The sequence below is a fragment of the Lissotriton vulgaris genome, chromosome 12 (genome assembly GCF_964263255.1).
Source record: "Lissotriton vulgaris chromosome 12, aLisVul1.2, whole genome shotgun sequence".
In the NCBI taxonomy this organism is placed as follows: domain Eukaryota; kingdom Metazoa; phylum Chordata; class Amphibia; order Caudata; family Salamandridae; genus Lissotriton; species Lissotriton vulgaris.
Genome location: NC_141700.1, coordinates 545,489,585 through 545,561,673, shown reverse-complemented (window position 1 = coordinate 545,561,673; position 72,089 = coordinate 545,489,585). Strand labels below are relative to the sequence as shown.

Sequence of the window (72,089 nt, the reverse complement as noted above, 5' to 3'; positions counted from 1 at the left end):
GTTGTTAATTAACTTACGGTATATGAGTGACGTCGCTCGCTCAGTCATGTAGTCCGTAAGGAGGCGATCTTCAAGTGGGGAGGCCTCTGGTACTTCCATCTCAGGGGAGATGGTAGTAAGCAGTGCGTGACGAATCTGAACATAGCGGAACGACTCCTGTGTCCCCAGGTCGTACTGTGCCCTCAGTCGGTCAAATGGAATTACCGCTCCTTTTTCCCATAAGTCTCCCACCGTAGATATCCCTATAGTATCCCAGTGAGAGAAGCCCTTGCTGTGCCTCAGGTTTCCCAGGGCCCGAGAGTCCCACAGTGATGTGAGTTTGGTTATTCTCCCTTTCCAACCTAGCGCCGCCAGCGCTGCGTGCCATAGCTCTGTGGTAAGTCCCGTGGGTCCACCAATTTGCGCACCATCCGCTGGTCATATAGCGGGCCAGCAGACTATTTGTTCCGAGCTGCGCCCTGTCTGACTGGAATGCTGGGTCATGCTGTGGAGCGTGAATCCATTGGTTTATGGGTTTCAGTTGCGCTGCCCAATAATACAGTTTTAGATTCGGCAGTGCGATCCCCCGTCAAACCATCCCCTGTGCATTTTAGCCTGTGCAATGCGTGCCGGGCGATTACTCCATAGAAGACCAGACATCAATGCCGATACTTTCCTGAAGTATCCTGGCACCATCTGGTACAGCGTATTTTCTAGAACGTATAAAAAATGGGGGAATGACATCATTTTATAAAGTGCTGCTGTTTTCCCCAGCATCGTTAGGGGCAGCCCCGCCCAAAATTTAACGTCTTGCTTAAGCCGTTCCATGGGTGGCGGCAAATTTTTCTTCATAAATTCCGTTGGGTCCATGGTAACATGGATGCCCAAATACTTAAAGGAAGAGCCAGCTGCCCTTAAGGGGCAGTCTGCGCTCAACGCCGGGCCCGGGCCTCTCAGAACATACATCTCCGATTTAGTCCAGTTCAGCGTGTATCCCGAGACTTTACCATGCTCATCACAAAGTATCAGGAGCGCTGGAACACCACGTTCTGGTTCGGTTAGGTACACCAGCATGTCGTCCGCATAAAGTGAGAGGCGGTCTTCCCACCCCTCCTCCCAGGGTATCCCTTTCAGTAGTGGTGTCGACCGTATCAAGTTTGCCAAGGGTTCCAAAGCGATTGCGAAGAGTAATGGTGACAAGGGGCATCCTTGACGGGTGCCCCTCCCCAAAGGGAATGTTCGCGAACATTTGCTACCACATGTGCTACCGGTTTAGTGTACAGCAGCCTGACCCATGCTATGAACTTTGAACCGAAACCCAGATATGTCAGGACTGTTAGACTCGTTTTTTGTGCCTTTCTGCCCTCTGCACCACCACAGCACCACTCTGCACCACCACAGCACCACTCTGCACCACTCAGCACCACCACACCACTCCGCACCACCACAACACCACTCAGCACCACCACATTATCACTCAGCACCACCACATTATCCCTCAGCACCACCACAGCACCACTCAGCAACACCACAGCACCACCACAGCACCATTCAGCACCACCACATCATCACTCAGCACCACCACAGCATCACTCAGCGCAACCACAGCATCACTCAGCGCAACCACAGCATCACTCAGCGCAACCACAGCATCACTCAGCGCAACCACAGCATCACTCAGCGCAAATCACAGCATCACTCAGCTCAACCACAGCATCACTCAGCGCAACCACAGCATCACTCTGCATCACCACAGCATCACTGGTTCAAATATGTTCTCTCAATGTTTCAAGCTTTATTACAAATGTCAAAAAAGATGTTAATATTTCACTTCTGTTCTTGGATTTTCGTCACAATAAAATACACTGAACATAATCTTCACTAAAGTTATTTACAAAAGTTTAAGCTATCGCCATTATAAATTACAATCATTTTTATTTAAGTATTAATTATTTTAAAAAGTTAAAAGCCATTGTTATTTGTAATATCAATACATCTAAGTCACGTAAATACAAAACATGTTGCATTACAATGCTATAGGTGTCACATTTGCGAAAGTTATAACTATTGGCATTGTAAATGACAAAGCTATTACTTTAGCTATTTTAAAAAACAACACATAAATTAAAAAAAATTATTTCCAATGCTTGTTTTTAGATCTTGTGCCCTTGGTATGTTAACATTAGCTGTCAACTCGCCCCGTGTCCTGAAAGGACCTATAGACAGACGGCCCTGGCTGTTCAGCCTAGTCCTAAGAATTCTGAGACTTGTAGGTTCAGACCTTATAGTGGGAACAGTGATGCTATCCCAGCACGTTCGATGCTGCCAGCTGACCACTCAAGCCTTAGATGTCACTGTTAAGAACTGAAGCAAGATGACAACAAAGTCTGTAGCGAACCTGAGGGGAACAGGATAAAAAGTCCAGGCAGCCTAGATGTCTAATATGGAGGCCTGGGAGGAATTTGCATAATTTTCTTTGCAGAAGTTAGGAGACATGCCCACAAATGCACCCGAAATTACGCGTTATTAAGCGAAATCCAATCTGCAATGTAGCCCTATTTTTTTGATCGGAACAACTCCATGCATCCGTTTCAAAGGCAAGGACACATTTCCAGAAAAAAAAGCAAAAAACGGCACATGCAGAGAACAACTGTTCGCCTCCTGTTCATTCGCAGTGCTCGCATGTTCCCGCAATAGGATTTTTACTCGAACGAAATACCAGTTGCGCGATGTGGTATAAAATCTCGGGTATTTCGTGTACAGGCGTAACTTGACATACTGAAAATTACTCACATTTACGCCGGCATAAACCAAATTTCGCCGGGGATTATTTCTAAATCATAGCATCGGTGGATTGAGGGCCCTCGTTTCATGCAGTTGAGAAAGATGCCATGGAGAGCATCAGACAGTTTAAAGCACGTCCACGATATGCTGCTGTCGAGAAATGACAACAGGATTATTATTGTTTAGTTCATTATTTTTCTAACCAATGAGTTCAGAATCATTCAGTCATATGTTGTCGCATTTGGAAAAGAAAAAAAAGTAGGCGTTGATCAATGTAATGTAAAACAGACTGACATTGCATCAGAGATGTTCTTTTACTGCGAATAATTGGCCTTGATGCAGAAATCTTTTTTTTTTGGTTCCGTTTCAGCGCTGACATTGTATTTTTCAAAGCTGTTTTCTTTTAGAGTGGTTGGCTTAACCTCTGGCCAGGGTGTCGTGTTACAATGTTGAAATATGACAAAGAGTGGAACGAGGTCGCCACCGCGTGGAAGACTAGTGTAACAGCCACAGATCGAAATCCGAATCATGCCATAGCATTGACCAGCACTTGGATTTCAAACAGACTCAAAATGTATGAATTGAAATACACTATACCTATAAACTCCAAACAAGGTAAAGCATGCAGGTGGTTGTCTAACTTATTTTAAAAATGTAATCTTTCGTTAACAAATTGATGGTGCTTTTAAATGTTGGCAATGTTCTGAACTTGTCATCGAAGTAATTGGATCTATAGAAGGGGCTGTCCCTGTTGGAATGTGATAATGCACAGCTCTTGCATGTGCGTTAATTCTTTTTCTTAGCAGTGGGGTGGGTGATTACGTGCTGCATATAGAGGTACAGGGTGTTGGTAAACCTACGGAATTCGTCTTTATTCTACTGCATGCTCGATTGAATAGCTTTTCCTCAACTGTTTTCCTTGCAAAATCACTGAAGTACATCAGAGTTCTGAAGTTTTCCTAGTCTAAGCGAGAGCAGCGCACCCGGGCTAGTTAGGTCTCGCCTGTTGTCGATGCGCATGCGCATCGAGCAAAGCGAGACTATTGCGAGTTATCCACACTTTATCTGCACTGCAAGGAATCGTGGCGATTCCTTGCAGTGCCCGTGAGTTTTAAGGTCAATGCGCATGCGCATTAAGCTTATGCGCATGCGCATTGACCTTAAAAGTCACGGGCGCGTGCACGTCCGTCTTTGTTTACCCCTCCGCCCCCTCCCGCCGTGTCGCATTTCTCCTCCCCCTCCCCTCTCTTCCTTCCGTCGTGTCGCACCTCTCCCCTCTCCGCCCCCTCCCCTGCCCGCCCCCTCCCGCCGTGTCGCATTTCTCCTCCCCCTCCCCTCTCTTCCTTCCGTCCTGCCGTGTCGCACCTCGCCTGCACGTTTTCGGCAAGGAACTTTGCCAGCGCTTGTTTCTCCGTGCAATTAATTAATGTTCTTACTTATAACTGCTGAGTTTTTCCTCTTTCACAAGAAGGCATGGCGAGCATTGTACCGAATCCCGCCCTTGGGTGAATTTAAACCCACTGTGCCAGGAATTGTCTCATAACTAAATCAACGCCCTTATTGAGATAATTAACACGGTGTGCTTGAATTTCCTTTTCAGTTTAAGCATTTGGAGCCGCTCCGTAAACACACCAGAATATTTTTTCCCATTTTATTCCTATTTACGCTACCACAGTTACCGCATTTTGCCTGTTAATGCCCTTAACAACGAGGATGTAAGAAGTAACTTGTGCAACACACAAGAATAACACAGAGGTGCCTTAGTACACTGCTCCTGCACGTTTTCGGCAAGGAACTTTGCCAGCGCTTGTTTCTCCGTGCAATTAGTTAATGTTCTTACTTATAACTGCTGAGTTTTTCCTCTTTCACAAGAAGGCATGGCGAGCATTGTACCGAATCCCGCCCTTGGGTGAATTTAAACCCACTGTGCCAGGAATTGTCTCATAACTAAATCAACGCCCTTATTGAGATAATTAACACGGTGTGCTTGAATTTCCTTTTCAGTTTAAGCATTTGGAGCCGCTCCGTAAACACACCAGAATATTTTTTCCCATTTTATTCCTATTTACGCTACCACAGTTACCGCATTTTGCCTGTTAATGCCCTTAACAACGAGGATGTAAGAAGTAACTTGTGCAACACACAAGAATAACACAGAGGTGCCTTAGTACACTGCTGAGAGAAAAAGGTGTGTGTGGCTTTTTTGTTTCCATTCAAATCATCTGTGTTGGAACTGCTTTTGCAATACAAATGAACTCCGTTTCCTGTACGGTGCCAAAACCCATAAATTTGCTGGATCATTTAGCGCTCAAGTGGGTGACAAATTATACAGATGCGCATTATATTTGCGCTGTGTGCTCAAAGTGTTATTTCACCTAAATTTAACAATCGAGGAAAAAGCAATGTTTTTACACCTTTTATTCCCTCATTACAAGGTTTGGGTCACTGTTCTCACCAGAGAGTAACCGTGGTAACAGGAGTGCCAAACACAGGTCAGCTTAATGTGCTTCCAGTCCCAAATGCACGCTGATGTAAGATAGACTGTAGAACCATTTCCACCATTTTTTTTCTACTAACGCTTATATTCAAATGCACCATTGGCTGATGTTCTCCAGGAGTTGCCACATAAGAATTATAAGAATCAGTGACCAATGAAACGTAATTTTACCCTCAACCCCTCACCCACCCTCAACCCCTCACCCACCCTCAACCCCTCACCCTCACTCACCCTCAACCCCTCACTCACCCTCACTCACCCTCAACCCCTCACTCACCCTCACTCACCCTCACTCACCCTCACTCACCCTCACTCACCCTCACTCACCCTCACCCTCAACCCCTCACTCACCCTCACTCACCCTCACCCTCACTCACCCTCAACCCCTCACCCTCACCCACCCTCAACCCCTCACCCACCCTCAACCTCACTCACCCTCAACCCCTCACTCACCCTCACTCACCCTCAACCCCTCACTCACCCTCAACCCCTCACTCACCCTCACCCTCAACCCCTCACCCTCACCCACCCTCAACCCCTCACCCACCCTCAACCCCTCACTCACCCTCAACCCCTCACTCACCCTCAACCCCTCACTCACCCTCAACTCCTCACCCACCCTCAACCCCTCACCCACCCTCAACCCCTCACCCTCACTCACCCTCAACCCCTCACTCACCCTCACTCACCCTCAACCCCTCACTCACCCTCACTCACCCTCAACCCCTCACTCACCCTCACCCTCACTCACCCTCACCCTCAACCCCTCACTCCCCCTCACTCACCCTCACCCTCACTCACCCTCAACCCCTCACCCACCCTCAACCCCTCACCCACCCTCAACCCCTCACCCTCACTCACCCTCAACCCCTCACCCTCACTCACCCTCAACCCCTCACTCACCCTCACTCACCCTCAACCCCTCACTCACCCTCAACCCCTCACTCACCCTCACCCTCAACCCCTCACTCACCCTCAACCCCTCACACTCACCCACCCTCACTCACCCTCACTCACCCTCACTCACCCTCACCCTCACTCACCCTCACTCACCCTCACTCACCCTCACTCACCCTCAACCCCTCACCCTCACTCACCCTCAACCCCTCACCCACCCTCAACCCCTCACCCTCAACCCCTCACTCACCCTCACTCACCCTCACCCTCAACACCTCGGCCTCACCCTCACTCACCCTCAACCACTCACCCTCACTCACCCTCAACCTCACTCACCCTCACCCTCACTCACCCTCACTCTCACTCATCCTCACTCACCCTCACCCACCCTCAACCCCTCACCCTCACTCACCCTCACTCACCCTCAACCCCTCACCTCACTCACCCTCAACCCCTCACCCACCCTCAACCCCTCACCCTCACTCACCCTCAACCTCATGCTAAAGATTTACAAAAAAACCCATAAACAATTCTAAAAGCACTAACTCTAATGCTGCGAGACCTATTGCATTTCTAATGCTTGTTTTCTTTGCATTCTGGAATTTGAAGCCCTGCCTTTAAAATGCCATAAGCAGGAGCACAAATCGCAGAATGCAGAGAAAAAAGACTGGGCTGACTGAGCCATCACGTATGACATGGGAAACTTGAAAACTCAGTGATAAAAGACTTGCCAGATTTAAAGGACAAACGCTCCGAAGCGTATGTTTTCCGATTGAAAACTTGTAGTGATGTGCAGGGTCGGACTGGCCTATAGGGCAATCAGTCAGTGCCAGAGCAGCTGGTCTGATAGGTCAGTGTGTGGGCCGTTTTTAGTTCGAGCCTATCGGCAGCCCGCTCAGTGTCATGCCGTATTAGCGTATGCACTGGAAGCCCCGCCCACTCTCCTTCCATATTTGTCATTATCTTGTGCCACTGTCCTTCAGAAATGCAGGGTTCGGATTCGTAAATAGGCTTGTTAGTCCCTCCTTGGTACCGCCTTGTCTGCATTTGTTGCCTCCCATAACGACTGGACATTTTACTTGTGGCATTACACTGTCTCCTTCATAAGTGGGTGAGCACTATTTTCTTTAATGATCTTCCCTATTCCACCCACGACATCTCAGCAGGCCCTCTGGTTTTACGAATGTATTCATTTAAATTATAGCTCGACCGCTTGAACTAAAGCAGCCGCACTTATTTATTTAATACTGCAGGCCGCTTTCGTTAGGCCCGAGCAGGTGAGCATTCGGCCGCTAAGGATCTAATTGGGAGGTAATTGGCCTTTCTGCTGAACTTTTTCAGCTGGTATACAGTTTTTGTGCATTTATGCCTGGGTGATCTTTACCCAATCAGTAACAATAATCACTCGGGGGGGGGGCACAATGTCATAGCTATGTCAGCAGACTGAGTTACCCCATCTTGGTGTTCAAACTGAGATGGGATGTTATGAGCAATCAGCACGTTCACTGGTGAGATCGAGTTTCCGGGGCGCCTCTTCCCTTAATGAGCTTGGTTACAAATTTTAATACATTTAGCCTATTCGAGTGGGAAGGATGGATGTACAGAAAGATACTTCTTTCTGCAGGGCAATTGGTTTATGCAGGTGTGGGGCACGCTTACGGTAAGGTAAGGCAGCCGCCTTACAGTGCTATCAGAAGGGTCCAGCGATGAGCAGCCGCGGCCTCTGCAGGAAAGAGAGGTGGGGCCGGCTGTGGGGGATTTCGAGAGATGACACGAGGGAAAATTATTTATTTATTTAATTTTCCCTTGTGGTCGTCTCTCGAAATGCCCCCCTCCAGCCGGCCCCACCACTTTACCTGCAGCGGCTACAGCTGGCGAGAAGTGCAAACCTTTCCTGGAGGTTTTTATAATTAAGCCGTAAACTCACAGCACCATTCCTCCTTCTGTTTTGCAATCTACTGGAATAACATGGTGTAGCGAGAGAGCAGGCAATAGACAATGATCCTTGGCTGCACAAGACTGGCTCTCTACCCCCCTCCATGGCTTGGCAGCAGCCGAGCGGGTGATTAATCTCTGGGGGCATGCCAAACATGCAGCACTGCTATTTCCACTCCTCTACTGAAGGAAAAAAAAGCATTTGCAATGCAATAGGTCTCGCATTTCCGCAAGTTTAAGCTATTGGCATTGTAAATGACAATGCCTTTTTTATTGTTGTAAAAACCAAAACATAAATAAAAGGCATAGTCATTTACAATGCCAATAGCTCAAACTCGTGTTAATGTGAGACCTATTGCATTGCAAATGCTTGTTTGGGGAGGTTTGTGTGCCTGTTTTATGGTCCGGTGGGCCGGTTTCACTGTAGATTGTCCTGATATTTCCACAAACATTGCTTGTAGCAAGCAAATTGCATGCAGTTTCCCATGCTTTGCAGAACACCTACACCACGTGTCTTTACAAGCTCAAAACTGTCCTATTTGCAAACATGAGGCCCTTTTGGGGCCACTTTTATTTTGGTGCCTGGGACTATTTTCTGTCCCAGTTTGACACTGGTATTGTTTATCCCATTATAAAAGCAGGACTACATTTCACAGAAAGCCAAGAGAAAAAAGCCTGGACTGGATGAACCAGTCACACACGGAGCTGGGAAACGTGAGCGCTCTGCATGCCACCAGACCAAAGAAAGCATTCGCATCATTTGGAAAAATTCATACTACTCCCTTAGACGAATTGAGTCAGAGTTTGGCAATTAAGCTGTATCAACTGCTTACTGGGGTGGAGCGGTCTACACATGAAAAATTTCAAAAAGGAGATTTTAAATCCTTTTTCTAAAAGTATGGTGATTGATCCCAGTACAGAGACTGGAGGAGAGAGTATGTATATGTATGTATGGCGGAGCTCTCAAGTTTCACCAGTAAATTCTAAAATAGCTAATCCAGTCCATTTGTTTTCGTTTGAACTCTGGAATTTGTAGTCCTTGTTTTATACTGTGAAAAAAAAGCATTTACAATGCAATAGGTCTCGCAGCATTAAAGTTTGAGTTATTGGCATTGTGTATGACAATGCGTTGCATACATTTTTTAGCAAACTTTGAATTGGTGAGCAGTGAGAGTGTGTGCAAGAGTATGCTGTTCTTGAAAGCAGTGTGGTAGAGTGCAGGAATTTGGGTGACCTGAGCAATGTGGATGATGCACCTCATGCACGGGGCTGACGCAGTTATTATTCACACAGCTCTGATGATGCACCTTAGGCACAGGCTCACAGCTGTTATTATTCATACAGCTCTGATGATGCACCTCACGCACGGGGCTGACGCAGTTATTATTCACACAGCTCTGATGATGCACCTTAGGCACGGGCTCACAGCCGTTATTATTCACACAGCTCTGATGATGCACCTCAGGCACGGGGCTGACAGTTATTATTCACACAGCTCTGATGATGTACCTCACGCACGGGCTCACAGCTGTTATTATTCACACAGCTCTGATGATGCACCTCACGCACGGGCTCACAGCTGTTATTATTCACACAGCTCTGATGATGCACCTCACGCACGGGGCTGACGCAGTTATTATTCACACAGCTCGGATGATGCACCTCAGGCACAGGCTTAGAGCTGTTATTATTCAAACAGCTCTGATGATGCACCTCAGGCACGGGGCTGACAGTTATTATTCACACAGCTCTGATGCACCTCACGCACGGGCTCACAGCTACTATTATTATTATTCACACAGCTCTGATGATGCACCTCACGCACTGGCTCACAGCTGTTATTATTCACACAGCTCTGATGATGCACCTCACGGACGGGGCTGACGCCTCCTGAAAGTGCCTGTATTTCTGAGCCTCCCTTGAAATTCGAAAGAGAGGCAAATAAGTGATGCACCTCACGCACAGGCTCACAGCTGTTATTATTCACACAGCTCTGATGATGCACCTCAGGCACGGGGCTGACACAATTATTATTCACACAGCTCTGATGATGCACCTCACGCACGGGCTCACAGCTGTTATTATTCACACAGCTTTGATGATGCAACTCACGCACGGGGCTGACGCAGTTATTATTCACACAGCTCTGATGATGCACCTCACTGACGGGGCTGACGCCTCCTGAAAGTGCCTGTATTTCTGAGCCTCCCTTGAAATTCGAAAGAGGCAAATAAGTGATGCACCTCACGCACAGGCTCACAGCTGTTATTATTCACACAGCTCTGATGATGCACCTCAGGCACGGGGCTGACACAATTATTATTCACACAGCTCTGATGATGCACCTCACACACGGGCTCACAGCTGTTATTATTCACACAGCTCTGATGATGCACCTCACGCACGGGCTCTACCACAGTCATATCAAGAAATCACCTTGTGACTTTTATACTAACAAAATTCAGTCTACCCACAATCCTCTCGTGAAAGGCTCACCATTGTTAAGTCAGTCTCTTTGCTACCTCTAGTCCCAGCCTCTATATTCACAGATCTTTAAAAGATGGAGTAAAAATAGTTCTCTAAGTGCAGTCGTTTTCACAGTGTGACTGATGCACTAGTCATAGCAGCTTTGTATTCCAAATCGCATGAAAACTGCCTTTTTTTGCACCTGGAGGACACAGACCCTTTAAATAGTTTACTGCATGTCATCACTACGGAGGTCAGGTTTACCAGGAGAGGCTTGCTTTTCCAGAGAGCAGTAATCCTCCATACCTAATTATCGGAAGGTAAACACAGCTACGTACCGTGTCCACGACTGTTGGCTATGAACATGTATGCGCTGCGCAAGAGAGACATTATCCTAAAGCAATTAAAGAAGGTCCCACGAACGTGCTTGTTCCACACGCAGTAGAGCTTACAGATTAAACTCCAGTTGTAGTTAATCATGCAGACCATGATCCTGAGCTGGGCCATGCCTGCCTATAGCGCAGTGAGCTTCCCTGTGACTCAGCTCCCCTGTACCAGCACGCAGCCCAGGAGCCTTGGAACATCTACGCAGTGACAAGCGCGAGAACAGGAGACAGGAGATGCCCACAGCAAGCACGCGGCCAAACAAAAACTATCATGGGGCAGACTTCAGTCTTCTGAAGCCCGTGCCCACGGAGTGCTTGGCCAGAGGAGCAGTGGTGACGCAGGGCTCCCATGCCCGAGGGAGAGCCCCGCGGAGGCTGCAAAAGTCCGGAATAGCGGTAAGTGGGCCTTAGTTGTAAGGGGGTGGTGGGGGGTGGGGGGATGATAGGGGGGTGGCGGGGTGGAGGGGGTGGTGGGGCGGCAGGGTGGAGGCAGGGGGGTCTCGGTGCGCTCGTGCGAGCAGAACATTTAAAATGTGTTTACTTCGGGCATCACTCTTTCCACCTCGCCCAGAGCCACTCCTTTAGCCATGCACTTATGCCAGCAGACACTTTCTGAAATGCCCTTGTGCTAGGGAGGATACCCTGCCTTTCCTTAAAACTATTCCCAAAGATGGCAATTCAAGCTATTTTAAACATGTTCTTCCTCAGCACTAAAATGCAAATAAAAGACGATATTCACAGAGCTTTAAAAGATGGAGTAAAAATAGCTCTCCAAGTGCAGTCGTTTTCACAGTGTGACTGATGCATTAGTTATGGCAGCTTTGTATTACAAATCGCATGAAAACTGCCTTTTTTTGCTCCTGGAGGACACAGACCCTTTAAATAGTATACTGCATGCCATCACTACGGAGGTCGGGTTTACCACAAGAGGCTTGCTTTTCCAGAGAGCCGTTATCATCCACACCTAATTATAGGAAGGTAAACACAGCTACGTACAGTGTCCACGACTGCTGCCTATGAACATGTATGCGCTGCGCAGGAGAGACATTATTCTAAAGCAATTAAAGAAGGTCCCACGAACCGGCTTGTTCCACGCGCAGTAGAAGTTACAGATTAAACTCCAGTTCTAGTTAATCATGCAGTCCAGGATCCTGAGCTGGGCCATGCCTGCCTATAGCGCAGTGAGCTTCCCTGTGACTCAGCTACCCTGTACCCGCGCACAGCCCAGGAAGCCTTGGAACATCTACGCAGTAACGAGCGCGAGAACAGGACAGGAGATGGCCACAGCGAGCGCGTGGCCCTATCCGGTTTTTGGAGATGCGCGCGGCCAGGTCTGGTCTCCTAGAAAGCTGAGTCGCTCACAATAGGTCTCTCGCGAGACAGCGCTTTCGCGCGGTTAACGCCACGAGACCTAAAAAGGACTGTAAATCCTAGCATGCAACCATATCAACATTGACAGAGAGCTACTCCCACAAGGAAACTGGAAACTTGAGAGCTCTGGTATGGGTACCTATGAACATGGCCAGGATCACTGGACAGACGCAATTCTGTGGTTGCAGGGTTTTCTGCAAAATTAAGGATTAGCTGCATTTGTCATAATTTATCTGCCGCATAATCTGCCAACTGTAACAATTTTTTTTTGTTTCTACCAAGTACAGATCAAAAGTTACTTAGAACGGACCAACACATGTCACGTAGTGCAAGCTGTTTCACAAACGTTGACCAGAAACCTTTTTGTTGCTTATTGCTGTATGTGGACATTAAACTGGTACCCAGTGTTAATACGTGTAAAAGGGCCAAAATAATAAAGTAACACTATCACCAAATGCACTGAATTGTGATGCATAATTAGCCTTTTGCTACTGTGTAGTTTTGTCAACCCTGTCACATAATTTGATCCTCCACTGCTGCATAATTCCTGTAACTCTGAACATAGCGATAGAGCAACAGCGGGCTGAACACTCGCAGAAGCCTTGAAGTACGATTCAGGATAGTTAGCAAGGATACTCTGTAGACTTTGAAACATTCCCAAGTGTAAAAAAAAAAAGCTTTGTCTAAAGTAAACATTTCCTATATTTTCCTTAAAAAACACCTTCTCCCACTCTCTTACCCATTTCGATATCCAGTGTTTCTACTTATTTCCCCTCAGTGCGTAACCCGTTCTGTGCTCGCGTCGGCCGTTACCTGCCCTGTGCTGCGTTACCTGACCATTGGCCGACGCAGCCCTGCCCACTCTTTAGAACTCCTGCACCGCAGCAAAATTCACGTCGCGGTTAAGGAGTTAATTAGAAAACAAAAAAAGTCAAGAAACAAATAAATTAATAGATAACAATAAGTGCTGGGGCCCAAAGTGTTATTGAGAAGCTTGCGGCAGGCACGGTCAAAGGCCGGGGTGCTGAATACAAGGCTGCATAGTCTTAATTCCACCTCATGCCCCTTTAATCCATTGATCCATCACAAGATAATCTTGGTCTCTTTTTCTCACTCCTACAGATTCTTTCTCATCCTTGCGTTCTCCCTTTGCCATAGTTCTTTCTCCTTCTTCCCCCATTTTGTGTTCTTCTTGCTCTTGCTTCGGATCAAAGTTGCTTGAGGAAAAATAAGTGCTGGTTCCAAAAAATGAGTGCCAGTCTGCCCCACCTGCTCTCACCGACGTAAATTGAGCTTCTTCGCTCCCTTTTCCCTCTACCAGTCCCAAATTTCCAGTAAGAACAAAACATAGCAGATGTTCTCACAGCCTGCTAAAGCTGCTGTAATGCACGCAGTCTAGAAGGATGAGCTACCTTGGTATCAGTGCAACAAAAAGGACACTACATTGATGGCAAACAAACATTTGGTTTGTTCGGAAGGGAATGTCCACTACAAGGTACAGAAGTCTGTTCTCCTGCCCAATTGCAAGTATATCTGGTACCCTGATTTCTATTGTGGCCCTGGCCTCACACTAATCTAGTATATGCACAGAGGCCGGTTTCTATGGGAGGTACTATACCTGTCCTGTAACCTAGAGGCACACACCAAACGTGCCCTCATTGTGGGCAGTTAACAGCTGCCCCTTCTCCTGGTTATAGCGCATAAAGCAGTGCGGGCTGCATGCCATGTTTTCAGACAATATCAATAGTGTGACCAGAATGTTTATCTGAGTCACTGGGAGTGAGGCTTACTAGCCTACTTGCATAAACTTCCACTATTATGTGTGTGCCCCGACCCTGCGGTGGCATCCTATGTCTATATACAACGTGCGCGCACATGTGGTGCATGTAACACGTGTCGCCATTAACTGTGTGCGTCCTCTGCTCTCGGGTCTGCCGCCTCTAACCAGTGAGCCACACTACTTCACACGAGCAGTCCTGCTCGTGTGCAGGTCATTCTGCACTGACTATTAGGCCACAGTGGGCAGATTACGCTATTTGGCAGAAGCGCACATAGGTCCCGCCTGGGCTGACCGACTCCACAGGAGTTGCGGTTCCAAAAGCTGCAGATGCAACTACGTGTGAGTTTAAAGACTACACTGTTAATCAAAAGACCAATCAACACGAAAAAGATCAGAAATTCTTCAACTTAGAAAAGGTCTACCCCTACCTCCAACCTGACTTTTACACTCGTCCGGAATCCCGGAAATACTTACAGGAGTACCTAGGACGATCAGCGAACAAATGTATTACATTCTGACACCTCCTCATCTGGAAGTAATAGCGAGGGTGACAACACAGACCCTCAAGGCAGCAATAGCCGCAGGGGCTCATTACGACAGAACCAACAAGGGTCTAACAATAATTTTTTAGGGAGAGGACAGTCGAAACCAAGGGGCAAAGTAAGATTCAATCAACCTTGGGAGATGTCAACTCGACGTCAAAATTACAAGAACTGACACCATCCTTGATATTTAACCTTTCAAATAAAATCCTCACTAAAGAAGAAGAAAGTGTCCTCCAAAAAGGACTTTCATTCGTCCCCACAAAACTTAAAACCGAAACAATCGAGTTCTTCCGGAAAATCAGGTTAAAGACTTTCTTCTCTGAAAATCCTATAGTTCAAGGGATGGAAACAACTGGATTAAGAAATAAATCCACATTTTGCCCGCCCAATCACAAAACACCGAAAGAAGTTATAACCTTTGAGAGAACGATCTTATCCACAATCACGGAAATGGAAAAAAAGAAACAATGGATTAAATACAACATCACTAAACCTGAATCTAATGCTCTAGCCACTTTGAAGAATGATACATCTGTAATTATCAAGCAGGCTGATAAGGGGGGGGATCTATTGTGGTTTGGGACCGCCAGCTATACACTCAGGAAGTAAAAAAACAACTAAGCGATACCAACTGCTATCGGAAGATTAATAAAGACCCAACATCGGATTTGAAAAATGAACTACACTCAATTATTGATGAAGCATCCCAACTAGGCTTCCTGGGCAAAAAGGAGATTGAATATCTAAAAATTAAATACCCAAGAATCCCTTTATTTTACATCTTGCCAAAAGTGCATACAAATGAAAAAACACCACCTGGACGCCCAATCGTCTCAGGTTGCGAGTCACTTATGGAGCCAATATCCAAGTTTGTGGATTTCTTTTTAAAACCGTTCCTACCGGATGTCAAATCATACATCAGGGACACCACGGACTTTATCAATAAATTGAGTGAGATAGAATTCGATAAGAACAACCATTGGATGGTAACAATGGACATAACATCTTTATACACTCAAATACCGCAAGATGAGGGCCTGGAAATCCTGATACAAATACTTGATAGAGACAAACCACAGAAGATTCCAACGGAATTCATAATTCAACTGGCAGAGTTTGCATTGAAACGAAATTATTTCAACTTCGAAGGAGACTTCTATTTCCAAATAGGAGGTGTAGCCATGGGCTGTCCCTTCGCTCCGGAACTAGCTATTTTATATATGTCTGCCTACGAAGAAAAATTCATCTACAACCATAACCCCTTTGTCCAATGGATAGAAAATTGGAATCGTTTCATAGACAATGTCTTTTTTGTATGGACGGGCCCAGAAGGAGAACTAACCAATTTCCACAATTGGCTGAATAATAAAACACAAGAAATCAAATTCACCCTCAATTATTCCAAAAGTAAAGTGCCATTTCTGGATGTGGAAATATATCCATCAGAAGAGGGAGGCCTAATTACGACCTTATACAAGAAAGACACCGATCGTAATAGATCTTTACATTTTTCCAGCAACCATCCGCGCAGCCTAAAAGAAAACCTTCCATATGGAAATTCTTACGGATTCGCAGAAATTGCCAACATAAAGAGGAGTTCACGAAACATGCCATGAAATTAACATCGAACTTAATGGAACGTGGATACCCTAAAGAACTACTTAAAAGATGCATGAACAGAGCGTGGTGGACACCACGGGAATGACTCCTAGAGAAAAAGACCAAACAAGAAATGGACCGAATGGTACTAGTCAGCACATACTGCCCCAACTCTAATATGCTAAAAAAAGCAATTAAAAGCAATTGGCATTTGATAGAAAACTTGAATGAGGAATTCTCTAAAGTTCCCTTATTTGCATTTCGCAAAGAAGCAAGCATCGCGAACAAATTAATAAGAGCATCCATGCCTGCGAAAGAACAAGTCACCTTGAGAACCATGATTGGCCTACCACCAATCCAAGGCCACCATAAATGTGGCAATTGTAACTGTTGTGCGACTACAGAAGAAGGTACTACCTTCAAACATAAGACGATCCTCATGGAGACACGAAACATTCACCAATTGCAAGTCACGTTACGTCATATATGGGATAATATGTCCATGTGACTTATTGTATGTGGGCAAAACCAATCAGGAGATCAAAACCAGAATCCAACAACATAGATCGCGTATAAAACGGAAGGTACCTAATGCACCATTGGTGCAACATTGGCAAGCAAAAAACCATCTGGAAACTGATCTCCATTGGACCGTGATAACAAAGGTCGAACAAGACAAGAGAGGAGGGGACCTAGAAGCAAAGTTATCACGTTATGAGGCAATGATGATTGTCAAATTTAACTCAGCAATGGAAGGGTTAAATGAAATTTCTGAAATATACAAACTCTCGTAGATATGATACTTCATAATGGCTAGACAATGGGACAACAGGATAATAGTGAATACAGTATTGATTAACACACGATGACTAGCTCACCAAAATATTCCAATAGATATGGTGATTTGGTTCAAGATGGGAACATTATCGTATAAATTGCACTATTCAAATTGGACTAACTAGTTATTTGATCTACGAACCTGTTCTAAGATGGCGGCACCATCAGAAAGATTGCAACATTTAATTGGGACTAAATAAATAATCTCCTTTACATTTGAAGGACTCCGCAATTCTATTTGTTAAAATAGAATGCACTTCGAAGTTCGTTTTTTGCTTATAAGAAGGAAAGGGATGTGAACCCACTTTAAGATGGCGCTACCCGGAAGTGGGATATATACGATCGGCCAACCCAGATTCAGTCATAGGAAGTACCCGCGAGTAAACAGACTCCCAGGGACCGGAACGCATACGAGTCAAGTCCAGGAATGACAGTAAAGATATTGACTTTGACTTCTACTTTACGAGTACGACGAGAATCCTCTAACGCTACTGTGAAGGGAAACGAAATGACATTGACACCTCGTTCTGCTATTTCAGGGCATTTTGAAGAAATAAAATTCCGGCCCCATCCAGGACTCCTCATCTTAAAGGTATGAGACAACGAATACACGGAGTTCTTTACATTATTAATTTTACGGAGCAGTTAGTGACCATACTGTTTACCATTTTAGGAGAACAATCTAAAATAATCATCGCAATCCCCCGACAACTAAAAGAATAATTTAGGTAAGAGTGACTCTACGCACAAAAACGTTCTTTTGAGTCTACCAAACCAGACTACACTTTTGCCTAATACAATATCATATTGTCCATTTTCAGAAAGGTGGTGCAAAAAACATACTGGTGAGTAAGAGACTGTGTCTGAATCCTTACATTAAGATATAGAGTACTCATAAACAGCTCGGCTGAGCGTTATGTGTTACTCTTGTTTTAGGTTGTCCTACGCCGTGTGCTAAGATGACTCCGACTAATTGGTTTGGTTGAATTGACACAGAGGTAAGAGGTAGAGAGGCGGACGTTGAGCCACTTAGTGACTTTGACATTTGGTCCAGAACTATAATCTAATCAAGGTTCCCCTCCTTCTTGTTTTTACAGTGTGAGGTCCTGATGAGAACTCATAACATATGAAGAGTTCGAAACGCGTAGACCCTGTATTGTATCATGCCATAAGAATGTCAAAGAAATTATAAATCTTTTGTGAAAATTTACAAATAGGTTCTAAGAAATATCTATGGCATCACTGATATAGGATTTAAATTGAATTCTGAATAACTGTTAATTTGTACCCTGTTTTGTAGAGTATGCTTGAGAGTGTCTGATTGTGATTCACAACTGAGTATGTCTGAATGTTAGTAGGGGAGTGTTTTAAGTGTATATAATGGGTTTCATATTTTGTATGGCATATGTCTTTTCAAACTGAAAAATGATCTAGAGAAAATAAAAAAAATAAAAAGTTTAATGAAGTAATAAATCAATAAAATAACAGATTGATTCTAGAGACATAGATCCCCTCACTTTTTGTTCAAATCGATGGTGAGTTGTTGATATTGTGTGAAATAATCAATGGCAGCATTGGCGCTTTTTTTGTTAATACATTAGGCTGTGGCTTGGCCTTGCTGCTTGGGAGCCCATACCCAGTAGTGTTTATTTGCAGATGCAACTACGGCTGAGCCAATGCAAGCAGTTGCAGCTCCAATCGGACTTACATATTCACCATGGCAAATGCAGCCCCAGTGGGACGAGGCAGACAGTTGCAGCCCAGATTAGGGTGATTTAGTAATCATGACAGATGCAGCACCTACTGGGCAGATGCAAGCAGTTGTAGTCAAGTCTAGTCAACGAATGCTTGAAGCCGCTCATGCCAGGAACTTTTTCTGAAAGGATAGGGGGCCCCTCTGCAACTCGGATCACTCCTGGAAGTTCTCTTGTCCGGTTGGGTCAGCCATACTTATACCCATGATTAGCAGGCAAGCAGGCTTCAAGGCACTAGGCAAGGATTCCTCTCCTTCTGCAGGCAAGGCCACTCCCCTCCTGCAGGCTGGCTTTTAGACAGATATCAACCCTGTACATACAGCCGTCCTTCAAACACTGCTTGGAGCACTCCCTTCCTTGGTCATAAAGATCGTGAAACTGGAATAAAGTGGGGTTATTTGGTCCCAATTTTTAAACACATTTCCTAGACCGGTCATGTGGATAGAGCTATTTAAATTTTAAAAAAAACATCAGTTTGGGGGGTTTTAGATTTCTTTTCAAATGCACTCTGCAGCCTGCTCCCCAGACACAGTGTCTGTGAATTGGCATGTTGTTTCACAGAAGGTAACGTGGTGGTTTCAAGACTGGGACACACAAAACACAAGCAGAATGAGGTTTGTGCACCTTGCTGCCATCAGCCTCTCTGATACCTTAAAAGGGGTGACAAAAGAGCAAGCCTGACCTAGAAACTGCCTCTCCCTGTACAAGAGAAACTGTAGCCCCACTCCTCACCTCCACCATCAATCAAATGGCAATGCTCAGAAGAATTAACCAGCAGGCCCTTGCCAACAAAAGACCTCGGAATTTCTAAAGATAGCCTTGTCTCCATCTTCCTCACTTCAAGGTCAAGATCTTCATCCTGCAACCATAGCAAGAGAGGCAATGCATTTCCACATTCTATGGGCAACTGCCACCATCCTCCAGCCTTTTATATGTATTTTTGTAGTTGGAACTGCATTTACATAGCGCTTAGTACCCCTGACCAGGCATTGAAAGCGCTTTCATCCAAGCAACACAATGCTCCTGCACCCCAGGTTAATGGTTAATTCAGTGGGTTTAGGGATTAGTCTAGTGTTTAAGGCAGGCATTTACCCCAGTGTCTGTGTGGTGGAATAAATTGAGAGGGAAGAATTGATCAAAAGTAGGGGGCTGGGGTATGTGATTTCATTAGGATGGAAGGGGAGATTAGTAGATGAGCTTGCGGATATAAGGTACTGCTAGATTGAAGGGTATGACTTTCGAAGAACGACAGACTGATCTTTGAGGGAAGGTGTGGGCAATTTGCAGAAAGACAAAACAATACAGATTAAGACCTAGAATAAGCTGTACTCGGGGAAAGAAGGCAAGTTGTGCTACTCCTATCCAGATATCCAATATGGATCCCACAGGCTCCAATACTCAGACTCACTCCGAGTCCTACTACTGCATTCTTTCAACTCAAGAATAAAATGGGTCTAATTTACTATGTGTTTTACATTTATTAAATTCTCTTTTTGGAATGAGTGATTGCCAACTTTTCCTGGACAAGCAGTTTTCCTTGGTAGTAGAGACGTCCTCCTATGAGAAACTGGGAATACCCATAAGGATCCCTTATTATCTACCTACTTAGTCAAAATAATTTTTTTACTTCTTCTCTTTAAAAAGAGATCTGAATCGAGCAAACCACATTTATCATCTGTGGTAAACTCCTACAAAACCACCAATCAGCACAAAGTCTGGGTGATGGCCAGACAAACACCCATTTAGTAACCCTTTGAAATTAAATGCTTGCAAAAGATGCAGGCTTTCATGCTGAAAAATTATCCGTTGCGCCAGACAATCTTATGGAAATACAATTAACATCAGTTTACTCCTTACACTTGAGCCTGTGCTGCAACAAAAACAACCTATATCACTGCCATGGGTGGTACCTTTATTGATCCGGGAAGTCACTTTAACCAGTGTTTTGTTGCTACAGACATGCCTTCACTTGGCACAGGTTGAAAGCATTGCTGCAATGCAGTCTATTACCTAAAGGAAACTTCAAAGGGCGGAATCTATAGGAATATGGCCTTCTTAAAAAGAGGGGTGCACACAGCATCCTAAAAGGCGAAATCCACACGTGGCAGTCTTTATTCTCTCTGCCGCGGAGGATATAACATTGGCCACCTTGACACACTGAAAGCAGCCATAGTTGGAGTTCACCACCAGCCCAGCAGGTGATCTGTTTTCTCACAGGAACTGCTGAAGTCATTGGAAGTTTGATGCATGGTGGCTGTCTTTTAGGCGGTTGTATTAAAAAAAAAACAAAAAAAAATTCAGAAGCAAAAAAACAACGTGACTGTTTCTGAAAAACAAAATACTAATGGCCCCAACACCCCGAGAGATTTCTCCTAAAGCGTGGTGGTTTTTTGCTTTCCTGTTCGTGACTGCCAAGTTTTACCTAGAGGTGTCGGACAGAAAAAGAAAAGGGCGGTGAACCAACTTCTCTAAATAAGGTCTGTGTCTGATGACCTTACTCAGACAGCTCCTACGTTTTTTTAATGGCAGAGACCACCGCCATCGAAAAACTGACAGCCCTCCCCCTGAATCAAAATAGAGAAGCCAATGATTGTTTAGCAGACAGGGTACTCCATCACTGTGATACAGCACCCTGTCTGCCCAACTCTAAGTCTGACACTTCATCCGGTTTTAAGGTTATCTATGTAATGTTATAGCGCATAACACACGGTAACTGCCTTGGAAAAGTAACAGGGCTGTCAGGATGCAAACCTGTGACACATCCAGGCTGTGGCGAACAGCACTCAGCTACCTTACATGACAGTTTCCACTTTTATATTCCAAGAAAACTGACAGCCTCACTAACTTCAAGTCCTAAATGAGGCTTCTGGGTGAGTACCAGCTCACCTGGAATGAGATCCTGTGAGCCTCTAAAGTTTTTCTTGCCAGGGATATCTTTATGATCTCTTTATCTCAACCAATATTCAACTGCAATTGTTCCTAATAGTGTCCTATTAACTGTAGAGATTCCATATAATTTGTGCCATAGTACTTCAACATGATATTTTGCTTGTGACTGCTAAAGAACAAATACAAACATACGAGCTTACCTACTCTTTGAAAGGAGAACACCAAGTACTATGTGAACCACAAAAAAATTAGGATAAAAAAAAAAAAGTTTTCCGGAACCTGCAGAATCTAAGAAGCTCACTAATAGATTGCAGATGGAGGGGCGAGCGTTCTACCATGTTGGAGACACTGGAAATCTCCATAGTTCAAATGGGGATATTGAAAAGAAGCCAATTATTAGACATAGAAACAGCACCAAAGCTGATATTATACATTTTGCAAAAGTCTTATCAAAAAGTTCTCCTGAGCAGGCAAATGGTTTTAAAGATTACATCAGATTGGGAGCAAATAACATTGACAAATGTGTTTGCGTGTGACAAAACTAAGGGATCGCCAAACACATTCTTTCCACCTAGTTTCGATTTACTTGCAAATTTGGGTAAACACAAAATTACCATAATCCAGACTTGTGCAGATTAGTTCAAATACTGTGAATTTCTCTCTCGATGGTACGAAAACTGCAAAACTGAGGTTAAAGATTGAACTTATTGCTGAACTTGACGCCCATGTTCCTTAACACTAGAAAAGGACCTAAGTAATGTGGGTCAAAATACCTCTAGGTGCATACCAATGCCTTTGTAATGTTAAAAATCATTATTTACAGAGTCATTTAACCCAGAAAAGAAGCCAATTATTCTGAAAAGTAGTCCATGCCCTCAAATTCGGAGAACAAAACTGAAGAATTGTAATCATGCTAATTTAATTTCACCAACTGCGGCTGGCCACTCAATGTATGCATTTTTGCCCATCCAATCTAGGAAGCTGATTACTCCAACAACTTAACACTTTCATGGCTTTGCAATTTAGCTAGATATCTACAAAGAACAGTGGGTCAACACGAAAGCATCCCCTTTCCTGGACAACAGAGCCAAGCCCCGTGACATGCGTCATATTTAGAGGATGAATATAATTTTAGCCTGCCAAAATACCGAAGGAAGACCGGAAATAAAAACACGAGCATTTGTAGAACAAATTAGTCCCAATCAAACATGCCTGCTTACCTAAAGCAGGCATCCAAAAATTGTGAGAGAGTGTGAATACTACGTACCGATATCTGGGTGTCCAGGAGAGGGCTTACTTGTACACTGTCGGAGACATAAGAATAAAGTCCTTTGGCAACTATAGTAAAATGCTTGTTAGATTACAGTACTTTTAAAAAGGAGGATTCAGCTATTAGCAGAAACAAGCTGTTTTTATCACATACGCCAATGTCGGTTGTCAGAGGAGTTTTTGAATAGAGACATTTGAACAGAACTTGCTCTCATCCAGAAGAAAGCAGTATCTTCGACCATATTACGTCAAAGTTCATGGCCCACATAGACTAAGATCATTCTCAGGCGTAGTCTGCATGCAAATCGGTGAACTCTGCATGCGAAGATTTGTGGTCAGAATGGGGAAAAAGGGTTATTCCCTTCTTCACATACCACCCAAGCAAGACTGCACAGTTATGAAGTCAAATGGAGTTGGCAACATATCTGCACTCAATGTTTAAGTGAAACAAATAGCAACATTTACCTTTCATTTTCATCTGGTTGTCTTTATTATAAAAACCGTTTCACATTCAGCTAAGCACCCAACAGTTAAGTGTGCTTAATGTAGTTCTGGCCTATGAACTAAACACATTTCTTCCACAAATCTACGAAATGTTTAATCAAAGCCTTATCCTTAAACACACTCATAGAAAATACTTTTAAGACTGGTTTATCGATGTCGGCGCTAAATTGTTCGGTGGCAGACGGTGCATTAATCAGGATAGTCTTTTAGGACTTGTTAAAAATGTTATTACATTTCCATGGTCACTCGTATACTAGATTCAAGAATTGCAGTAATGCAGGAGAAAGGAATGTATCCCACTACAAATTGGGAACATAATGTAGCATTACTGCCAGTGTGTGACAAGCTGATGTAGATTCTGGAAATTAAATCACAACAATGTAACAACTGTTATGAGTAAAGCCAGTGTTGCTTGAAATGAGAAAGTCCATAATAACCAACTCGGTATTCTTCACGTTGAACTAGATGGACATGTGAAGACTGACATCCACTAAAATTCATTTATAAGAACACATCCTGACAATTATGCCAGCACTTTAGTACCGAGAAGTTCATAAAATAGCATTAGTAGTGCAGATCGGCACAATGACTTGTAATACAAGTGTTCACTTTTACAATATTTTATCCAATATTTGGGGCTTGCAGTTTAGACGCGCCAAGAATTCTGTGAGTTAAGTCATCTGGGGAGAATAAAGTAGGCTGATTTAGAACCAGGTTTATCCTTTTCCCTGAGTTTCAGGATGTTTAGGTGTCGCTTCAGTTCTTCTTAGTCTTTGGTGTATCGTACTTCCTCTTGCTGGAGTACCAAAGCAATAATGGGATTCCGATGGACGGTAGAGTCATGACCCCAAAAGCAGACCAGTCCAGCTATGTATGTGAAAGGGATAACATTAATTGGTTAACTAGGCTTTTAGACTTGAAAAATTACAAACCAGAGAAACGTAAATCCTACATTTTGATGACATTTTAAATATCCAAGCTCACCAGGATTCAACCGTTCCGACCACAACACATACAAATAAAAATTAAAGATGCTTCCTAAAGGTGCTCAAGCTAGTTTTGTTCGGTGAATGTATTTTCTATGCCACCTGACAAACAATTCTAATGTCATCTTAACAAGCCACAGACAAACTTTATTGAACAAAAAAAAAAGTACATAGGATCTTGGATAGAAACAGCTTTAGAATAATTGATCTAGTAAAATGTACCCTCACACAACCAAAAAAGCCCTACTTAACACCCAGTACGTGATAAATTCGTTCTGTTTCGGAAGATGCAATACAACTACTCTCCACCCAAAAAAGCTCTTCAATACTTAAGGAAAACCAAGACATTTACAATTTCTCCAAGTGCACTCCCATTACTGTAATTCCATCTCAGAAAATTATCATTTTTTATTGACTGAGAAGCACTTTGTTTTATGTTCAAGACTCAAATCCGTAAGTATGCTGGAATCCCATAACTGTAGAAATGTGCACGGCTCTCACAAAGTATGGAGAGGTTTTTTTGTGCTATTGATGGACACACTACAAGAAAGTGGTCATCCTTTATTATCCATTGCTAGTCAATTTTCTTAGTGTGGAAAAATAGTTATCCCAAAACAAGTTTTAGATTTCGTTTTTTAGTTTTAGGAACCTTTTTCCCACTATCCTGGTTTCCCTAATTTTTTGTTAATGTGGGGAGACATTCCTCACGTTTTCAGTCCAAACCCCTCTCACCTTAGCTCTTCATTTGTCTTTTGTCATACAATAAACATCTTGCTCATAAACATTTTTGCCACAGTGACTTCAACCATGTATGTGAGGGGCATCTTGGAATGCAAGTTTAGCAATGTTTACCTCTTGTTCCTCTTCCATTACACTGTACAAAGCCTATAACCCCTTCCATGCTCATGACGAGCTCAGCTCGTCATGCAGTACACTGGTCGTGAGCTGAGCTAGTCATGAACCATAGAAATCTGAAACGTTCAGCACTGATCGGGAATTGCTGCAGCAGTCAAGGTGTTAAATAGCATAGCTCAATTTCAGACAGATGCAAAAACTTGGCATTTTTATCCCTTTTGAGGGCGTCTTTCAGTGTCCTATAGAAGATTGTACCTTTAAAGGTTAAATATATTTTCCCAGGCAAGAGCCAAAACAAAAAAATCTGCGAGGGGCTGGGTAACTTATCTACACTCGCTCTGTACCTAATAAATGTTGACAAATATTCCAGGGATTTAACCCATTTACCAATAATGTGGAGTATTTCAGTAACTCTTAATGCAGTCTTTTTTCATTAGAATCTTAGAGATTATAACGAGCATTGCATACCCTCTTTAATCACACAGGTGGCAGTTACAGGCTCCCAAAATTATTTTATTCTTTTATCGTAAAAGAGTGGAAGAACACAACGAGGTTCTTAATGTGATATTAAAAACATGCCTGGGAATGGCGCCACTGGGAAACGCACATTTTTAAACAGGCTACCCCCAAGGTGTAAATTGAGAGGGTACTGAATCCCCAGAGACAAGTAACATCCCAAGTAGCTATGCTATGGCAAACTGATTTGACCAACAAGTCAGCAAAGATAAGCAAATTGGTGTTGAGGCACAGAAGATCTCGGCAAGGTAATTAAAACAGTATAAGCATCCACCAAAGAAATACTCACAAAATGGGGAGAAAAACGACGGTCAAATTCCCTTTGAGCCAGAATGCCACCTTGTCCTGGAGCGCTGGTGTACCCCACCTAAATGCAGATCAAAGCAAAGTTAAAAACACAAGGCATGGTGCTTTGAACTTGGTTCTCTGTTAAAGTATGCCACGTTGCAAGAAATGAAATCAACTCCCATTCAACCCTCCAAACACTGCAGGGTTGACATCCAAACACCATCAGGCACTGTACGTAACCCTCTCCTGACACTTCATCACCTACCACCACTTGACTTCACGCACAATTACATTTCTACGTATGTATTTGTCCCTTACTCTTCTTTTGCCAAACATTAACTTGCTCTCATGTGTCTGTGCACCCTTTCCGCATGCTTAAGTAGTGACCTTCAGAAAGCCCCTTCAAAGCCGGTGACTAAAGAAAAGCTTCACGGGATAATCCCATCTTTTCAACTGCAATATTGCAGCCAACACAATAATCATTTTCACGTCCATCATTTAATTAATTGCAAAGAACACTTAAGCAGGTTTCACAAGTTTTATCAAGAAAGGAAAATCTCAGGAAAGGGTTTGTAAAATAAAGGCATATATCGCACTCTCAATCAATCCTAGCCTTCTTCAGGATTGCTCAACATTTCTGTGCATCCTGAAAACAAGGCCAAATGGGGCACTGTCAATGATCATTATCGAAGCTCGTTTAGGACATGGCCGGTCACTACACCTGAGAGTTTTGCTCACAGCACGCTGGGCTTATTGGTTTGCCCAAGTTAGGTTTGGGTGCTGGGACGGCTCCAGGTTACTTAGAAGTCATACTCCAGGATTAGGTCTGAACCAAACAGGGAGGTTGTTGTCCATTACGTTACATGCGCAGTCATTGTGGCCAAGAATGGAAAGGAAAAATCAAAATGTACGTGCACAACTTCCCTCCAACATTTTAACCTCTAGCCCATGCTACCACAAAAAGTCACCTTGATCATGTCAAGCAATAATACTGTTCACCCATATTGCCCCAAACATGGCTCACCATGCCACAAATACCACCGCATCAAGTATTAAAGGCACAAAGCACACCCCATGACATGAAACTATAGCCCTAAAATAAGGGACTAGGACATTGATTTACCCCATTGCCTACACTGTAGATCACCTCTCTCCACTCACTGGCTGACAATTTACAGCTGCTCTTGCTCCATGGAAGCGAAGCAAGGGCACACATTAAAAATAACAATAATAATAATAATTTTTAAAAAAGAACACTAAAGCTACTCCTGCCACACATTTGCTGCCCCGACAGGTCCATTGCACTCCACTTAAAAAAAACACAAAAAAAACATGCAGGACAGCCCAGTGTGTAAACTCAATGGAGATGACTTGGCAAACTTTGGTGGGACAAAAACAAAATTGCCCTTACAGGAGGACCCACCCAACTGAGTTACAGACCTACTGCACAAGTGGTAGCCGAAGACATGTAAGTATGCCCACACTACCTCCCCTCCCACTATTACGATTCCACCGAAACACAAATGCTTTGCCCACGTGTTATGGTGAGGACACTACTTATTATTCCTTTCAATACAGCTACCCAAGTACTTAGTCTCTATATACTCACCACAGGCTGTCCTCCTTCATGAGCAACATATGTGATAGTGGCAGAGGTGAAATTGAAGTATCCAGCTTTGAGAGGCCTCAGGACAACAGTGTGGGTGACATTGCTCGCTCTAGGAGGGACATGAGTTAAGGAACCATTGGAAGAAAGACCAGCAAAATTTTGCAAAGGCAAAAGTCTCTATGACAGACAACCGACAAGTACCGGAAAAGACAGATCTCTGTTTGCTCTAGTAAAGAGAGACACAGGTAAATCAACAAGAATAAAAACAAATTCAAAATGTATCTTAGAGCCGACCCTGGCTCTTCGATTAAGGGCCTACTTGCCATCCCACCAGGCCATAGAAAACTTGTGTACACTCTGACTAAGGTATCACCACACAAGTCAAACAATGGTGGCGCATGGTCGACATACAATAATTGAAGTGCTAAATCTGGTGCAAACAGAAAACCTGCACCATGAAAATGTAGTTTATGTTCCACAAATAAAGTCCAATCGTATCTTGCGCAACTCCTCAGACATGCTAGTGAACACAAAAATGACATTTAGAGCCGAGAGGCACAAGGATACGGTGCAATCCGGTCCCATTTCACAGTGAGCATTCCAGAGACAATGCCAAAGTCTTCTGGTGGGAAAGAGTCATCAGACAAATCCACATCAAGGGCAGCGCTGAAAAGACAAAACAAAATTAAAGTTAAAAATAAAAGACAAGAATGACCACTAAGCAGGGACACAATCCATTAAATCAACAAAGTAAAAAAAGCCATAGATTGAGATTCAGTTGTTTTGTAGCCAGTACACATTAGTTAATCAAGTTTCTGCACAGAATAATTGTAAACACTTTGAAAAATAGCAGAGGCTTATGCATAAGCGGGCAAGTCGCCCACCCAAAGCCCTTCAAAAAGAACGCTGCACTGTTGTTAAAGGGCACATTTTCCCACAACAAAACAATTAGGTATATCAAATTGGTAGTGCCTACATAAGAACCGGATCTGCACCAGAGGGCATTATACAATGCCCGAGTTTCTGAAATACTTTCCATTCACAGTTTATCACATTGTTCATTCGTGTTAAATGTCACATACACATTAAAACACAGGAGAATATTATAACAAAAAATGTATATAAAACTGCAACTTTTTGAGCAATATTGCAAACTAAGCATAACAATTTCAAGTAAAAATAAGAACTACTAACTACCAGAGCCCAAACAGGCATGACAGAACAAGTACCTTGTAGATATGCAATTCTTGTAAATCTCAATTCTTCCACTACCTGCCACCATGTGAGCCCTCTTGCAGTACCTGACTATACACCACATCAACATCACATGCGGACCCACTACACAATCAAGCGGGAGCAGTTTGCCACCATTCCTGCTCCAGCCCACCCTTCACCCCAAGAAAGGCCAGCTTAGTTGGACAACCACCAGGCTCTGTGGAAGACGACACAGAACAAGGGAAACCTGCAGGGCCTAGCCAAGGAACCATTGGCAGCAGATCACAATGTAGCCCCCTTCAAGAGATCAAGCCAGGGAGCGCCCTCTATAAGGAAGATTGCCATCCACTCTATGGAATGGCAGCAGACACCTTTTACACACCATCACCCATAGTTTCTACTGCGGTCGGCCTTAGACAAGCAGCACTTTATCAAAAAGGAAGGTTCACGTTAACATTGAGATGGAGAGAAGCTCTGACAACAGGGCTTTAATGAAGAGACTCTGGGACAGGAAGAAACAAACCCTAAGGCACAATGACATCCGACAAAGGGAGCAAGCACAGAGTGAGACAGGGCTGGATCACCGGCTAAGCAAGGCAGGGTCAAGCACACAGGAACATGTCATGCAAACTGGTATAGATGCAGTAAGACAAGCAGATGTGAGAATAATGCTCAGTGAAACACCATGTCAAGCACCAGGACAGCATAACAACGTACGAGACACTTACATACAGATGGGGCAGAAAAATGAATGCATTAGACGAAAGTAAAGTATGGAAATGACTGATAAATAAGATTGGAGTGTCAAATGAGCAATGCAGGCCTTTTATGCATCAGCAGAGCAATATGGAAACAGGCAAATAGCCTTGACAGAATGTTAATACAAATTTTAAAAAATAGGCCGGAAGGTACTTAATCGATTGAGCAATTCACGTGAAAAAGCTATTTCAGGGTGAACCCATAGGGCCACAGGGCTCTGGAAACATAGGGACTACCCTAAGACAAAACATAGCCATTAACCAACCATAATGCATATCAATCGTCAAGAGACTTGAGCCTTCTTATTTTACACTCCCTTGTAGGCCCACACTCTACTCCTCGCCCCCACCCACCTTACTTTGAAATAAAGACAAATGTGGCCAAATGTTGATCACATCTACTTCCTGAAGGTGTGTACAATCTCTTTGCATTTCTTCCCCCAAAAATTTCAATGAAACGTTTTTAACGCAAACAAAATTACTCTTTTAAGACTTTCAAAACTCTCGAGTCCTATCGCAAACATGGCTCTCAACTAAGAGTATCTGCATTTTGGGAAAGACAAGGGTGTGAAGGTGGGAAACTAAGATGATATATGAAATCTTTGTCAATGTAAGAAATTACGTTTTCTTCACCGCTTTGAGTAAATAACTGCTTTGTAATTTTCGAATTAACGCACAAATCACCCGTATTATCCTCAAAATACAACCATTTAGGGGGAAAAAACCAAAAGCCGTTGAAAGAAAAGGATTTACTATGGATATACTAGTATTTGTACATTTTTGTGCACTTTGGTTGCAGATTCCTGAAAATCCGTGCCATGTATTCCACTTGAGCAGTTACAATGGTTTAAATTCCCACCAGATGAATTTAAATTGAGTGAATGCTAGTTTACCTCAAGATCAATAAATTATGAGAAATACACACAAATCAAGGCTTGTACTTGTAGCGGTTTAGGTTTCTTGTAGAATGCCCCAACTCACCTTGAGCCCACATTGTAAATGTTGTATTGCAGGGTCAGATCTTTGCCTTCCACGGCATACCTGTTCAAGAGGGACTTGGAGGCAAGCAGCCGAGCTCCCTCTTCACAGTGGACAAAAGCAAGGGTGGCCACCAGAGTGACAAATAAGACCCTCATCTGCAAGTAAAGAGGAATTTTTAATGTTGTGAACAGCAAAAATGGCAAGCAGGTTTTTTTTCCAAAGCCTATTTGCTAAGACTGCAAACCATTTGTACAAAGTAACACCACACTGAGGACAGAAGCAAGTAACATCCTTCACTGACTGAAAATTGTAGTAAATCCATGTAACCAAAACAAAAGGAAGTGGAAATCCATAGTTTGGAAACAATTAACCAATTCCGAAATGAAGTCATTGAAAATGAGCCATCAGTTCAAAGACCTAGCACCAGCTCCTCACATAAAGGAAGTTTTGAAACTATCTTCGCCAAGATCAAGGATCACCAGATCAAAGGCGACTATGAATAGACATACAACTTGCCTATGGAGACGGGGTAAATTTAAAACACATAATAGGCTAGACATTAGATAAGATGCTTCCCTGAATTGATCTGGCACCGTCACCATTTCTGCTCTCATGGTGAGGTTAGGAATCAGGGGAACCCTGTTGATGACGTTAAACGGATATCGTATACACTTTGCCACCTAATGACAAGACTGTTAAAGGACTACATATCGGCACGAGCTTCTAGAACTATTTCTTGTCACAGGTTGTGTGTGAGTGGTGTATTTTAAAACCAACGGCGCTAATAAGTATTTTCACAGTGTACGTCAAAATATCTACAGGTCTGAACTAAAAAAGTTGGAAAAGAATAAGAAAGTACAAAATGGGGAGAATGCACTTCATAGAAAGTGACTAAAGCTGCACCCAAAATATTGTGTCACCCCGACTTTTGTAACAGGGCATAGATATTTAATTGCTACATTAAAGCCAGATTAAAATGTAGCAATACTGTAACTGTAAGGTGATTTATGTAAACAAGTAAAAGGAAAATAACGATATTTTGCCAATATTAAAAACCCATTACAATCAGGTACACAACACGGTCCCAAGCCATGAGGTTGGCTCAGCTCTGCAACATTACATCAACATTTTTTAGGTCGAGCTGACGTAGCATTCATGCGAAAGCATGAATGCTGTCAGCAAGACAACTAATGTTATCCGTATTTGGGAAAGTGGACACCAAACTGTCGCGAGCTTTTTCTGGCAGAGATTTGACCTCGTGGGCGCGCACGCCCAGCCGGCGCCGTGCACATCCCCTGCCTCTGATTCTCACCTAAACACGCAGTCAGGCACACACGCAGGCAGGCACACACACAGACGCAGGCACATACAAGCGCATGCACACACAGCCACACACGCACATGCCCCCCCCCCACACACAGCCACGCACGCACCCCCACCACTCACGGGCACGCACACACAGATACAACCCCCCCCCCCTCCCACTCACCGTGCTCTTTCTGCCTCGTTTTAAATTGTGCTTGAATACTGTTCTGAAGGTTTGCAGAACTGCAGGAAATCGATCATTGTTCCGACACCCCTGGAACACTGACGAAGCCCCCGGGCTCCCCTAACGCTGCGCCTCCTGTACAGTTAGAGCTGCGCGCGCTCTGCACCCAGCGGGAGCTCGCCCAGCCTTCAGCAGTTCTTGCAGTCACGCGCCCTCTAGTCGCCCCGTGTGGTAGAAGAGCTCGCACGCGGCTGACGTCAGCGGCGCGGCCGTCTGAGCTTTGAGGCTGCTGGAGCGCGACACGGGCGCGCGGACAAAGAGTTGCTGTCTGAGCAAGGAGTTGTGCGGGGGGCACGCGGGCCGGAGCATCGGGAGGACGCGCGGCTGGAACAACGGGGTGCAGGGGCGCCTCCCGCCGGCGCCAGTCTGGCAGCAGCCATGGCGCGGGCGCTCGCTACCATCCTCTGGACTTTGCTTGGACTTGTGACTGCGGTGCGGGAAGGCGAGACTTACACAGGTAAGGAGAGCTGCGGATGGGACAGATCTGGGTGCTGGGGGGCAGGCAGCCCCCTTGTTGTGATTTTGGTTGATGCTGTGTTGCAGCAGAGAACCGGTGACATGGGACGTCGTCTACCCCTGTACTGCTAACAGTTCCCCTGCAGTGCTAACTGTGCCTCTGCCAAGCTAAGGGGTGCACAGGCACAGTATGCATATGTAGTTTAAGGGTGAAAGTGTTCATGTAGAGGCCCGTGGCGTGGGTGAGCCCTTCCCTATCAGTGCATGCAACAGTGTGCGGACTTGGCAAACTCCTCACCTGTGACTCAGGAGCTCTCTGGCAGCAGGCGCCCTGGCACGGCACATGGTATCAGCAGCAACTTCAGGGTGGCGCCCAAGGCTGCCCCTTTCCTCGCCCGAAACTGCCCCCTGGTCTGTCTCAGGATTTCTATGCTTCCATTCCTGTGCCCTTTCAGCTTTTGTTGCAAGTGAAGTAGTGTGGCTCGCTGGTTAGAGGCGGCAGACCCGAGAGCAGAGAACGGCCCGGGACCAGGGTTCGATTCCCGACGCGGCAGGTTTCTGGACCAGGGTCAGCGGACTCGATAATTCTCTCGCCTCGGTGCCCACTTTGATCAGCGATCACACTCGGCAACTCTGGGCACTAGCTTGCCTCATCTTCACTAACGGCCCCACCAGACTGCTGGGGATGCCTGGTCTCACCCTGGAGATACCCAAAAAGGGACCATCTCTCAGGGAAGCCAGGAAGGGTTTCGCAGCGGTCGAAGCGCGGAGGTACCCCTTCGGGAGTGATTCCAGCGCTATATAAGCACACAATTAATTAATTAATTAATTAACTCCTGATGCTACCCTCTTCCCTATACCATGAGGGTGCCCTCGCCACCATGCTGTATCACTCCCGTTGTATGTGCCCTCATGCCCAATGTGGTACAGTTGGATACAGAGTTTCGGCACTTTACTTATGAAGGGGGAGCACCTGCCTTTCTCAGCAGAGATGCAGGGGAATATTACCGTCACTTCGCAGTATCCCGCGGGTATTCTGGGACAGTGAGTACCTAAACTTCTGTATTTCCAGTTCAAATACTGGAACAGAAGCACACCCAAACCTAATGTCAAATCGGCTCCAAGCCCACTGACAGTCACTCCTTCTCGGGCAGTCTCCAGGGAATCTTGGCAAAGCTCGCCCTCCGCACCTCCTGTGAACTTCCAGTGCCAGTCGCTGAGCAGACACTGCCTAATAAACATACTTCCCATGGCGGGTCGACTGGGTGGGACAGGCCTTATGCCAGTCTCCTCAGCGGGGGATCGTCAATAAACATTAAAAAAAGAACGGGGGCGCGGTTCGCTCCAAACGCATCTCTTTCCAGAGATGGTGCGGTGCCCTGCAGTTTCAAAGTTTGGAGCCAGGGCACCAGCCGCCGAATCCTGGTGCTCCCCTCCCTTCACCTAAAGTGTCTGACACTGGGCAAATCTCTGTATTTCCCAGTTCCACCGCTTCCTTATCAACGTGAACATTTGTTAACACATCCACAATTAACTATTGTAGAAATCGCAGTATGGCACACTTTACTTTCCGCGCAACAACTGCATCACTCAGCGCAACCACAGCATCACTGGTTCAAATATGTTCTCTCAATGTTTCAAGGTTTATTACAAATGTCACAAAAAGATGTTAATATTTCACTTCTGTTCTTGGATTTTCGTCACAATAAAATACACTTAACATAATGTTCACAAAAGTTATTTACAAAAGTTTAGGCTATTGCCATTATAAATTAGAATGACTTTTAAGTATTAATTATTGAAAAGAAATAAAAGCCATTGGTATTTGTAATATCAACACATGTAAGTCACGTAAATACAAAACATGTTGCATTACCAATGCTATAGGTGTCACATTTGTGAAAGTTAAAACGATTGGCATTGTAAATGACAAAGCTATTAATTACGTTATTTTAAATAAAAACACATAAAAAAAAAATTGTCATTTACCATACCAATAGCTCAAACTTTCCTAATGCGAGATCTATTGCATTGTAAATGCTTGTTATACAGTGTAATTGTCAAGGCATCTTAGCTCTGAGTGTTCCTGCTGAGACTCCTAAAATAAATCTACTGATAACGTAAAGAGAAAAGCTGAGTCTTTGACAATTTTCGGAAAAAAAGATATACTGGATTGAGATCTCAAAACAATAGGTTAGGATTTCCATGACCTGCAGGTCAAAAAAGAGAAACTTACTCCTCCTCATTTTGATCTCTTGATTTTGGGCACCACTTCTAATTTAGCAGTTCTATAACTTAAATTGTGATTCAGCACATGCCAAGAGAAGGACTGTTTAAATATGCAGGACCTCCGGAGTACAATACAGAGGGCTTTAAATGTAACCCTCTCGGTCACTGGTATCCTATGGAGGTCACAAATGCCCTTGGAGATCAAGCTGAACCGGGGATTTTAAGAATTTGATTGCAGAGTTTTATATAGCGCTGGCTAGACCCGGAGGTATCGGAGCGCTGTACATGAGGATTAGCGATTTACAAAATTACGTCAGTTACAGGAGCATATTATAGCATATGAAAAAACAGTGTTACACAGTAACATGAGTTGCTAGAGCATAGCTTAACATATACACATATCCTATGGGGTATAGAAGAAAGAGGGGGAAAGTAAAATGGGGTTGGAATGAAGATCGGGTCAGGAAGACTGGCAAGGGGAAAAGTAATTCAGGGAAACCTAAAAGATAAAGTGAAAGTCAAACAAACCGGCTGATTCGTCGGAAGGCGGGGGAGGAAAGGAGACACGGCGGAGAGACAAAGGAAAGTGTGCTCAATGTCCTGCTGGGTAGGTGACAGCCAAGGGGGAGATCCACAGCCACAGCCAATTTCCTATATAGCTACCGAGGTAGCTCCACCAAGCATCGGCCATATTGCGAGGTCTCAGCTGTGTGATTCTCCACTGCAGCAACACCCATGTTCTGGGCCAAGTAACAGCGAAAAAGATTCAACGACTCATCTAAAAGAAGACCGGTGAAGAATCAAGCGAGCAGCCGCATTCTGAAGTGAGAGAGGTTTCACCTGCTACTTTTTTTGTATGCCTAGCTAAAGGGCATTGCAATAGTCTAGTCTAGATAGAACTAACGCAGCAGTAACAGTCTTCTGCAAGTATACCATAATAAAAGGAAACATCTTCCTCAGGATCCTAAGGAGATGGGAGTAAGAAGATGTGACCTCATTTATATGATCTGAAAAGCAAATCTTTTCACAATTCAACGTATATATTCCATCCATATTTACGCAAACTGGTCAAAGCCACACAATCATCAAATATGCCATCAAAATGAAAAACCACCAGTCGAGCTTGGCGGCTGCGCATATTAGGACAACGATGCAAGCAGAGTCCTTTGGCGTAAAAACACAATGCTCAACACAGAGACATAATAATCTAGTAGTTCACTATCCAATACAGTTCATTACTAAATAATATATTGTTGAATTCTAGCACTGTTGACCATTAACCAATATCCTATTGGTTAATGCGCATCTAAATGGCATTATTAGACAACTAAATACAAGGTCAACAGATCAGTTGAACTCCAAAACGAATCTTAAAACGCACCTCAAACCCATATTCTAATTTTACAAATGGGCCATATAATGGTAGATATGGGCTATACTAGATCAGTTAACCACAAATCACTTACGAATATGGATCGCATTTGATGAGGCAGGGAGTACTCTCCAAGAATATCATCTATACATTTATCCACATGAAGAACTCCACAATAGGAATGGGCAGAGTTCTAATTATATACTTGGAAAATTATTGATTTCTGGAATTGGCGTATATACACTGTTGATACATTTGATCTATATGCCCTGAAGAAGTCATTTGGGTGACTGTGCCCCATGACGAAACACGTGTTGGCATTGGTTTTTCCATTGGCTACGTTGATGTGAATTTGATGAATATTGAAAGACTGATGAAGAATTCTTAGATGTGTGACGAGAAAAGATAAGGGAAATAAAAGGAATTAACTCATTGGACTCTTAAAAGTATATATCTTTTCTCTAAAGACTATAAGAAGACTTTTTGTGCTCGGGAACTATTTATTCTTAACCACAAATCTGTCACCAGAAGAATACTCGAATCACATCTCAAAATATCAGTTGTTAAAACTTCGGCTTCAAACAGTCTTTACTTAAAAATAAAGGTTCACTATATTAAAAGTGTAATATGTAGTTTGTGGTATTCACCAAACATACAAGCTTCCGGAACTAAACAAATAGTTTGAAAGAAGAAGAAAAATGTCAGTTTTTTTAAAATGGGAAACGAAGGCTTTTCAAAATTACTATAATTTCTTTACATCACATTTACTGCCTCACAATTAGTTCATCGGAATTACTATGCAAGTATATAGGATATACGTTTATATTCAATTTAAATTTAATAAATTGAAGACACTGAAAAGGAAGCGCTTATTGCAAAGGAAACGAACACTTCAATTTCTCAACAAACACTAGAGGGCAGTGTTGGACTGGCTAAGGAAACCTAATCGAAGTGGTTAGCTGACGTGTCCTTCTACGAAGAGTTAATACAACCCCATCAATCTAATACCGAGTAGGGCAAGCCATCTGAAATCAAAGTAAACTTTTAAACCTGCGGAATAAGGACTATACCAGACTCCAAAATTGTAAATGTCTATTTTAAAACGTAGAAAGACCGCAATTGTGAACGGCCACACCAGAAAGCACAAGTTTAAGGGGGAAAAAAAACGTTGCAGCCAGGCAAATGTGAAACAAGTCCGAGAAAACAGTGTGTAATGTTTCTGACTACGGATTCTTACTTTGACACGATGCCTATAGCCTTGAAGCGTGGCTCCGCACCACGTTTACAAACATGTCAGTACTAAGGTTATACATACTAGATAATTCGATTTTCCATTTAGGTGTACTATGTTACACAACATAGTGAGCAATTATATACGATTCAATACATTAACAGGATAGACCCAGGCTACAGTTTCACATGATTGAAGCACAATCTCCCTACTCTATGTCATAAGTTGGTTATAGCCTGATCAGCCCCAAAGCCCATGGTGACGTGTACCTAGCGCCTAACACTATCCCATCCCTGTAAAGAACTTAGATGTACACATAAAATAACGTGCACATCAGCCACCTCGTTGCTGATCGTTCCAAGCCTCATAATGTGAAGCCTCTACAATCACTGTATCCTAAACCCTCCACCCATGCTTTGCCTAGCCAACATATTTCCTCCCCCATGCATCTGGGTATTCTCTACCAGCCCTTAAGTATTCGCATAGTAGTATCCCTCTAAGAGGCGCGCACAAACACACGGAGTATTTACCTCACAGCCACTGTGCAAGTCGCTGTGTAACATCAAAACAAGCTCCTCAAAGACCTTACAGCACCTTGCTCAAGACCACTGTTCTGTCTGCTGACGTGTCGCTTTAAGCCCTGCTAGCGCCTCCCTCATATCAGTTGCTTACTCTGTCCATGACAATAATGCTGTGCCCCTACTCGCCCTCAAGCCCTGTTGACTGGAATCCCACCCGGGGAACCTACTGCTCCAATCCTGCGACCGCTCACCTTAACGACGTCTGCCACTGTCCACAACATGAACAGGAGGAAAGGAGGAGCGCGCGTGCGCGTGAGTGATTAGCCCGGACCAAGAAGGCAGGAAGTCCCGCCTACGGAAACACAAATGAAAGAGAAGACTGGTGCGTCGCTTCACCGACCCGTAGTTCGCTATTGTGCGAACTGACATGGCTGCCATCTTGAAACTACAACTTTTTTCATAACACCGAAAGAAAACTTACTATTAAATAAAGATGTATTCAAATGTATTGATCTGAAATCGAGCCTGAGTAATAAACACGAAGCTGTATCAATTTTAATACAAAATATTCGAAAACACACGTATTGATTACTTTTTTTCATGAATAGGGTATTTGCTATATAAACTTTACTGGTATCATAATTTCTGGATAAGAAGTTATATTACTCTAAAATATATACCATTCTCTGTATAATTATATTGTATTGTGATTGAATTTATATAGAGCCTCCTTAGTGCTTATAATAGGAAAAATAAGTGCAGCTGCAGCACTATTTCGATTCGATCCAACTTTATTCGGATTACAAGAAATCCATAAAAGCAGAGCAGCATGACAGATTATACAACAATGATAATAACATTCATTTCAAATTGAACAATTTATCGTAAAGTGCAATAGCAGGTCATACATCAGTTTGATAAAATGATCATACATGGGTAAAAGGGCTCAGGGGTTGGACATCATTTTACGTGCTCGGATGGCGATTTTGAAAAAAGTGCTAGTGCGAAAGACCAACTCTTCGTTGACCGTAGTAAGGAACCACAAGTAGGCATTGTCCAGGCAAATTGGTCTCTGCTTTTTAAAAAATTGAGTTAAAAAACACTTGGTGTATTTTAAATAATATCTGCAAAGAAACAAAAAATGTAAAATAGTTTGTCCACTCACACCATCAAATGGGCAGGGGACATGATCATGGTTAGGGTGGTAGCCAAGGGGAAAACATAACAGAAATTTAATAGTGCCCGATCTTAAAAGGAATAGAAGTCTCCTTTCCCAATGGCTCATTGGTAAGGTGAGATAAATGGGTAAAGGATGCCTATACTGTTCTATAATCATATAGCTTGAGGCAAAAGATTTTTTTCAATTCCGTGCCAATCCTTTCTGTGTTATATAGTGTATAAAGTGCACTTTTGAGATCATTTTTGTGGAGTGTTTCGGCTGTGCTCGGATTTTAAAAAATGCTACCTTTATTAACACTACAAAGACTATGGTACACTCCCAACAGCCAAGGGATGTCAATTCCTTTCCCACATTTAACACAGTCACTGATGATTTCTCTGGTTAAAGAAGCAGCCTTATTCTTCCCGACTGATAGCCAAAAAAGAGCAGTCCGAGCATTAATAAAATCGTTAATATAATTTAAATTGGGTTCCCTATGGCAGATATATTGAGGGGTGGAGATTGGGACACCCAACAGCTTTCTACAAAACCTATTTTCTTCCTGCTGAATGCAGGGGCTGTTAGTGTTGCCCCACATCTCGGCTCCATACGTGGCTACTGGGACACATTGGGATTTAAAACATTTTAAGATAGCTAAAATAGCACCTGTGTTCTTTGGGCGAGAGAGGCTAAGGATGGAATTAATGGCCTTTGAGAAATTGCTCCTGCAGTGGGCCAAATGCTCAGTCCATGAGCCGTTTGCAGCAAAGACCACCCCAAGATAAGGAAAGGTACTAGTGCTTGTCAATTTTTGACTACCAGCAAAAATAGAGCAGAGCTGGCACTTTCTGGGGCCGCAGGACATTATAAAGGATTTTTTTTAAATTGACGCATACATCTAGACTGCCCATGTAGTTAACAAACGTCTGTACTAAGATACGCAGAGAGTTCGGAGTGTGGCCAATGAGGACTGCATCATCTGCGTATAATAGTACCGGGAGTGGTTTCCCGTTAATTCTGGGGACATCTGGGGTCGTGGATTTCAGCGAATTGTTCCATCCATTGATATAAATAACAAGCATTTACAATGCAATGGTCTCGGCATTATTAAAGGTAGAGCTATTGGCATTGCTAATGACATTTCTTTTTTTTAAAATCTTAAATAAATGGCATTGTCATTTACATTGCCAATAGCTTAATCGTTAAATAAATGGCATTGTCATTTACAATGCCAATAGGTTAATCGCTCGCAAATGCATGACCTTTTGCATTTACACTCACACAGAGCCACATACTCAAAGCCACCCACACAAAGTCACACACACACACACACACTCACAGAGCCCCACACACACACGCACAGAGCCCCACACACACACACAGAGCCCCACACACACACACATAGAGCCTCCCCCCACACACACACAGAGCCCCCCCCCCACACACAGAGCCCCCCCCACACACACACACAGAGCCCCCCACACACACACAGAGCCACACACACACACAGAGCCCCACACACACAGCCCCCCCCCCACACACACACAGAGCCCCCCCCCACACACACAGAGCCCCACACACACAGAGCCCCACACACACACAGATCCCCACATACACAGAGCCACACACACACCCAGAGCCACACACACACCCAGAGCCACATACACACACAGGAGAGCAAGCACAGCGAGGGGGCAGGGAAGCAAGCTCAGCCAGGGGGCAGGGGAGCAAGCACAGCCAGGGTGCAGGGAAGCAAGCACAGCCAGGGTGCAGGGAAGCAAGCACAGCCAGGGTGCAGGGAAGCAAGCACAGCCATGGTGCAGGGAAGCAAGCACAGCCAGGGGGCAGGGGAGCAAGCACAGTCAGGGGGCAGGGGAGCAAGCACAGCCAGGGGGCAGGGGAGCAAGCACAGCCAGGGGGCAGGGGAGCAAGCACAGCCAGGGTGCAGGGACGCAAGCACTTCCAGGGTGCAGGGAAGAAAGCACAGCCAGGGGGTAGGGAAGCAAGCACAGCCAGGGTGCAGGGAAGCAAGCGCAGCCAGGGGGCAGGGAAGCAAGCACAGCGAGGGGGCAGGGGAACTAGGGAGCAGGGGAGCAAGCACAGCCAGGGGGCAGGGGAGCAAGCACATCCAGGGGGCAGGGGAGCAAGCACAGCAAGGGAAAACAAACCTGTGTGGAAAAACATCTAAAATAATTTAAATTGAGTTCCCTATGGCAGATATATTGTGGGGTGGAGATTGGGACACCCAACAGCTTTCTACAAAACCTATTTTCTTCCTGCTGAATGCAGGGGCTGTTAGCGTTGCCCCACATCTCGGCTCCATACGTGGCTACTGGGACACATTGGGATTTAAAACATTTTAAGATAGCTAAAATAGCACCTGTGTTCTTTGGGGGAGAGAGGCTCAGGGTGGAATTAATGGCCTTTGAGAAATTGCTCCTGCAGTGGGCCAAATTCTCAGTCCTGAGCCGTTTGCAGCAAAGACCACCCCAAGATAAGGAAAGGTACTAGTGCTTGTCAATTTTTGACTACCAGCAATAATAGAGCAGAGCTGGCACTTTCTGGGGCCGCAGGACATTATAAAGGATTTTTTTTAATTGACGCATACATCTAGACTGCCCATGTAGTTAACAAACTTCTGTACTAAGATACGCAGAGAGTTCGGAGTGCGGCCAATGAGGACTGCATCGTCTGCGTATAATAGTACAGGGAGTGGTTTCCCGTTAATTCTGGGGACATCTGGGGTCGTGGATTTCAGCGAATTGTTCAATCCATTGATATAAATAACAAGCATTTACAATGCAATGGTCTCTGCATTATTAAAGGTAGAGCTATTGGCATTGCTCATGACATTTCTTTTTTTTTAAAATCTTAAATAAATGGCATTGTCATTTACATTGCCAATAGCTTAATCGTTAAATAAATGGCATTGTCATTTACAATGCCAATAGGTTAATCGCTCGCAAATGCATGACCTTTTGCATTTACACCCACACAGAGCCACACACACAAAGCCACCCACACACACACACAAAGCCACCCACACAAACACACACACAGAGCCACACACACACACACACACACACAGAGCCCCCCCCACACACACATAGAGCCCCACACACACACACACAGAGCCCCACACACACACACAGAGCCCCACACACACACAGAGCCCCACACACACAGAGCCCCACACACACAGAGCCCTGCACACACATACATACAGAGCCCCCCCCACACACACACACACAGAGCCCCCCCACACACACACACCGAGTCCCCCCCCACACACACAGAGCCCCCCCCCACACACAGAGCCCCCCACACACACACACAGAGCCCCCCAAACACACACAGAGCCCCCCAAACACACACAGAGCCCCCCCCACACACACACAGAGCCCCACACACACACAGAGCCCCCCCCACACACACAGAGCCACACACACACCCAAAGCCACACACACACACAGAGCCACACACACCCAGAGCCACACACACACCCAGAGCCACACACACACACGCAGAGCCACACACACACCCAGAGCCACACACACACCCAGAGCCACATACACACACAGGAGAGCAAGCACAGCGAGGGGGCAGGGAAGCAAGCACAGCCAGGGGGCAGGGAAGCAAGCACTGCCAGGGTGCAGGGAAGCGAGCACAGTCAGGGTGCAGGGAAGCAAGCCCAGCCAGTGTGCAGGGAAGCAAGCACAGCCAGGGTGCAGGGAAGCAAGCACAGCCAGAGGGCAGGGGAGCAAGCACAGTCAGGGGGCAGGGGAGCAAACAATGCCAGGGGGCAGGGGAGCAAGCACAGCCAGGGGGCAGGGGAGCAAGAACAGCCAGGGGTGCAAGCACAGCCAGGGGAGCAAGCACAGCCAGGGTGCAGGGAAGCAAGCACAGCCAGAGTGCAGGGAAGCAAGCACAGCCAGAGTGCAGGGAAGCAAGCACAGCCAGGGGGCAGTGAAGCAAGCACAGCCAGGGGGCAGGGAAGCAAGCACAGCCAGGGGGCAGGGAAGCAAGCACAGCGTGGGGGCAGGGGAACTAGGGGGCAGGGGAGCAATCACAGCCAGGGGACAGGGGAGCAAGCACAGACAGGGGAGCAAGCACAGCCAGGGGGCAGGGGAGCAAGCACATCCAGGGGGGAGCAAGCACATCCAGGGGGCAGCGGAGCAAGCACAGCGAGGGAAAACAAATCTGTGTGGAAAAACATCTAAACACTGCCATGAAAGTCAAATTGTGAAAAATGCCCAAATAATGTGTAATAAACAATAAAGATATGACAAAAATAAATCAATGATGAGTAAAACACAGATTTGTAGCAAGAACAAATGATTTAGTGGCAAAAACAACCTTTTGCTCCCTGACTCACTCAAATGAGAGGTGCACTTTTCCAGCACGTTCCTCAGCCATTAAAACAACATACTTGCTTAATAATTACTTACTTTGCCTTATGTTTTAATGAGAGGCCTGTTTTAATGAGAGGCCTGGAGTAGGGAAAGTACGGTAAGAGCGGTTCACAGCAATGTGTTTCTCTGCAGTGTTTTCATTCATGCAGGTGGACCCAGATCTGAAGAGGAGGGACGGGCAGCAGATCACACAGCTCAGACCCCAGCAGCAAACAAACAGGCAAACACACACAAACACAAACAGGATTACCACCCGGAGCGCATCCCTGCATGAAGGGGACAGAGAGAGGGGCGACTCCCTGCCAGTGCCTTGGACTGCAGAGGCGGACGGGGGTGCCCTACCATGGACCTCTTCAGGCTCGCTCAGCTGACTCTCTCAGCCGTGAGGGGAAGTCAGCTTGTTGGCAGTCCCCCATCCCCTTCTGCACGGGCCCTGACTTTGCAGAAATCTATCCTGGTCCTTCCAAGTGAGAGACTGCTGGGAGATGGGCGGCCCAACTAGCAGGCAATCATAGACACAGGTATCAGTGAGGAGGAGGTGTGAAGATGGGCAGGTGGTGCAAGAGAAAGCTAAAGTGCAGAAAAACGAGGTGGAGCAAATGAAGGGAAAGAAGTAGAATTTTGAAAAAAGAGTTAAGGGTGCACAGGACCGAAGGGCAAAGGGTTGGTTGTTCACGGGGGCTAAAGCAGGTGTGCCAGGCGGCGATGGACCAGGAGTCGGATACGTGGGAAGGAGTTGGGCCATAAAGGCAGGTTAGTGTTGTCAACAGAGGCGGGGTTTGATGGGAGGGAAGAGAGAAAGGTGAATGGGGAGGGAGTGGTGAACAGATGGGAAAGGAGATGGAAATGGAAGACAAACGAATGGCGAGGGATGTGGGTCACATGAGGGGTTCATGTCGATGATATCCCTGGGGTTGAAGATTGAGCAGAAAGCTGGGGAGCCAATGTGAGGCGAGATACACGCTGGGACTTGCAGAGAGCAATGCCTCGTTTGAGCTGTTGGGGGGAGCGAGAGGTTGCCACGGGGAGTACCGGACAGGATAGATGTAATGGGGGATTGATTACCTGCACTTCAAGCAGGGGTGCATTCTCCCAGGTATTGCCACGTGTGGCGGCACGGGTTGGCCTGGGCCACTGCATGCTGTTATGGGGCTCGCCAGGGCCCGAGTTTGTCTCTTCTAGCGGCCGCACCTCCATGCCTGAATCCGTGAGAGTTGATCCCTGGCGTGGGAATGCTCAGCATCCTGAGGAAGTGCGCAGGGTGGGACCGGCAGCCACTCTCAGAACACCGGCAGGAAAGGGCGCTCCTCTGCCTGGGGCCTGGGGACGGGCGTCCAGCCAGCACTCCCCACAGCACTTGCAGAAGAGAACGAGCCCTGTCTCTGGACAGTCTGTTCTGGGAAAATCCCACCCCCCTTCTCTTTGACTTGTGTGCCTAGTCCTTGGGAATCAGCAGGGGCCCTGGGACACTGAGGCTAAGAGGAAAGGGGGTAACTTACCTGGAGTGGCAGCGAGGCTGTTCCGGGCTACAACAACAACAACAAAAAAATGGCGGCCGCAAACGTCCCAAATTTTCGGAATCGGGGCGTGTTGTTTGCGTTCTGAGTGACGGATGATGTCACAGGGCGAAAGAACGCAAAAAACATGCCCCCCGAATCCGAAAAAGACGGGGCTTTAACCGAGTGACGCCCCTCTCGTTCAAAGGCTGGCCTCAGTTTAGGAAGCCAGCCAATGGAGAAGAGGGGCGGTTTCAAGCCCCCCTAACTCAAAAACATAAAATCTTCGGACTCCGCCCACTGCTTCGCAGTACGACGGTCCTCGACCTAATGAAAAGCAGGGGTGCCAGAACACATCCTTGTCTGACACCCCTGCCCACCCCAATGGCTCCAGAGACCTCACCACCACTACCAATCCTAACCTAGGCCTTAAGGTCTTTATGGAGATGCGCTAGAAAATGTACCAAAGGCTCATCCAGTCAATAGGCCAATAAAATGGACCAGAGCTTGGACCTATTAACTAGGTCAAAAGTGGAAGATAGATCCATAAAGGCCAAATAGACTGGAGAGGATCGTGCAATGGTATATTTCCCGATGACCTGGTTAAGGTTCAAACACTGTTCATTGGTACCAACCTTGCTGCGGAAACCCAGCTGACAAGGCTCTAAATTGCCACTTTCCTCTGACCACTTTAAAATCGTGTTGTATAAAACCTGCCCAATATCTTTAGGGTATTATCGATCAAGGAGATGGGCCTATAATTAATAGGTTGAGACCGGTCCACCTTTTTAAAAATTGGAGCAATGGTACTCATGGCCCAGGTGCTTGGCATCGGGGCAAACAGTAAACTATTAAAAACATTCAGGAGAAGCGGTGCCCAGAACTCTGGTTTCCATTTAATCAAATCTATGGGCAACCCATCCGGACCCGGGGTCTTATTCTGAGGCTCTGGTGGATAGCTTCTTCCACCTCAGACAGAGTTATTTGCATGCTAGACAATCGGCCAAGTTCATACTGATCTAACCCTTGTGGGGGAGTAGCATAGATTTGTGAGAAGTGGCTATCCCACGACTCACTCGTGATGGTACAGCTAACCAGTGTTAACAGCTGGTCCATAGAACGCAAGTCCCTCACGGCAGACCAAAATATGTTGCCCTTTTTAGGTTTTGCCTGCGTAGGCTGCACATGCGCAGCCTCGCTGGCGAGATCTAATGATTTTGAGGAGCTTTGACTAGCGGGCTTTAAGCCCCGCCCCTCTTTCCCATTGGCCGGCGTCACCGTTTATGCTAAACGGTGGCCAGTCATTGGGAAAGAGGTTAGTGTGATGTACACTTTTCTCTTTCAAAGACGGCCCACTTGGATGGGCTTGTCTGACTTCCTTTTAGCATAAAAGGTTTCTTATCTTTATGGGGCATCTTGGCCCCATAAAGATAAGAAACCTTTTACGCCAAAAGGAAGGCAGACGAGCCCATCCATGTGGGCCGTCTCAAAAAGAGAAAAGTTCACGTCATCACCGCCGCGTTAGAAAAACCCACTTTAAAATTGACTCACAGACCATAAAAAAAGCCCACATGCAGACAAAGAAAGCAACCCACACATGGTCATGTCCGATCAGCCTTCGGGCACTGCCAGGTCTCATCACAGGCCTGCCCGACCCTGTCTCACCCGGATGCATTGTGTTCCTAGGGTATGAGAAATATACGTCCCTTGAGGCTTCGGTGACGCATGTCCGAGAGATGAACCTCTCCCGCATAAGAACATATATCTTATGTGAGGGTGGCATTCCGTCGCGAGGAACTAAACTACCCCACGTGGGGGCGGAGGCACACTGAGACATTAAAGCAGCAGGGGTCTGATCGTGAACTACGTGTTATGAGGGCACCGTGGAGGCACCGTGAATGTGGGGGCTCCTGGGATATCAGCACAGTCAGCCTCGTTAGCCCTGATTCCACCTGAGCCTGGCGGGTATAGGCCGTCATCCCGAGCTCCGTCTTCCTGAACTCTCATGAATCACACTGCTCTGCAGAAAGATCCCCGTGTCTCTCCCGGATTGGCAACCCCCATAGGTCTCTTGAATTGGCACAGTCCGTCCAGATTGTCACACCGCCCTCCTTTTTTTATTTTGCTGATTTATATAGCGCAAACTCGACCCCAAGATACTGGAGCGCTTTACATGAGCATCAGTTACCTTACACAAGGACACATTCATTTTTGGTAGGCACAGGGAGATTACATGACTACTTTAAGCCCGGCCCCTAGAATCACAGGATGCTGAGCCGATGCTGAGGCTCGTACCTGGTTCCCCAGCACCAAAGTCGGCAGTCTAGCAGACGGACCACATCCTCTCCCCTCACCAGATCCGTGATCTCCCGTAATGCCAACAAGTCCACCCCCTGGTACAGAAAACCTAGGTTTCCTCACAGACTGACATAGCAGCCCTGGTCTCTCTAAACTGATAAGTTACTGTTTCCCAAACCACAATGGATGGTCAGCAGGATGAAATGCAAAGTTGCGGGTTGAGCCGGTGGCACCAGGTAGCAGCCAGATTTCAACAGAGATCGTTCAATTCACAATGTTTCCTCAAATAACATATTAAGGTCGACGTCAATTAACTCAATTTTCTGCAGAGCATTTGAATGTTGTGCTGCTTTTAAACAGCAATCGTGGTCAACCATAATGATTTCTGATCTTTAACCATAGCAAAATTTATCGCGATTATGCAATAGAAGAACAAGTTACTATTAATATGTGTCTTTCCTTGCATGTTGTGTTAAATGGGGTCAAATTCAGTCATGCATTTATTTACATTTTCTTTATTTATATTTCACTGTGGTTGTTTTAAAATCAGAAATTAGTAGCATTAAGATGTAAATGCATATAAGCCTAATTAACCCCCTGCACTGCTTATCCGGCTTGGCAAACGGACCCGCAGGAGTTACTGATTGCTAATCTCCCGTACGGGGGGGGGGCATGGGAGAATGGGGCGGGGGAGGGCAGCAGGGAGGGGCTCTCATGAGTGTGTATATTGATCTTATCTTATCTTATCTTAAGCAAAATTTATAAAGCGCACTGACACCATAAGTTTCCTGGCGCTGGGAGAGTACAGAGGTTGCAGCGAGGCAGGCTAACCGGAGGTGGAAAAGAGCCAGGTTTTTAAGGTCTTTCTGAAGTTAAGTAGGGACCCGCAAGTCTTGATGGACAGAGAGAGGGTGTTCCAAAGTTTTGGTGCCAGGTGGGCGAATCTGCATCCGCCTAGTTTTTTTAGTTTGACGGCGGGGGCGGCCAACAAGTGGAGGTGAGCCGACCGGAGATTGCGAACCGGGAGGTGCTTCACGATGGGGGCTTTCAAGAAGTCTGGGCTATTGCCATGAAGGGCTTTAAAAATTAGATAGCCGATCTTAAAGGCTGCCCTTTGTTCGATTGGTAGCCAGTGCAATTTGTGCAGCAGGGGCCCTGCTGATTGCCACTTCGGGGTTTTGTGGATAAGTCTTGCTGCCTGGTTTTGCACGATTTGGAGACGGCAAAGCAACGTTTGTGGTAGACCTAATGGGAATTGGAGAAGTCGAGGCGGGATAGTACCAGCAAGATCACAACTTGTACCAGCGCCTCGTGCGATAACAGATAAGAAATCTTACGGATTTTTTGCAGCTGGAACATGCTGGATGAGACCACTGCCCCCACCTGAGTTTTGAGGGAGAGGTCTGAATCAATAATCACCCCGAGGCTCTTTACCGAGCTAGAAGGTGCAGGGGACGGACCCAACTCGCTTGGCCAGAACTGAGGGCCCCAGTGTGCCAAGCTGTTACCTGGCAGGATGAGCTCCGTTTTCCCTGGGTTAAGCTTTAATTGGTTCTGATTCATCCACTGCTGTATGTGGAGCATCGCTGCTTGGAGTACGGATGCAGCGTCGGGGAGATCAAGGGGGAAGATGATCTGCAAATCATCGGCGTAATCGCACTGTTAGAGTGTACAGTCAATGTCTATATCCACACTGGCGGGGAGGAGGCGGGGGGGCTGCAGATGAGCACATGGCCCGGGCTACAAGCGCAACACAGACTCAGCTGGTAGCAAGCTAAGCTCAAAGGGCGAGTCTATGAAATGGGCCTTTAAACCCACCCTACCCCCATTCGCCCTGGGCCCCACCAGACCTTCGCGTCTAACATTTCTGTGCTGACCCCACTGCAGCGATGGCAAACCCGCACAGCGCATGTCTCTGTAGCCGTAGCATCTGTTGGAAGCATGTCCCCTGACCCCTCCAAGCACCGGGGGGGCTGTCCAGCCTTTCAGGAGCGCCTAAAAGGACACGACCATCAACTGGAACCTTAGCTTTGATACCCATTGAAACGCGTATGCTGGTGTTTCACATTGATAACAAAGAAATGTAACATAACAATAAGAATGTATTAATTTTAGTGAGGACTGTGGTTCCGCACTCAAGAATGGTTTTTTAGAGTACAGACAGTTGCTCCTTGGTGTAGGTTCATTGCTGATAGGGTTCTTGGCATTTTTTGGGGGTTGGGGTTCATATAGCGCAAACTCTACAGGAAGGTATTGGAGCGCATTACATGAGCACCAGTTACGTTACAGAACACATTCTTTTTTGTTAGGCACAGGGAGGTTAAGTGATTTCTCCAGAATCACAGGATGTTGATCCCACACCAATTCTCGAACCTGGTTCCCCCAACTCCTAATTCAGCAGCCCTGGACCTTAGGCCACATATTCTCAGCCAGTGCTGCAACACCAGCTAATGCAAGCGCTGAATACTTAAGAAGGCAATTCCATCACAAAGTAAGTCCTCCTACCAAACTCCTCGATTCACAGGAAGAGCTGGTTAAGAGTGGTAGTGCTGTATAAAAAAGCAGCAAAAAAATAATAATAATAGGGCCCTACTTCCTCTAAGGAGGGGTGTGTCCCATAATACTGGAAATGTTATTGGTGGCACTTTATTCAGTATTGTATACACTTGCTTTGCTCCAGATGTCAACGGACCCAGGATTGATTGGTCAAAGACCCTCACTGTAACTGCACTGTCTTGTAAAATTGCACTTTTCTTGTGCGACCCTCCAAAATCTTCGTGGTCTCTAATATACTGGGAAGGAAACTGGTGTGCAGTTAAAATAAATAAAGCAAACACATACAAATCGCCAATACAGAAAACATGGCCTTGAAATACTCTGCGTTGGAACCCTGTGTGTGTTATCATGCTCTGTCCGGCCATTGTTCGGAGGATTCCCCCATCAAGTGTCTGCAGACCGCATGCCCGCCTCCCCCTCCTTACATCCTCTTCTTACCCCTCCTCTTCCTCATCATCCACCCACGCCCCCTGGTCCATAGTCCGGCCCCTAACGGTAAATACTGGACTCTGCTTCCCTCTCAAGACTGCTCCCAAAGGTCCCAAGTCACCTGGGCTTCACAAATAGTCCTGTCCCCATCTCTAGGTCCGCTGACTGTCCTTGAGTCTCCTGTCCCGTGTGTCCTACTCCCCCCAGCTGTCGCTCTTTCCCAAGTCTCCAACTTCTCTGCAGTGTGCTGCCTCCTGTCTCCCCCTCACCGCTCTCTCCTGCTGCAGAGTGCTGACCGGTCTGCAGAGGGCGCACTGGGACGATGATCGGGGGCACGCAACATGCCCTCCTTCTACAGAAGGCTCTGTGTATGTGTGTGTGTGTGTATATATGTGGCTCTGTGTGTGTGACTCTGTGTGTGTGTGGCTCTGTGTGTGTGTGGCTCTCTGTGTGTGTGGCTCTATGTGTGTGCTTGGCTCTATGTGTGTGCGTGGCTCTATGTGTGTGTGTGGCTCTATGTGTATGTGTGGCTCTATGTGTATGTGTGGCTCTATGTGTGTGGCTCTGTGTGTGTGTGTGGCTCTGTGTGTGTGGCTGTGTGCATTTGGCTCCGTGTGTGTGGCTCTGTGTGTGTAGCTCTGTGTGTGTGTAACTCTGTGTGTGTGTGTGTGCGTGTGTGTGTGTGTGTGTGTGTGTGGCTCTGTGTGTGTCTGTGGCTCTATGTGGGTGTTTGTGTGTGGCTCACTCAGTTTGTGTGGGCAATTATTTTCTTTTTCTTAGCCATAGTATGCAAATGTGAATCAGGTGCAAAATCTCCGTTTTTCATGGTCTGCTTTCTGCTTGCAGCGGACTAGAAAATTAATGAATTGTACGCTGCATTTTTGCAGTGATCCATTGACTGCCACAAAATTACTGCCCAGGCATGCCAACTTGCAGATGCATTTCACAATGGGGAGGGGTTTGGGGGGAGGATCTTATAGGGGATGTGTCTATGAAGGGACAAAATCATAAGCCAATTGCTTTTATGAGGCATGAGGGAACAAGGTCATGAAGAGGGGTCGGGACTTCGGGCTGAGATCTGACCCCCAACATCCCTCCCCCCAAAACAGAAGCTTCTGAAGCTAGCACTAATGCCCTGGGGTGTATGTAAAAAAACTAAAATACTCATGAAACGCAGCAGCGCCCACCCTCCAGATATGAGCTGGAAACCCACATCCCACACCTGCAGTGTGAGAGACAGCAGTGTGTATGAGTGACAGCAGTGTGTATGAGTGACAGCAGTGTGTATGAGAGACAGCAGTGCCTCCAAGGTTTACAGAGATGCTATGTCTGCAATTCTTTTAACTGTTTAATCTCGTTATTTTCATGTAATTCTGCAGGCTACATTGACGTTCGGGAAGGGTATGAGGGGGGAAAGCCAGAGAAATCCAACAGATGCAGTTCATTGGAGCGCACAAGTAAGACTGAAAACTAAACCAAGTGGCATGGGTGGTCTTTTCACCAGCTACACAAGGAATGATCAGAGGTAAGCCAGGAAATAAACTACAGCATCCCGCAGTCAGCAATCACTATCTTTTTCGACGTCTTCCCGGAGCTTGAGCCAAACGTCTCCATTGCGCATTCAACATCCATGCCTTTTACGACAGAGCCAAATACGACGTGCTTGCCGTCCAACCACGTGGTCTTGGCAGTGCATATGAAGAACTGAGAACCGTTCGTGTTGGGCCCAGCATTAGCCATGGACAGAATTCCAGAGCCAGTATGTGTGAGTGTGAAGTTCTTGTCGGCAAACTTGGCACCATAGATTGATTTTCCACCGGTTCCATTGTGGTTTGTGAAGTCACCACCCGGACACATGAACTCGGGAATGATTCTGTGGAAGCACGATCTCTTGAAACCAAACCCTTTTTCCATTGTGCACAGGGCTCTGAAGTTCTCGGCTGTCTTTGGCACGACATCACTCCGGAGCTCCATTTCGATGCGTCCCAAGGAGGCGCCATCAGCCGTGACATCAAAGAATACCCTGCTAACCATGGTGGCGATTATATGGGTTGAACAGTGTCGGCGGTGACTGCTCGTCTGCTTCGAAGCTCCTGCCTGGTTGAGAGCGCGATTCAGCAATCCATACTGAGCAGAGTTTTACGGAATAGTCTAGCATGCTGATGGCATGATTAAACAAGCCTTGACTGCTAGGGTACTAAGTTCAGGTCTTAGTTGGTACCATCATCAGGATGGAATCCGAAGAGCATTTGTGCATGTACAATGGCCTAGATAATTCTGGGAAGGTGGCAGGCGAGAAAAAGTTTGACATGTATCAATGTTTGAAAGTCTTACAGAGTGTACAGAGGTCAGAGATAAGCTGTCAAATGTGAAGCATTCTGAAGCCGCCACCTGAAACAGAAGGTTTTAACAACTACTGAAGGGTGGATCCCTAAAGTAGGAGATCTAATTTGAGAAAAGATCCATAACAAGCAAGCATTTGAACCATCCTATAGACCATCTGTTCCAGTTCTTCAGGTAAAAGGTGAGCAATCTGTAATACTGCCTTCTTTGTCTAGTTAGAAGAAAAACCGACAGGTGTCCATTGAGATCTTTAAAAAGCCCAATGTAGCCAATTCTTTACAGCAGGCCCTCCTGAACATCAAGAATAAGGGTGGGTGGAGTTGGCAGGGTGGCACTACGCGGAATTCAGTGGAGTTGCCTAAAAACTCAGTGGAATTCCGCTCCACTCCGCCATACGCAGCAGACCTGGAGGGTTTCTGACTCCAGACTGCCACTTGCTTTACCGGCTTACCTTTGCCTTGGCTGTGATCCACGGTGTTTCTTCTCCAGTCCTTCCTGACTCCCAGGCTGTAACTAATGAAACCGCTTCACTGCAGGACTCGTGAGGACTGCGCATGCGCGTGCATGGAGAGTGGAGACCTTAACCTGGTCTCCACTCTCCATGTTTGCGCATGCACAGTCCTTATAAGTCCTGTAGAGAAGCAATTTCATGATTACAGCCAAGGAGGAAAGAAAAATCCTGCACCTCGAGAGGAGACAGCCCAGGGAACGGAGAATGCCATGCCGAGATCCAGGTAAGGAGGACTCAGGCAGAAGCAGGACTTGGTTGCTTGGGTTAGGGATGGGCGGTAGGGGCAAACTCCGCCACGCGGCGGAATCAGTTTTTTTGCTGAACTCCGTAATCCCAGCAGTTAGTAAAACTCCAACTCTGCTATCAGTGCAAGGTTCGCCACCCACCTTTAATCAAGAAGTATTCAGACTAGATCCTCTCAGTCTCTCCCTACTCTGAAGGAACTAGCCCTAAAAAAAGAGCAATAATATCACTAGCTTGAGCACCCAGTTATGGGACATTTGTGCATACTGCATCTCCAGCTTTGTATAGAACAATGGCCTCCATGAATGAATCGGGTGCAGTCATCACTACAGTTGTGAATGTTTCAAGCAACAACATGGTTTATTATGAGATCCCACATGTCTCAACAACATATTATATTTTCCCCTTTGAAGAGACAACAATTTATGGGAATTATTCTGAATTCTACACAGAAGACTTTTCATCACGCTCCACAGTCACTCTATGCCAGCAATTTCAATGTGCTTATCATTGGATTCTTGAAAGGTACTTGATACAGCTGTGGTATTTGGATCACTATGGGAGTGTTTCTTTTCATGTAGCTGACAATGATGATAATCATTCTATTGCTGCTGAATGGACACTACATCCCAGAAAGAAATGTTCCACAATCCGTGATTTGTGAACTTCAAAAGAGCTCAACAGTAGCTCTACACTGCCAACATCACAGCTTATCCCGTGCCCGAGGGCAACGTTTGTGAAAAGGTTCCTTATCAGTTTATAGGACTGACAGAGACATTGCAATTGCTATATGTGTTAAAGGTGTTGAATGATGTGATTATTCCTGGTTCTCTTTCAGATGACTGGGATACTAAAACTTTAAAACATAAGGGCCCTTATTTATGAGGCCTTGCGTCAGTTTTGCGCCGCCGGTGCGTCACTTTTTGTGACGCACCAGCGGCGTAAAATATGCGCCTTATTGCGCCATATTTAAAAAGTGACGCATCTAGGTAGATGCGTCACTTTTTAAACCCCTGCGCCACATTATACCTGCGTCAGGTATAATGTATGCAGAGGGGGCGTTCCCCCGCAAAAAGGCTCGTAATAGTGACGCAGTGAAATCTATGAGATTTCACTGCGTCACTTTTAGGATGCTGTTGCGTCAAACTCTTGCGCCTGCCTCACAGCAGGCGTAAGACTGACGCAAGCCCTTTCACATGGGGCTTTCCCCATGTGAAAGGACGCATTGCTGGAGTTGCGTCACTTTTGTGACACACTCCAGCAATGCGTCACTTTTGCGCTTACAGATGCGTCAGAAATACTGACGTGTCTGTAAGTCCTTGCGACATGATGCGTCATACATTAAATATGACGCATCATTGGTGTCGCAAGAAGTGCGCAGTGAAAAGTGACGCATCGCTGTTTTCACGCAGCGATGCGTCACTTTTCATAAATGAGGCCCAAGATGTCTGATTTGCAGGCATATACTACTATGAACAAAGCAGATCCTTAGTTAAATGCATTTGACAACAAAGAAATGTATTGGGATCATCATTATGCACACTATTAAATACATAAAGCTAGTTATCCTAGAGACAAATACACAGAATGGGAACATTGTGATACCCCACCTATAGTAATCCACATTTTGTGAAGAAATGTCCCTAGTTTCAGAGTGAGGATAGGTCACATCCCTCAGCTTACTATTTTTATCATCCAGAACACCCCAAAAATGTAATCACTACTAATAACATTATTTCTTGAGATGAATTTGATCAGAAGTTAGCCATACAGGGATATAAGTAGTGGAAATAAAATATTGATGAGAAAAGTATTTGAAGGACTAAATATTGGCATAGTACCAAAAGAAATCATTTTTCAGAATGAAACTATCCAGCAGCCTAACTGTCCAGTATTTGGAACTATGGCAGACCTTAAGTCCCTCCATACCAAAGTTCAGTTCTACAGAAATGAACATCTCTAATGACACAATTCAAAATAGAACTTATATTTCTTCCCAGTTCCTTCCTGAAGGTCTAGCAATAAGTCCCTATGATTCCAATTCATGCATGCATGTATTCCTTTCCAACTCCCTTGATCCAAAAGCTAATCATCCTGATCCTAAATACAATACTCCCATACCTGCAGTCATTATCACATATAGTGTGTGCAAGATGTGGCAACACTGGTTAGCACATTCCAGTTTTCAGGCTGTGAAGGAGCATTTGTTCCTAATTCATGAAAACATGGATTTTTCTGATTTCCTCATGTGACCACACCCACCTGCAAATAAATGATTAATAACTACAGGATTATATGTGCCATTTATAACTAAATTAATAAATACTCAGAAAAAGCTTCAGAAAAAATTGACAAATAGATAATGATCTGCAAACAGTTTTTAAAGTTATCGACAATGGCATGCACACTTTCCAAAAGAGTGTATTCTTTAAAGAACATCATGTTTTCCACATTAGATCTCCTCAAAGGAGACTAAGGGCCTGATTTAGAGTTCAGCATACGTGTTACTCCCTCACAACGGTGATGGTTATCCCTGTCGCGGTATTACAGGTGCCATAGGATATAATGCACTTGTAATTGGGCGGACGGTATATACGTCACAGTTGTGACAGTGTAACCCGTCCAATGAACTCTAAATCAGTCCACAGATCTCTTAAAACATGGCCAGGATCAGTTAAGAGGGCTTTACAAACTCTCTGATCAGGTTTTGTGCCCTAGCAACTTCTAAATGAAACAGCTATTTTTAAGCCTTACAATTTAACACAGACACAAAAAACAGTGGATAAAAAACACAATCCACACATGTTATTTAATATTGTACAAATAGAAGCAAAAATCATTATCAGTTATTGAAAATCCACCTGTTACATGACTGATACAAAGAGCCATTCCTTCTATTATGACTTATCATTTTCATGTTTGTCAGAAGTATACTTCTTTTGGTAAGTATGAACAAATGCACAATTCACACCTTTCTATTCGTGGGAATTCCCAATTTCTTACATGCACTTAAATGAAGATGACCCTGCGGTTATCCATGTGTCCAGCTGCAAGCATCCTCTAAGTTATTCACTACTGTGTGATTCATATTTGTTGCATGGAATCTGTAATGCTTTAATGCCTGGTTTGAATTATGACTTATCTGTTACTACAATTTCATCCATCCCCACGCATCATAAACTGTTGAATAATGGTCTCATTTAATGTTAACCAACATCAATTGCTGCGGGTTGGAACCAATGCAACCATATGTGATTACAGTTTGTAAAACAAAATAGTGCTGTGAAAGAACCTTGTACCAACTGCCTCAACATGTGATCAGAGGTGTCCCTTGGTCTGGTATTGATATGAGGGACATGCGTTTGATAATCGTAGAAAATTTGTCACAGTGTTACAACAAAAGAAATTCTTTTGACTTCTGTGGCAGTGACTGTGATCCGGTCCCTGTATCACCCCGCCCGGACTGTGCCCCCCTGAAGCCTTACCGCTGTCAAGAACTCCACGCTCACGCACTTTTAGACAACCCCCTCGGGTCCGTAACGTTGCCAGAGCGAAAACCATGACCCACAGTGCCCCGCCCCTCTCTCTATTCCAGAAACCTATCACCGGTCCTCAGGCACCGGAAGTACGTCACCGTGAACCCGGAAGTCCCACCCCGGAGGCAGCGACAGCACCAGTGAAAAGCGAAAGCCACTGTGAGGACGAGGTCGGAGCATTGTGGCAGGATACTCAGACTGGCGTTGGAGAGCGAGAGGAAGAGCAAGCCGAAGAAGACGAGTGGTCGGAGGACTGGTGGAGCCCGTGAGGAGGTGGCTGAAGAGCGGCCGTGGCTCACTGGAGAGCTACGGCGGACCGCGTGAGTAGCGTAAACCTCCCCGTGAGCACGCTAGGTGCTCCGTGTATATATTGTATAGATCTCTTACCTTTAGGCACTTGTCGCACGTTAACAGCACTGTGAATATCGTAAAGCACTTCACCTTGAACCGCCCCCCTTCCCGTCACCGTCACCCTGACACCCTTTCTCTGATCTACTTCCCTAACTTTCGGTATGTTCCTCTTCCCCATATCTCCCTCCCTCACTAGTCGTTCCTTTTCATCCCACGCACGTCCCGGTGTCGGTGTCAGCATACGTCTTGAGACCCTGTTCGGTCTAACGGTCCCTTCTTTCTCTTGTTGCCCTCCGAGGTACCTCCCCAGCAACGGAGACGGAGCACAGCCCTGGACCCTGCAAGCGGAAGATAGTCGACCAGGAAGAACCACCCGACCCTGCCGGACTACCTTTACCATCCTGTCTGTTGACTCTTGTACCAATAAAACCCAACTATAGCCCACTACATTCGGCCTCCTTGCCTGATTTTCCGGCCCGCGACACCCCCACGACCACATCTGGTGTCAGAAGTGGGATCCGCTGGAAGCATGGAGGCCGTCATGAAGAGAATGGCCGACTCCCAAGAACAACTGGGGAAACTTATGGAGCAGTTCATGAAAACCGCCGAGGACGACAGAGGGCAGCTACATGACGTCTTGAAGGGTCAAGGAACCGCGCATGACCAAGCCATGGGCAAATTGACTGACGTCTTAGGACAACCACGAGCCATGGCTTCTCTCCCCTCCGTGGTTTTGCAGAAGTATGTCCCGGGGGAAGACCCGGACTACTTCTTTACTAACTTTGAGAGGTTGGCTCAAGCGGCGAACTGGCCCGTGGATCGGTGGGGCCAATATCTGGGTCCCCTTCTCACCGGAGACCTGCAGGCGGCCTATCAGCAAGCCAATATCCAGGGCAACAACCCCTATGCCGACATAAAGAAATGCATCCTAGAGCGTCTGGGGGTGGACGATGACACGTACAGAATGAAGCTGAGACAAGCTAAGGAAGGGCCGCAAGAAAATCCGCGTGCTCTATCCTTCCGCATCAAGGACCTCGCCAACCGGTGGCTTAGACCGGAAAACTCAACAAAAGACGAGATTTTAGAGAAAATCTATCTTGAACAATTTTTGAACTCTTTGCATCCCGCCACTCAAAGGTGGGTCCGGCAACATACCAGACTGAATTTGGAGACCGCAGTAGAAATAGCCTGTGCGTATGGCCGTGCTCAAGAACTGCAACGCGGTAAGGAGGAAAACCCGCACCGACCACACAACCCCACAGCCAACCGTCCAACTCGGCCATTGCTCTCTCGAAGACCAGAACCTCCTCCTCTCTTACACTCTCCAGTCCTGTATCGTCCCCCCAATCCCGGACCCCAGTGCTACCATTGTGGGAACTTTGGGCACATAGCCCGCATGTGTCCTCAGAAGGAGGTACCCATGGAAATCGGACTGGTTCGGAACTATGTTTGCAACACGCCGAAGGACACTCCCCCTCCGTTTCATTGCCCCGTGTCCATTGAAGGACAGGAAGTGCTGGCCCTCGCAGATACCGGGTGCCGACAAAGCGTCCTTCGCCCTCAAGACCTGGCTCTTCCCCAGGGTTCGCCAACCGGAGTAGTGGCCATCCAGTGTGTACATGGCGATACCAAACGCTACCCCACCACTCAAGTCTGGGTACAACATCCCGGGGATCCGGGAACCCACCTCACGGTCGGTCTGGTACCGGCATTGCCCGAACAAGCCATTCTAGGAAGCGATTATCCCGGACTCCCTACTCTTCTCCAGGACACTACGGACTCCCTGACCCAATGGTGGAAAGAAGCCCCTTACCCTCAGGGTCCGTCCTCCCCTTCTAAAGAACCGAAACTTCACAAACCAAAGAACCAGAAAAGACAGGAGAAGAATCACCCTACCTTTGCCTATCCAGTGAATGTGGATGACCCACCCTGGCAAACCGACCAAGAGTTCCGAGCAGCCCAACAGGAGGACCCGCTCCTGCAAGAAGCATGGGGAAGGGCCTTAGAACAGGAGGACCCCACACAAGTAGGTCCTTATTTCTTTAAGAAGCGGGGGTTGTTATACCGAAAGGGAGGCCCCTTACAACCCGCCCAACTATTGATTCCCGGTCCCTTCCAGGATAAAGTTCTCTTTCTAGCCCACAGTCACCTGTTAGGGGGTCATTTTGGGGACGAAAAAACGAGTCAGACCGTCCTTGACAAATTCTACTGGCCCGGGGTACATCAGCGCATCAAAACTTACTGTCGCGAATGCGTTGTCTGCCAAAAAAACAGCCGATACCGACCCCCTAAGGTACCACTACAACCTCTTCCTCTCATAGATATCCCATTCAGTCGGGTGGGGATGGACATAATAGGGCCCCTGTTACCCTCCCGAACAGGTTGCCATTACGCCCTTGTCATAGTAGACTATGCTACCCGCTTCCCTGAGGCCTTTCCATTACGCCAGCCCACAGCGCAGAACATAGCCAAGGCTCTAATCACACTTTTCTCCCGAGTAGGCTTTCCCCGGGAAATCCTCACGGATCAGGGCACCCCATTCGTTTCCTCCCTGCTTAAACAAGTCTGCTCTATGTTAGGAATAAAACAAATCCGGACTTCGGCATACCATCCCCAGACGGATGGACTGGTCGAGCGTTATAACGCCACCTTGAAACAGACACTGAAAAAACTGTTAGGCCTGGAGGCCAAACGGTGGGAGGAAATCCTACCTTTGGCTCTATTTGCCATACGATGTAAGCCCCAGAGCAGTACGGGCTACTCCCCGTATGAGTTGCTGTATGGGAGACCCCCGCGCACCTTACTGGATATGGCCCAGGAAGCCTGGGAAGCCGAGCCTGACCGCACCCGCCCTTTGCCAGAGTACATCAACAATCTAAAGACTCATCTAGCAGAGATAAGGGAGATAGTGAAACAGAATATGGAAAAGGCCCAAAACACACAGAAAAGACAATATGACAAGGGTACCAAGGCCAGGGTGTTCGCCGTGGGCGACCTGGTCCTCTTGATGATGCCCTCCTCCGACCAAAAACTCCTGGGCCAGTGGCAAGGGCCCTATGCCATTCAACAACAGGTAACCCCAGTTACTTATGAGATAGAACTCGACCCCACAAGAGGCACGTCCCAGATCTATCATGTAAATCACTTGAAAAATGGGAGGGACCCCGTCCTGTCCTGATGGGGAGCAGACCCCCTTCTTCCTTTCCCTTCGACCCCTGCCTGGACCCTGCTTTGACTCAGGTACAGGTCCAGGCCCTCCAAGCAGCCCTGACCCCTGTAATGAAGGTCTTCTCCTCCTGTCCGGGACGTACTACCGTCACCGAACACTCGATTGAAACAGAACCCGGGAAAGTGGTTAGACTGCGTCCCTATCGAGTCCCTGAGGCTCGCAGAGCAGTTATAAAGAGGGAGACCGAGGACATGTTAAAGATGGGAATCATAGAGCCCTCGGTCAGTGAGTGGAACTCCCCTATAGTCCTGGTGCCGAAACCCGACGGGTCTGTCCGGTTTTGTATAGACTTCCGAGAGGTAAACAAGGTGTCCCGATTCGATACATATCCTCTACCCTGAGTAGACGAAATGGTTGAAAGGATAGGGAAGGCCAAATATATTTCGACCCTTGATCTCTGCAAGGGTTATTGGCAGATCCCCCTCCGAGAACAAGATAAGAAGAAGACCGCCTTCTCTACCCCTGAGGGTTTGTTTCAGTTCATTGTCATGCCCTTTGGGTTACACGGTGCCCCTGCCACCTTCCAGCAGGCCATGAATCAGGTACTACGTCCCCACACAGCATATGCAGGTGCCTATTTGGACGATATAGTCATCTACAGCGATAGCTGGGAACAACACCTCGTCCATTTGCATGCGGTTGTCTCTTCCCTGGGCTCCTTTGGGTTTTCCATAAATCCCGCCAAAACCACCCTGGCCGCCCAAACCGTCCAATACCTCGGTTTCCTTTTGGGCGAAGGTCTGATCAGACCCCAGGAATCCAAAACCAAAGCCATTGAGACCCTTCCGTTCCCCCGGACAAAGAAAGATCTCCGGGCATTTCTAGGGCTCCTAGGTTATTATAGGAGATTTGTTCCCAACTTTTCTCAAAGGGCTGCCCCTCTTACAGACCTGTTAAAAAAGGCTACACACACCGAGCTTGCCCTAAAACACCCCAGTCCCCTTGTATGGCAGGCATTCAACGACCTGAAAGACGCCCTAACCTCCAGTCCTGTCCTTGTAAGCCCTGATTATTCCCGGCCTTTCATACTCCAAACAGATGCATCTGATCAGGGTTTGGGAGCAGTCCTTTCGCAAGTTGACTCACAAGGAAACGAAAAGCCAATATTGTATCTCAGTCGAAAACTCTTTCCCAGAGAACTTAACTATGCTGTTGTCGAGAAAGAAGCCCTCGCCATCAAGTGGGCTATCGAAAGCCTGAGATACTACCTAGAGGGTAGGGACTTCACCATTTACACCGACCATGCCCCCTTGGAATGGATGGCCCGGAATAAGGGGCATAACGACCGGGTCCTCCGGTGGTTCCTGTCTCTCCAACCCTTTCGGTTCCATACACGTCACCGAAAAGGATCTGAACAAGGCAATGCAGACTTTTTATCCCGTTACCCCAGTTCTCCCACCTGTACAAGAAAGACAGCCAGGGGAAGGGAATGTGATCCGGTCCCTGTATCACCCCCGCCCGGACTGTGCCCCCCTGAAGCCTTACCGCTGTCAAGAACTCCACGCTCACGCACTTTTAGACAACCCCCTCGGGTCCGTAACGTTGCCAGAGCGAAAACCATGACCCACAGTGCCCCGCCCCTCTCTCTATTCCAGGAACCTATCACCGGTCCTCAGGCACCGGAAGTACGTCACCGTGAACCCGGAAGTCCCACCCCGGAGGCAGCGACAGCACCAGTGAAAAGCGAAAGCCACTGTGAGGACGAGGTCGGAGCATTGTGGCAGGATACTCAGACTGGCGTTGGCGAGCGAGAGGAAGAGCAAGCCGAAGAAGACGAGTGGTCGGAGGACTGGTGGAGCCCTTGAGGAGGGGGCTGAAGAGCGGCCGTGGCTCACTGGAGAGCTACGGCGGACCGCGTGAGTAGCGTAAACCTCCCCGTGAGCACGCTAGGTGCTCCGTGTATATATTGTATAGATCTCTTACCTTTAGGCACTTGTCGCACGTTAACAGCACTGTGAATATCGTAAAGCACTTCACCTTGAACCGCCCCCCTTCCCGTCACCGTCACCCTGACACCCTTTCTCTGATCTACTTCCCTAACTTTCGGTACGTTCCTCTTCCCCATATCTCCCTCCCTCACTAGTCGTTCCTTTTCATCCCACGCACGTCCCGGTGTCGGTGTCAGCATACGTCTTGAGACCCTGTTCGGTCTAACGGTCCCTTCTTTCTCTTGTTGCCCTCGGAGGTACCTCCCCAGCAACGGAGACGGAGCACAGCCCTGGACCCTGCAAGCGGAAGATAGTCGACCAGGAAGAACCACCCGACCCTGCCGGACTACCTTTACCATCCTGTCTGTTGACTCTTGTACCAATAAAACCCAACTATAGCCCACTACATTCGGCCTCCTTGCCTGATTTTCCGGCCCGCGACACCCCCACGACCACAGTGACCTAATACATAGACAGCCAGGACTGCTTAGAGATTCAGACATAATTCCCTGCTCATTTTGCTGATTTCGTTCATATGCTCTTCAACACATCTACAATAACTGGTATTGTACACTTTTTAAAGAACATTAGATCTCATTGGTTGACTATTCGGGACATGTTTGGCATTCTGAACTCAATGAAAAACTGGATGTTGTATTTCCATAAAATGGATGCTCTGCAAGTGAGACCTGTCTTCTGGTGCATGAACTATCCAGTTGAAATCATCTTGGATCTACATCTGGAGCAGCTGCAAATGACTTTCCTAGAGGTAGAAGTGTTCCTGCAACCATTGCAATCACACGAGAGACAATGCTGCTGCAGACACACGAGAAACAATGCTGAGCTATGCATTTGTCACTACTGACCCATCTTCTGGTGCATGAACTGCCCAGCTGGTATTCAACTTGTATCTGGAGCAGCCTCCAACAGCGTTCCTAGACTTAGAAGTGCTCCTACAAACATTACAATCACACAAGAGACAATGCTTTTATCCTAATGTCTTTTTGTAATATCTTTTATACAATGTAACATTTTGAATTGTTCTTATTGTGTGAAACATGCAAGACTTGAGAAAAAAATTAATGCAAAGTTTACTGCGATATGTCATGCTATTTCATATTATCATACCTGTTATGACGTTTTACATACATATATATATATATCTTTCCAATGCTAATGATTCATTAGCAGTGATTGGTGTATTTCCATTTCTGAAAACAGAAAGTTAGGGTGCATGGATGTGTTCTTTGAAAGATGTAATTTGAATGGTCAAGGAAGAAACTTTTAATGAAAGATTGCACTGGATACGCAGGTGCACTGAGAGTTCAGAGTTCAATTGAAACATTGTTGTGTGAATTTGCAAACATGAGAGGTCTTCCAGGAGGTCGTTGCTATGGAAAAAAGGCAGAGAGGGCAGAGGGGGGAAGGGTTTTGATTTGAAAAAAGTGAGGGAAGAGTTATGATTGGCTAATATGAGAGATATGTGAAATGAATATCTGTATTTATGTGCTTTCAATAGCTGCAGACTCTGGAGTGCATCCTTTTTCTTCTGCTGAAGACAATTTGGTGTATTTCTGAGACTGTTTTCAAAACTCAAAAAGTATTTGCTAAGGTGAGAAAAGATTTATTTATTTTAGATAGAGAATAGTATGAATTAAGGAGAAAATGATGAAGAAAGCTGTGTTTTAAACTGTGGCTTTGTCTGTAGTGATATAGAAATAGATTTTGTTAGTTTGAGAAATTGTAATTGCATATTCGGTGTAGCATTCTGGAATGCAGTAACACAAGTTATTGTTGTATATGAAGCCCATTCCATGGTCTCTTATGTAAGCTGAAACAGATATGTTGTTTATAAAAATAATTTTTGAAATCAATTATATTTCTGGATATGTACTGCTAGAGCTTCATAGGTTGTTTTGGGTCATATTTATAAGGCATTTGAGTGTCTTTGATGTTATTTTTCCTTTTTAAATGGAAAGCATTCCTCATGGGGCAAGTGTCTTGTAAATACGCTCCCACCTGCGCTTGGCAAATTTAGATTTTGATTATGGGAGTTACATAGCCATGTTAATAATGTCGAAAAAATGGTGCTAGGGCATTCCAGAAAACGCTTTCATGTGTCTCAAGGACATTTTCAGTCATTTCCTCTTGAATGCAGGTATACAATTGATTTATATGCTGTGTTTAAAAACGATTCTTTTCTATGATGTTATTTTTTCCTTTTTAAATGGAAAGCGTTCCTCATGGGGCCCTGAGCAGTTCTTAGCCATGTTATTTAATGGGAAGTGGATAACATGGCTAAGAGCATTTGCTGGAAAATGCATGAATATCGCTGACTTTTCAGCGATATTCATGCATTGCGGCCGTTTTTTTTCGCATTTGCGAGCAGTTCTTAGCCATGTTATCCAATGGGAGGTGGATAACATGGCTAAGAGCATTTGCTGGATAATGCATGAATATCGCTGACTTTTCAGCGATATTCATGCATTGCGGCCGTTTTTTATCGCATTTGCGATAAACCTTGCTAAGGAGAAAATGATGAAGAAAGCTGTGTTTTTAAACTGTGGCTTTGTCTGTAGTGATATAGAAATCGATTTTGTTACTTTGAGAAATTGTAATTGCATATTCGGTGTAGCATTCTGGCATGCAGTAACACAAGTTATTGTTGTATATGAAGCCCATTCCATGGTCTCTTATGTAAGCTGAAACAGATATGTTGTTTTTAAAAACCATTTTTGAAATCAATTACATTTCTGGATATGTACTGCTAGAGCTTCATAGGTTGTTTTGGGTCATATTTATAAGGCATTTGAGTGTATTTGATGTTATTTTTTCCTTTTTAAACGGAAAGCATTCCTCATGGGGCAAGTGTCTTGTAAATACGCTCCCACCTGCGCTTGGCAAATTTAGATTTTGATTATGGGAGTTACATAGCCATGTTAATAATGTCGAAAAAATGGTGCTAGGGCATTCCAGAAAACGCTTTCATGTGTCTCAAGGACATTTTCAGTCATTTCCTCTTGAATGCAGGTATACAATTGATTTATATGCTGTGTTTAAAAACGATTCTTTTCTATGATGTTATTTTTTCCTTTTTAAATGGAAAGCGTTCCTCATGGGGCCATGAGCAGTTCTTAGCCATGTTATCCAATGGGAGGTGGATAACATGGCTAAGAGCATATGCTGGATAATGCATGAATATCGCTGACTTTTCAGCGATATTGATGCATTGCGGCCGCTTCTTATCGCATTTGCGAGCAGTTCTTAGCCATGTTATCCAATGAGAGGTGGATAACATGGCTAAGAGCATTTGCTGGATAATGCATGAATATTGCTGACTTTTCAGCGATATTCATGCATTGCGGCCGTTTTTTATCGCATTTGCGATAAACCTTGCTAATAGCAAGGTTTATCTGCGATAAAAATCGCCGATGTGCGGCGATAATTTTTGTCTCTAAACAAGTTATCGCTAGTTGTTGGTAATATGCCCCCGGGTTTTTGTTTGCAGGAATCGGGAGGCGGGAGAGTAGCACTGAAATCAGTAGTCTGACGCCTGAATCGGGAGGGTTGGCATGTCTGGATTCTCTACAGCTAGGGCCATAAACTACATCCGCAGGGCTAGGTGATAGCCTGGGACCGGCCTGGCATGTAAAATGGCTGCCGTGCACGACAAAATTGTGGCATTGTAAAAAAGACAAGATGGCGCAGACAATGTTTATCAATAAGGATTCATTTATAACGAAATATTTTATCGCACTGACAAATTGGTGGTCAACACTTCCTGATTTCCTTCGAATCGAACGTTAACAGACGTCACGCAGCAAAAAAAAAAAAAAAGCTCACGCACAGCCGCTGGAACACATGTATCAACATATATGAGCCTTCTCAGCCACCCTCAGAAAATATAAGGGATTAGGATACGTCTCCCGCACCCCCTTATACTTAGTAATTTAATTAAAACGAAGCACAAAATGGTCTCCCGCACCCCCTTATACCTAGTAATTTAATTAAAACGAAGCACAAAATGGCGAATTCCCGTTTCGCCAGCAGTTTGCGGCCCAGTTCGGTGTTCGGAAAGCGCTTCTACCGTGAAAAATATATTTTTTTTATTTTCCCCACGGGACCCTTTAAAAACCCCAACAACATTCCTAGGGGATCAAGAGGGGTATACCTTGCCCCCTTTCATTAAATTCCCCCTTCGTTTTTCACCTCTTCTTCTCTCTCGATCCTACCGAGAGATAAGATGGCGGCCGCTCCGGTCTGTTTAGAATGTTGACAGACACCGGGGAGGCAATCAGCTTCGCATCGCAAAGTTCCGTTTCGCAGGTGGGAGCGTATTTACAAGAAACTTGCACCATGAAGAACGCTTTCCATTTAAAAAGGAAAAATAACATTATAGACACTCATATGCCTTATAAATATGACCCAAAGCAACCTATGAAGCTCTAGCAGTACATATCCAGAAATGTAATTGATTTCAAAAAATCGTTTTTAAACACAGCATATAAATCAATTGTATACCTGCATTCAAGAGGAAATGACTGAAAATGTCCTTGTGATGCAGTGCTGGTGCAAAAGATTTTCTATGTTAAATAATAAGTAGGGCGTTAAGTTTTTGATGACTGTTATTCATTTACTGTTTGGTAATAGTGGTTAATAACATTTTTTATTATATTTTTCCACAGATTCAACTGCAGATCTTTTTTTAATTTGAAAAATGCCAACGAAAAATCCTATTAGAAAGGCTAGAAAACGTCAAAGACAGCAGGATGATGTTTTATTGCAGCAGTCCTCTTCCCCAAATACTTATCAAAACACCAAGAAAGCTCAGGGTAAGAGCACAAAATCATTCTTAAAAAATATTTTTAGTAAAAAAAGTATTTTTCGCAAAAATGTTTCAGTTCAGAAAAAGAAGAGTAATTTAAATGGAAAGGAAAGACCCATCAAAAATGTTACTGGTAGAGGAAGAGATAACTCTGTGCATGATAGTAGAAGGAAACAACAGTTTAGGGACATTCGAAAACGAATGTTCTGTAACAGGATAATAGTTAATTTATTAAAAAATATTAAGAAAGGCCAACAGAAAGCGGCATTTTATAAGAAGAAGAAAAATGTAGAGAAAATTATTGATCATGCTTTTGAAATTAAGCGAAAGTTGTTTATTTTGGTAATCAATAGAATTAGGAAACTAAGCAAGGTAATTTCTGATTTCAAAACAAACAGTAGATGGAAGAGAGTAGTAAATCGTAGTAACTTTTGTGAAGTTTTTTCCGGAGAATGGATGCATAGTTCAAGTTCTGAGGCATTTTTTAATGAGGAGAGTTATTTTCAGGATAATGATTTGATGTTTGCAGTTGACACCAGTGGTCGAGCTTATGAAGTGAAGGATGGTTGTCCAGTTGAAAAAGAAAAACTTGTGACAACAGAGACAGAAGAGGTGCTAAGTGATGAGGTTTTAGGAAGACGTCCTAAGGGTCCTGTGTACATTTGGAAGTGTAGTTCTATTTGCAGTGTGCGACAGGTTTCCATCAATTTGCTTTGTGATTTTATACGGACATTTAATAAGAAAAGTTTGAAGCAGAAAATGAAGTTGTTGCAAGATTTAGATCCTTGCAGAGTGAGACAAATGACAGGTTTGCGTGGTCATTCACTGGCTTGTCTTTCCAGGAGAGTATGCCAGAGTGTTTTTCATCATTTCAGGATGGTAGCAGTGCATCATAATAAAGTGAGAAAATTAGTGAGAATGTTGTATTATGCTAAGAGTCCAGCAATTATGCTTAAACAATTATGTGCTGCTCTTTTGCATGGTTCTGAAATAGATGTGAAGAATATTTGTGAAGAAATTGAGTTTTGTTACTTTAGTAGTAAAGATGAGAATGTTCAAATTGACCCTGAAGTAGAGGGTAATGTTGAAGATAATGTACAGGTTTCCAGTACAGATAATTTTCAGAAGGAAATTGCCACGTTTCAGATGAAATCAAGTGAGAGGCCTAATTTCACTTGTGTATGTTGTCGACGCACTTATTATAAGAATCAGACTAAGGTAGTGGATTTATATGCGAAAAGTGAAAGGGAAAATAATAGTGAATGGAAGGATTTTGCCACATACTTGATGGTAGAAAATTATTTTGATTTAGGATCGGATCAACGTGTGTGTACTTATTGTTGTAATAAATTAAACCAAAACCAGATGCCTGCTAGGGCAGTTCATAATAATCTGGAATTGGTTGAGATTCCTTCTGAATTGAAGGATTTAAATACTTATGAATCTATTTTGATTCAAAGTATCCATCCCTTTCAGGCTATTGTAAGAATGGAGCCAAAGACAGGGAAGTTGCCTCCAGCAGATTTACAGAGAGGATTAAAGGGAAGAGTTGTTTATTTGCCTCTAGATTTGAACAAAAACATTAACACAATTGGAATAGAAAAAGTGGAAGAGGAACCTCTGGTTATCTTGGTTAATGGGGTTCCGACAAAGAATAAGAAAATATGGCAAGATTTAGTGGATGTTAGGAAAGTCAAAAAGGCAACAGTGTATTTGAAGAAAAATAATAAGTACTATAAGAATGTATATGTTGCAGAAGAGGAAGTAAGTGATGAAGAGGATAGCGATTTGTGTGCTGGCCAAATTGAGAAAGTAGAGGCCTCTAAAAGTGAAGAAATATATGAACATTATAGTGTTCATCCTTTGCATTCCAAGGAAGTCATGGGGAATGCTATTGAGTTGTTTCAAATGAAACAAGCCAAAGGGAGTCCCATTAGTGTTTGGGAGGAAAGTTTGGAAGCTCGGTGTTTCCCACAGCTATTTCCCACAGGTCGAGGAGGAAGATATGATGAGCGACCTCATCAAATTCCTGCGTCTGAATACCGGACTTTACGATTGTATGCAGAAGATCCTAGGTTTCGTCAATGCATTCCCTATTTGTTTCATCTCCTGTTTGAAAGCGATCTGTCTGGACTGTCATATGCAGTGAACCACATCTTAAAAAGTGGTATACAGATGCGAAATATCTCGGCAAGGGACTTTATGCATAAAGTCAATGTCCAAGACAGTATTTTGGATTCTCACTTAATTAATCTCATGGCGTGTCAGCGTGGTACTAATGAGTACTGGTACCGTCGTCATGGTGATTTAAAATGTATGCTGAGGAACTTAGGAACTCCGACATGGTTCCTCACTCTGAGCTGTGCCGAGTATGGCTGGGAAGACTTACTTGAATTTCTACGAGAGGCAAATGGAAATATTGAAAACATTGAATTCAAGACACCTGGAGAACTGTGTTCTTTGGATCCTGTGAATGTATGCAGGTACTTCAATCATAGATTTGAAGCTATGATGTCTTTCATCACAAATAAGAAGAATCCACCTCTTGGAGAGGTGTTGGATTTCTTCTGGAGAAAGGAGTACCAAGCAAGAGGTGCTCCTCATATACATATGTTGTTGTGGATCAAGGATGCACCTAAATTTGGAACAGATCCGGATGACTTAGTGATGAATTTCATAGAACAGTATTCTACGTGTGCTGTTCCAAACGCAACGGAGAAGAAAAGCCTAAGAGAACAAGTTCTACGTTTCCAAAGCCATCGTTGTGGAAAGTACTGTCGTCGTAAATTCAGAAACAAGGACAAGTTCTACACCAAATGTCGTTTCAACTTTCCACGACCGGTGATTTCTAAAGGAAAAGTGAACAGTTTGATGTCTTCACTGCGACATAATGTGACGAGGAAATCACCCAAAAATACATACAATTTGAAAAGGAAGGAAGAGTCCAAGTACATCAACGACTACAACCCAGTGATTTTGTCCATGTGGAATGCTAACATGGATATACAGTTTGTGGGTGACAACTGTATGGCTGTGGCTCGGTATGTGACATCTTACATCACCAAAAAAGAAAAGACAGAACTGAAGGATATGTGGGAGGACATTTCCCATGAAAAGAGCCTCAGCAAGAAGTTGTACAGTTTCAGTCTGAAGATGTTGTCGCATCGAGAAATCGGAGCTTACGAATGTTCAGATCGATTGTCTTCAGCAAGTCTCTATGCCAAATCCAGGAGTATTGTTTGGGCGAGTCTTGGTCTTGCTGCAACGCGAAATCGGGTTCTAAAACCTGTCCGTGAAATTGAATATTTGGCAGAAAAGGAACCAAACAGTACCGACATTTTGAAGACCAACATGTTGGATACATATTATCCAAATCAAAGCAGTCACCTTGAGAATGTTTGTCTATATGAGGTTCTACAAAATTATATATTCAAGAGGAACATCAAAGAAGATATTGAGAAAGGAGTGTATGCTGTAATTGGAAGTGAGGGATGCCTGGTCAAGCAAAGAAAATGCCAATTAGTAAACCATCGAAAATTGAGTGGCGAATCTTCAGAAAAAAAGGAGTTTTTCTATTTAGCACTTTTGCAACTTTTCAAGCCTTGGCGTGCAGAAGAGGAACTGCTTGGAGATTTCCTCTGTTACGAAGACTCTTTCACTGCTGCTAAGGATACCATAGAATGTCCTGCTTTTCCCAAATATCAAGAAATGCTAACTTTGGAAATTGAGCAGGAAGCAACGATTGCAGCCGAGATTGCCAGAGACAGTTCTCAGGACAGTCAGAGTTCTGTTTCATTGAGTCAAGATCTACTTGGAGGACCCATTATCGAAAATGAAGCTGCCACTGCTATGAATGAAGTGGAAAGAGCCATGGCACATGCTCAGGAGGATTCAGTTAACTTAGAAGACTTGGAAAAACAACTCAACGTTGAGCAGAGGAAAATATATGATGAAGTTACCAAGCAAATTGAGCATGGATTAAGTCATGAGAAGAAAGAGTGCTCATGTACATCGTTGAAGCCTGTCCTACTGTATGTGAGTGGAGAAGCGGGAACTGGAAAAAGTTTCCTCATTAAAGCAATTTCATGCTATCTGCAGGAAAGGACTGAGTCATCGCTGTCTTGTGTTGTCACCGCTCCTACTGGACTTGCAGCACATAACATTAAAGGTATTACTTTGCATCGTCTACTGATGCTGCCGGTGGAGCATGACAACAAATTACAATATCACAAGTTATCTGGGGATGCTTGCTGTGAAGTTTCAAGAGTCTTGAGGAAAATGAAACTACTTATCATTGACGAAGTAAGCATGGTTTCCAATGTCATGCTTGCCTTTGTGCATTTGAGAATGCAAGAAGTACTTAAAACTGAATATGATGTGTTATTTGGTGGCAAACACATCATTGTTTTCGGAGATCTTCTGCAGCTGACACCAGTAAAAGGAGAACCTGTGTTCAAAATACTCACGCATGAAGATACCAGGAAGTGCCTAGGGAGCATTGGCAACGTCAATATATGGTTAAACTTCAATTATGCTGAACTGCATGAAAATATGCGTCAGGCAAAAGATGAAGATTACAAGAATATTCTACAAGATATTAGAATTGGAAAAGTGACCGAGCATGGGAAAGAAGCTTTAAATGCACGATTACTTTCAAATTTATATCCCGAACAAGAGATTGTGGCTGAGAATATTTTTCAGAAAATTACTGAGAA

General features: G+C 45.1%; 2 protein-coding genes across 3 annotated transcripts; both read right to left on the bottom strand.

Moving 5' to 3' along the window:
* Nucleotides 1–23,454: 23,454 nt before the first annotated feature.
* Nucleotides 23,455–38,460, bottom strand: SSR2 (signal sequence receptor subunit 2). Of its 2 annotated transcripts, none has more exons than XM_086945345.1 (6): nt 38,310–38,460; nt 30,701–30,855; nt 28,314–28,412; nt 27,747–27,855; nt 26,139–26,216; nt 23,455–24,359 (listed from the first exon to the last, which is right to left on the bottom strand). In XM_086945345.1, exons 1-6 carry the CDS (start codon nt 38,337–38,339, stop codon nt 24,249–24,251), a joined length of 582 nt encoding a protein of 193 aa, XP_086801471.1. In that variant the 5' UTR covers nt 38,340–38,460; the 3' UTR covers nt 23,455–24,248. The 2 variants fall into 2 exon arrangements, with proteins under 2 accessions (XP_086801471.1, XP_086801472.1); XM_086945346.1 differs by having other exon boundaries at nt 38,210–38,350.
* Nucleotides 38,461–51,788: 13,328 nt separating this feature from the next.
* PPIAL4D (peptidylprolyl isomerase A like 4D) lies at nt 51,789–52,515 on the bottom strand. The gene has a single exon (XM_086945343.1). The coding sequence runs from the start codon at nt 52,440–52,442 to the stop codon at nt 51,951–51,953; it is 492 nt and encodes a 163-aa protein (XP_086801469.1). The 5' UTR covers nt 52,443–52,515; the 3' UTR covers nt 51,789–51,950.
* Nucleotides 52,516–72,089: the final 19,574 nt, after the last annotated feature.

Coding starts and splice junctions, on each gene's coding strand:
- PPIAL4D (XM_086945343.1), bottom strand. CDS start 52,442: ATGGTTAGCAGGGTATTCTTTGATGTCACGGCTGATGGCGCCTCCTTG.
- SSR2 (XM_086945345.1), bottom strand. CDS start 38,339: ATGTTGTGGACAGTGGCAGACGTCGTTAAG. Junction 28,413..30,700: donor ATTTACAATGTGGGCTCAAG/GTGAGTTGGGGC, acceptor TTGTCTTTTCAG/CGCTGCCCTTGATGTGGATT. Junction 27,856..28,313: donor AAATGGGACCGGATTGCACC/GTATCCTTGTGC, acceptor TGTCCCTCCTAG/AGCGAGCAATGTCACCCACA.